This window comes from Papaver somniferum, chromosome 7 (assembly GCF_003573695.1).
Source record: "Papaver somniferum cultivar HN1 chromosome 7, ASM357369v1, whole genome shotgun sequence".
In the NCBI taxonomy this organism is placed as follows: Eukaryota; Viridiplantae; Streptophyta; class Magnoliopsida; order Ranunculales; family Papaveraceae; genus Papaver; species Papaver somniferum.
In genome coordinates, this window is record NC_039364.1 from 59838605 (window position 1) to 59910693 (window position 72089).

Below are 72089 nucleotides of genomic sequence, written 5' to 3' on the forward strand. Positions count from 1 at the left end.
CCTATATTCTCCTAAAATTGCTCTCCAAAATGGTCGCCCTCTTCTCTCTTAATGGAGAGGGGTATTTCTAGGGATGGAACGTGGGTCCCATTTCTGAGGTGCCGTTGTAATCTTATCTTCTTGTGCTTTGTGCCTACTACGCATAGGTCTTCGGCATATGCCGCGGCCTGAGCTTGAATATGAAGAGTTATCCTCGCCTCTTCCACAAGCTGATTGACACGTGTATGTCTCTTTGGTATTTAATGCGGGTAGATGGATGTCTGCTCGTGTCAGACAAGTGTTTCTTTGTCTGGTCACATCTGTGTCAGCCAAACTTCCTCTCGGCCGTTGATCTGGGATCTTCCTCGGGATTGGGTGTGTTAACACCCAAGGGGTATTATCTGGTGCTCCTCTGAGCCATCATACCTCTGTGATCCTCTGTCCCTGACCGTCAGATCTGCTGACCGATGGCATCTTCTGATGAGATGCTTGCTATCATGTTTTGATGTCTCGCTTTGCATGCCTTCCACGTGTCTCTTTCTGTACACGTGGTGAATGATGAAAGGTGTACATACAAACATATTGACATGGTTGCTGTGTTGCCAGAGGTATTAGGAATACGTCAGTTTCTTTCTTCGAGTCTTGTAATCTGTCTCCAGAGGACAATTTTTTTTTCTCCTTGAACAATTTTGTACTAGACAATTCCATATTTCAGTTAAGTCAAAAAAAAAATAATTTAAAAAAACTTCTAAATTCTCACATAAATTTACTTTATTCTTTTTAATTTTATTATATAAATTGAAAAGTTAAACTCATGCTTTCTGTCGAGAGAGTCATCTTTATAACTGCAGAGGCCAAACACTTTGGCAATGCGTTTTGTTTGGCTATAATCACGTTATAGAGAATGGCAACCACTACAGGTCATCGATTAGCTATAATGTGACAATATATCTTAGCTTGGCTTAAGAGGGGAACACATCTGTTTTCATCTTAAACTATTTAATGCTTGACGGAAACTCAGTTTCCGCATAAAAATATACTTTACGGATACCTAGTTTCCGCAGATATATATTTATGGATACCGAGTCTCCATATAGTGTTTAGCGAAAACTAAATATATTTCTACTCATAATATTTATTTTTCAACTCCTTTATTTACCATAATTTGTTTTTCCCTATTATAGCTGTAAGCTTGTTTAATACTTCCTCTGTCCCCTTAAAAAAAGAAAATTCTCTTTTCATTTTTGTACCAATATTAAAAAAGATATTCTCTCTTATTATATGATATATATACAAAATAATCGTTCGTAATGATTTGTATTGTTGGATTTTATTCTACCGAATGTGTATTATTTGATAATTATGTCTATATTGCACGGATCTTTTGATAGATTTTCCAATGACATAAAATTTATAAATTTCCGATCTCTAATTTCGAAAATTGTCAACTTTAAGTTTCTCATATTAACATGAATACTCTTATTCTGGCGCGAGGGCAATATTTATCTCATTCGGAAAATGGGTCATTTGTCCAAATATTTTTAAAACATGGTTTCAATGGATGAGTAAAAATTATTATGGGTGAAATGGACACCAAAAAAATAACAAGGATGAAACTAGATGCATCCTGATGTAAATTAAAAATAAGAAAAAGTATTTGAAAATGGGTAGGATGAAACATATTATCACCGCAGTTGACGCTGTGAATAAATACAATACGTACACTCTTGCCAAAAATCAATCATTATAATGCTTAGAATGAGAATTTTTTTGTAGAAGAGTGCTTTGCTTGACTTGTTAAGCCCCTTTGACATTAGGACGGTCGATGACAAAAATTAAGAAAAGAAAGAAAGACAAAATGATGGAAGAGTAGATATTCTACAAGTAACCAGACCCACACAAGACACTATGACTACTCTTCCTTCTTTCTTCCCGAAATCCATAACCAATGGAATTTTGTGTTGATGGGTTCAGCGTCGGCAACCCAACAAGTTCTTATTTGTATACTCTTTGTCTCTACCAGTGTCCAGTGACCAAATGGTCATAGTCAACAACGGGATAAAAACACTTGAATGAGCTGTTGCTAAGTAACTCGGTTATGTTGACTTCTTAATAATTATTCTATTCTTACTCAAGTCAAGACCTACTCAATTGACTAGCCATTATCAAAAGTAAGTGTGTTTGGCTTTGGCAGGAAAAGGAACTCCCGGAAGGATAATCAAGCCAGGTTGGCCCTAATAGGCTTATAAATTACTCGTATAATACTACAACAGATATCATAGTTCAGATATATTCCCACCTGAGAAAAGATTTTTTTTTTTTTTTTGCCGAAAAGGGAAAGCAGAAGAGCATTCTTTTTTTTCTGATTTTTTTCGAAAAGAATTAACTTTTGATTCATAAATTGCGAAGCTATCCAGAAAAAGCAAAGAAAGATCGACAGACAACCCAATTTTAACAGCTTTATTATTTGGTGGAGGGTTGAAACTTAAAGGACTTTATGCCACAAATTACAGTAAGATTTTTGTTTTGTTTAGGATTTTTGGCTTTCCTCGAAAAATAATCAGTATTCTCTAGTTCAGCCCTCCATTTTTCATTTCTGGGGGCAGTTTCCTCTCCTGTAACTGTCATAGACTTGTCGCCATTAGTGAGGACTGAGGAGCATAACTCCATTGCTAGCCATAATACTAAACTGGTAACCGCTCAAGTTACCTATTTCATCCGCTGCCTAATAGTGTGTTGGGATACAAATTTGTTTCTGACTTCTACTTCTACAGAAGTAGAAATCAGGAGCAAAAATCAGAAGCAAAAAATATTTTGCTTCACAAAAAGTTAATTTTTTTGTTTCTAGAAGTCGTTTTGTAATTGTGTACCCAAACTAACTTCTAACATTTATTTTTTGTTTCCGAAAATCAAAAAATAAATTCTAAATATGTATCCAAACAGCCTATAAATCTCCGGATGTAGAGAGGAAAATAACACTTTTCATGTCATGAACAATGGATGAAGTTAGAAACACATGTAACCGCAAAAGATCAACTACACTCACTACATGGGGCACTTATAAAAGGATAAAGATTAAAGAGGGTCTCACAGTGCCAGTGGGGACTGTAGAGAACTATAGATATATGCGTCACCACCGCACACACTTTATACATAAAAGGAAATTCTAAGGATTACTTAAACTAAAATCAAAGGAATAAAAGATTTTGTGGTTGAAAGTATTCCCACATCAAATATATTTTGATAAAGAAAAAGTGAAAAGGCCGGCTCTTTATGCATCTTCTCCTTTTTCTCACTTAAATGCACTCACCTCATTTATCTTCGGTCCACCGAGCCACCACCGACCCCACCATCTTTCTAGATTCTCTACATCTCTCTTCTTCGGCTTCAAGCAAAAGAATCAGTCCTTTTACCGTAACTTTTATTTCTGCCTATATACGTGGCTCAACTATCATTTATATTTTTCTGAAGCATAGGTTCAACTTCCATGAGCCTATGATATGTATACCATTACCTTTTTCTTTTCTTTTTTCATACAACCAACGTACAATTGCATTCGTAAGAATTTGAGATAGTTAGTGTTTGGTTCATAGATTTTGGTATCTTTTAATGTTTTGGTTGTTAACCCGTTAGTCAACTATCGTCAAATAGTAAAAAAAGTTAACGGTCGTTAAAAAAGTTAAATATTTGAGAAATTTGTTGTTTGGTCCACAAAACCCGATCCGAGTTAACCTGTAGTCCAGCGGGATATCACATTTAATCGTTGGTCCAAAAAAATTCAAAAAATAAAAATAAAAAAATACCAAGCTACCCATAACCAAAAACATATTTACCGGGGTTTTTGGATGGGTTCGAGCGGATTTCATCTAATAACCAACTACCAATCCATATATATCGGGTTTTATAATCATAACCAACTACCAACTCGCTGTGGGCGGGTTCGGTTTAAAAATCCACGAATTGATCGGATACAAACGGGTTCGGATAAGTCGGGCAGGTCTTGTGCAGCTCTAACCAACTCCGTAATCTATTCAATAACTACAAATTGTTAGTTTGAATCATGTCAAGATATGTACCGATTAACATCTAAAGAGATGAGATCATCGATATCATCAACAATAAGAAATCAAGATGGCAGTATCCAATAAAAACTCATCTCAACTTTGTTTCTGGATTCAATGGATAAGATGATTGGGTTTGCAAGTGATTCGAGTTTTAAGCAAGTTATTGAGAATACGACAGAATAGTTATTTTTACAAATCGTCTGACGTAGCTCGAGATTGATTATCTTGCCCAAAAAACACTTAATATCCGAGGGGTGAGGTGTGGTCCAATTGCCAAGACAAGGCAAGAGATTTAAGTCCAAGATGAATGGATGGTAAGCGTGCATACCATGCTTCTCTACCCCTGCTGAGCCTTACTGCCCTTGCTGGACCTTGCATACCTTGATGAGCTCCGGTACCCTCGTAACCTCAGTAAGCCTTACTATACCTTACGACCACTTTTATAACCAAGTCGCATTCTGAAAAGATGAGGGTATCAAATATACCACAATCTTTTAATTTCAACCTATTAGTCTGATACCAAGTGTGATCGTCTATAGACAAAGTCGAGACAATACAACAACTTAGATATTCACTTGATAATAATGTTGATGGTGGATTTTTGTTTAAGGCTAAAATTGTAAAAGCCGAATTTTAATAGGCTGACATCAAGGATAAAGCCATTTGAGTGATGAATACTTCTTCACTTTATTAATTCACCTAGAATGGAGCATGTGGCAACAATCCCTGTGAATTAGATACACCCAGAACGGAGCATGTAGCAACAATCCCGATTTTCTGTGGATTTATAACATTATTAATTAATGCCTTATTAGCCTTGTATTTCATGTGTTGTTCCCGGGAACCCTCACTATTGGTGCGGCATGAGGACTGAGTGTTTCTCCTAACAGAGTAACACGAATCTCCGAGTGTCAATAGTGAGGCATGCACGAAATGCCCGTACAGGCTATCTCTCGGTGTGTTATACTATCCCGATTGAGTAAAGTCTCTCGGTGTGTTATATTAGCCCGATTGAGTATTCCTCTCAGTGTGTTATACTAGCCCGATTGAGTATAATCTAGACTGCCCGTGCCAGTATCAGAAATAATCATGAGCACGCAGGTTGGCCGCATGATTCGATAGCCTAGACGATCCTCAGTAGGAGCAGGCTATCACCACAATGACCACCAGCGGGCCCGGTTATTCCCTGGCTGGTCGAATACATACCACGCCCTTCAAATGGCCATCGAACGCCAGCCTAGAGTTGAATGTCCAGGCTGGTGTGGAGCAGCTAAAAAGGATCGCGCGACAAGGGCCGGACAAACCAGACTTAAAAAACAGTCATGGACGTCCAACTTCACCGGCACGGTTGGACGGCGTAGATTGTTCCAAGTCCGGCCGGACAAGTACCGTGGTGTACACCAACGGGCCCCCTTCCTACCTGCATAATCGATCCTCCCCTGACTTAGACAAGGAATGACGTGTGGTTGCCTGAAGTTGGGCCGACGTGAGGCTTAAAGGGTCGCAGGAAATTCCACTAAGGGTCTCAGATTGATCACGACCATCCGACTTCACCAGCATGTTTGGATGGCTTAGATCAGGCCTATGACCATCAGTCATGTATCACCATGTTCACCACCGGCCCAATGTGGGTCCCACATGGTCGGCCAATCCAAACGAAGAACATAGCATGCAAATTCGTCCGGCCAAAGTAGAACGTGCGCGACCAACATAAAACCCTAATTAGGGTTTGCGGCATATTATATGTGTCGTAAATCGATCACGAGCGTCCATCTTCGCCAGCCTGGATGAAGGGTTCAGGAATGGACTAAAAAGGTCCAGAGAGTATCAACATGATCACCGTGGGCCCGTCTACCTCTATGTCCGACCGACCAGAGCAAGGCAGGAACAGACGCCTCGGTTCTTGCACCCTGAAGATGGCATGCCGCGTCCCTTTGGAAATCCTTTGCGGCACAGGATTCCTGTCGCAAATCGATCTCACCCACTCCTCTTTACCGGTAAACTTGAGTGGCCTAGATCGCATCTTCATGGGGCAGTGAGGTATGGCTATACACACCGGCAAGCCGTCTACACGCCTGCCCGGTCGGTCCTGCCAAGAACACCTTCCATGCTTGGTTTCGACAAAGCTGAAGAGTGATGCTTGCACCTCTTCAAAATCCTAAAACTTCATCAACGGTCGCAGATGAGCGTCATATATCATCTCATCCGTCCAACTGTACCATCTTGGTTAGGCAGCCCAGGCTAGGATTTAAATGGCCAATAAGGTGTCATGGTGATTACCATCCATCACCCTACCACATCATGTGATCGGCCAAGGGAGGGATTGCCTGTGCAACCTCCAAACTATCATTCGAAGATAGCTAAGCATGCATCTGTTGTAAGACGCTTAATCCGCGACTTACTCCTTTAAGCCTTAAAACAACGATGCTTCATACACATTGATTCGATGCGTTACATGTATAGAATACACATGATATTTCATCGACTTCCTAAAAAACTTAGTTATTTAACCTAGCACCGTATGCTACCTTATGTGGGTCCCACGATCCACACAATCGAGAATCAAGCATGTCACAAATTGGGGGATACATACTGGGGTATTGGCGTTTTACATCGTGCAGCGTGCGATGCGCCATCACAAGAACGTGTCAGGAAGGCATGGACGGTTAGTGATGATGGGAGGAGTGGGCTCATACCTGATCGTGTGACAATTACTAACACAACTCCACTACTCCATCACTCCACTTCCTCCACTTCCCACGAGAGACATGGGTTAGGCTCAATGACTTGTATAAATAAGTTTTCTTCCCTATTTCCAAGGTAGACAATACAGAAACCAAGTGTTGATAGAATTCGTATTCAAACACACAGAGCTGATTGCTTACATCTTGCAAGCCAGTTCAGTATTCTGATACAAGTCATAAATAGCCAACACCTTCACAATCTCAACACCTTCTTCGCTTTCCCTCCCTAAGATCAACCCCATCTCCTTCACTTTGTGACCGAAGCAAGTCTGGAACGACCATTTCTTGGTTTAGGCCAGAATTGTACAGATTGATCTCTCGAATCAAAAAGCACTCCCGTGCAGTGCATTTGTTTAGGGTTTAGATTTATTTCTCATCCACACACACCCCAAAATTACCAAAACCAGCATAAATAGTTTTCACCCATAAACATTTGGCAACCACGGTGGGAGATTAATCTCTCCGTTGTGAAGTAAATTTCTTCAATACCCGATTCCATTTGGCTGATTTCAAAATGGTCGTTCTTAGGGATACCGCAACGGCTTCAGATCCTGGTCGAAGTTCCTTCAACGGTATATCTGATGGTGTGTCCGGAAGAATCCCAACGTTGATCGAGTTAGCATGGGTGCAAGAGGTTCACACGAAGAACATGAACCTGATCAAAGAAACGATAAACGACATACTCGATCTCCTCATCAAAATGACGTCAGAGATGAGCGGTCATATCATGGAGACTTCGATACTGGGGACTGATCATCCTCAAATCAACAGTTTCACTATGAACCGGAGGCCAGTGGATCAGAAAGCAGCTTCTCTAGTGGAAAGTTTGTGCGAACTTTTGTACCTCTCGAAGAATCAGCGGGAGGAGACGTTTGCTGCAATCAACCAGATAGCCCTAGACGTGCATTTAACTCCATTGCTCCCAGAAGTCTCAAACACAGCAGAGACGTCTGTGAACAATGTTACATTTACAGAGGAAGACATGATGGCGGATGAGGGCCACAACCGGGCTCTACACGTTACTACGCGCATCAAGGATTCAGAGTTCAAGCGGGCCCCTCATCGACACAGGAGCATCTTCGAATGTGATTACTCTCAAAACACTCAAGCCAGCTAAGGTCCGCTCAAGAAAGATCGTGTGACGGCCTACCACGATGATGGACTTTGAAGGAAATCAAATTAACACATACGGGTACGTCAATCTGAATTTATTTGTAGGACCCGTTCAGTCGAAGGTGAAGTTTGAAGTTATAGAGAAGGAGCCAGACTACCATATGATACTGGGGAGGCCATGGCTTCATGACAATCGGATTTTCCCTTCAACATATCACCAATGCCTGAAGACTATGCTGAATAAAGAAGTCGTCCGTATTCCTGCATTATTGTCTCCTTACGCACCAATATGTGGAATGGAGTTATTCGAACTAAGAGAGACCCCGCGGGAGGAATCAGACAAAGTTCATTGTATCCCACTTCCCACGTGGGCGTCGATCCAGGAAGAGGACCGGCTTGCATTGAGGGCCGACACCCACGATGTGTCTTTGCTAACAAAGCGTTCTCCTTCATCTAGTGAAGCAGTGACCCACATTCACACGAAGAGGGGGAGAACTTTCGTGGCGAGCTGTGATCAGAAAGGGAAAACTGTATACCGCCGCCGTTGTTAGCAATTAGCAGGGGAGACTGATACCCAGTCTCTCCGCCCAATAGAATGTTACCAAAACGGCGAGCCACAGGAAGAGGTGCTGGATGCTCCCCGACAGCTTCAAGACGGCACCAACTCCACAACCGACGAGCTCGAAATCGTTAACATCGGGAATGAAGAATCTCCCAGGCCTATCTCCGTCAGCTCGACTTTGTCCACGGATGAGCGAATGAAGCTTGTGCAACTTCTCAAAGAATACCAAGACATATTCGCTTGGACGTATGACGAAATGCCTGGTTTAGATGAGAAATTGGTCACCCATCATCTACATGTCATACCTAGATCCAAGCCGATAAAGCAGTCTCCGAGGCCATTCAGGCACAAGGTAGAAGATCAAATCAAGGATGAGATTCAGAAGCTGCTGGCTTTATTAAACCCATCCACCATCCGACCTGGTTGGCTAATGTGGTTCCAGTAAAGAAGAAAAACGGACAGATCCGGTGCTGTGTGGATTTGGGAGACTTGAACAAATGCTGCCCCAAAGACGATTTTCCTCTACCTAACATTGGCATGTTAGTAGACTCCATCAACGGACACGACATGTTCTTCTTCATGGATGGATATAGCAGGTACAATCAGATAAGGATGTACGAGCATGACGCAAGTAAGACAGCTTTTCAAACTCATCTCGGAAATTTTTATTATACTGTAATGCCAATTGGTTTAAAGAATGCCGGTGCAACGTATCGACGCTCTATGACGGAAATCTTCCACTGGAACCCGATACCTCAAGGGAAGCAGCCTCAAGAAGATAACAATGTCTGCGCGTCATGTCGAGAAAGATCCGGGGGAATTTACTCTATCGGACAATGGTGCATGTCTATCGTGCTATGTTGGATAATCTGCGCTTTTGGTCATCCTCTGGACTTCGTGAAGCTGTTGAACGCTCATCTACAATAGTATCTGCCTGCTAGAAAGAACCAACAAAAGGAAAGCCACCGAGATACAACATCCCGCGCGTCCAAAATTGCCAACTTCAACTCTAGTACCACATGCACGACTGCCACAATGATGAAACAACGTCCAAGGTGTTCCATATCTGGATCGACGGTAACTACATCAATGAGAGACGCTTTCAGAATTTGTCTCCCGTAGAAGAAGTAGTTGCGTTACCAAATGAGATTGCACCTGGGACTTGAGAGGTACATACAGATCCTCCATGTCAAGAGCTTCATCATATTTGCAGAACCTATTAGTTAAGTCATTCGCATGAAGTAACTTCCCTACTCCACAAAGACACGATCCAAAGATGATAATGGCAAAGGAGTATGACTGGGGACTTCTTAGCACTGCCCATCTCAAAGATGGTGAATTTAGAGAGATGAAAGCACGCTATCACTATGATTCCAAGATGTCCAAAGACAAGGATATACTCAAGTGAGCAGACGTAAAGACGGCCTCATGAACTTAGCGTGACAACGTCTATCAAGTCGAAAGCTCAGTGGATACTCGTGGGCAGGGGACTGTCTCCCTCTTCTATATTCCATGAAGAAACATCAAGAAATCCATCGGTTCCTGCTTCTCCCTTTAATAACGAGACGATCTCTACCATTGTATGAAGGGTTCCAAGTTCGTGCAAGTTTCCACCACGCCTCTCCCTGCCGGTCTCTTATGATCACAGCTGCTGCCAAGAACCGTTGTTGCTCGCCGATTGATACCATCCAGAGCTTCACTGTATCAACGACAACTACGTACAAAAGGTAATCTAAACTTATGAATAATTTTACCCATGAAGAAGTAACATGATTACTAGTACGAAGGTTGGATGGCGATACCTCTATTATGGTAGACCCATCGGGCATACAAGATAGAGCCACGTAGACCACGCTTGGGGACTGAGGCTCAGCATGAAATTCCTTCGCCGTCAGTCAAGAACTTCTTCAACACAAGAGAAATGGTCAATCAAGAAGCATGTAATTCTCAAGGGGAAACCAAACTGAAGAAGAAGCCGCTTCAACACTCTTTCCAGCAGAAGCCGCTTCAATGCTCTCCAGGAGCCACCTCGACGTTCGCTCCAGAAGCTTCTTCAAAGCTCCCTCCATCAGAAGCCGCTTCAATGCTCTCTCTCCAGAAGAAGGCGTTTCAGCTCTCTCCAGAATAAGGCGTTTCAGCTCTTTCTCCAGAAGAAGTCGCTTCAACACTTCAACGCTCTTTCTGGGACCCGCTTAGACGTACGCTCCATAAGCTGCTTCAACGCTCTCTGCAGGACCCACATTCATATCTGAGCATACAAGGTTCATTTTTGAGCAAAGAAAGCACGCGGTGGGTCCCACGTTCGAGCGAAGCAAGCAGCAAGGCCGGTGTTTGGTCAAGATAGCAGGGTCGGTGTTTGGTCGAAGTAGTAAGGATGACACTCGAGCAAGCATATCAACTGTACGGGAAACGTTTGAAACATGTACACGATGGACCCGTGTTTGATCGAAGCATGCACAACTGCTCATGTTCGAAGCAAGCATGCTCGCATCGGGTCCCACGTTCGACCGAAGCAGGCACGCAGTGGACCCACGTCTAACCGAAGCAGGCACAGCAAGCCTACGTTCGATCAAGCAGGCGCATAATGAGTGCCACGGTTGAGCGAAGTAGGCGGGCCCACATGCCTATCAAACAGGTGCAACATGGTGATGTTTGGTCGAAGCATTTACATGGTGGGGTCCACATTCGTCCGTGGTTACATGCACGGTTTTCTGTGGGAAGAGGAGCATACAAGTTCTATTCTCTTATTGGATCAAATACCCGAAGGAGGAAACCTGTCCCACCAAGGTCGTGGTCACACCCAGCGTAACCAAATGGATGATTGCAGGGATGGTCAGAACTCCACCAGGTAAACTTCATTTATCTTGTCATCTTACCTTGTATACTGTCACCATCTCATGCCTACCCCACAATGATGTAACCATTGTGTGCTAGGCAGGGGACTTAATGTCGATGGTGGATTTTTGTTTAAGGATAAAATTGTAAAAGCCGAATTTTAATAGGCTGACATCCTGTAAAGGATAAAGCCATTTGAGTGATGAATACTTCTTCACTTTATTAATTCACCTAGAATGGAGCATGTGGCAACAATCCCTGTGAATTAGATACACCCAGAACGGAGCATGTAACAACAATCCCGATTTTTTGTGGATTTATAATATTATTAATTAATGCCTTATTAGCCTTGTATTTCATGTGCTGTTCCCGGGAACCCTCACTATTGGTGCGACATGAGGACTGAGTGTTGCTCCTAACAGAGTAACACGAATTTCCGAGTGTCGATAGTGAGGCATGCACGAAATGCACGTACAGGCTATCTCTCGGTGTGTTATACTATCCTGATTGAGTAAAGTCTCTCGGTATGTTGTACTAGCCCGATTGAGCATTCCTCTCGGTGTGTTATACTAGCCCGATTGAGTATAATTTGGACTGCCCGTGCCAGTCTCAAAAATAATCATGACCACGCAGGTTGGCCGCATGATTCGATAGCCTAGACGATCCTCAGTAGGAGCAGGCTATCACCACAATGACCACCAGCGGGCCCGGTTGTGCCCTGACTGGTCGAATACATACCACGCCCTTCAAATGGCCATCGAACGCCAGCCCAGAGTTGGATGTCCAGGCTGGTGTGAAGCAGCTAAAAAGGATCGCACGACAAGGGCCGGCCAAAACAGACTTAAAAAACAGTCATGGTCGTCCAACTTCGCCGGCACGGTTGCACGGCGTAGATTGTTCCAAGTCCGGCCGGACAAGTACCGTGGTGTACACCAACGGGCCCCCTTCCTACCTGCATAATCGATCCTCCCCTGACTTAGACACGGAATGACGTGCGGTTTCCTGAAGTTGGGCCGGCGCGAGGCTTAAAGGGTCGCAGGAAATTCCACTAAGGGTCTCAGATTGATCACGACCATCCGACTTCACCAGCATGTTTGGATCGCTTAGATCAGGCCTATGACCATCAGTCATGTATCACCATGTTCACCACCGGACCAATGTGGGTCCCACGTGGTCGGCCAATCCAAACGAAGAGCATAGCATGCAAATTCGTCCGGCCAAAGTAGAACGTGCGCGACCAACATAAAACCCTAATTAGGGTTTGCGGCATATTATATGTGTCGTAAATCGATCACGAGCGTCCATCTTCGCCAGCCTGGATGAAGGGTGCAGGAATGGACTAAGGAGGTTCATAGAGTATAAATATGATCACCGTGGCCCCGTCTACCTCTATGTCCGACCGACCAGAGCAAGGCAGGAACAGACGCCTCGGTTCGTGCACCCTGAAGATGGCATGTCGCGCCCCTTTGGAAATCCTTTGCGGCACAGGATTCCTGTCGCAAATCGATCTCAGCCACTCCTCTTTACCGGTAAACTTGAGTGGCCCAGATCGCATCTTCATGGGGCAGTGAGGTATGGGTATACACACCGGCAAGCCGTCTACACGCCTGCCCGGTCGGTCCTGCCAAGAACACCTTCCATGCTTGGTTTCGACCAAGCTGAAGAGTGATGCTTGCACCTCTTCAAAACCCTAAAACTTCATCAACGGTCGCAGATGAGCGTCATATATCATCTCATCCGTCCAACTGTACCATCTTGGTTAGCATCCCAGGCTAGGAGTTAAATGGCCAATAAGGTGTCATGGTGATTACCATCCGTCACCCTACCACATCATGTGATCAGCCAAGGGAGGGCTTGCCTGTGCAACCTCCAAACTATCATTCGAAGATAGCTAAGCATGCATCTGTTGTAAGACGCTTAATCCGCGACTTACTCCATTAATCCTTAAAACAACGATGCTTCATACACATTGATTCGATGCGTTACATGTATAGAATACACACGATATTTCATCGACTTCCTAAATAACTTAGTTATTTAACCTAGCACCGTATGATACCTTCTGTTGTTCCCACGATCCACACAATCGAGACATCAAGCATGTCACAAATTGGGGGATACATACTGGGGTATTGGCGGTTTACAGCGTGCAGCGTGCAACGCGCCATCACAAGAACATGTTAGGAAGACATGGACGGTTAGTGATGATGGGAGGAGTGGGCTCATACCTGATCGTGTGACAATCACTAACACGACTCCACTACTCCATCACTCCACTTCCTCCACTTCCCACGAGAGACATGGGTTAGGCTCAATGACTTGTATAAATAAGTTTTCCTCCCTATTTCCAAGGTAGACAAGACAGAAACCAAGTGTTGATAGAATTCGTATTCAAACACACAGAGCTGATTGCTTACATCTTGCAAGCCAGTTCGGTATTCTGATACAAGTCATAAATAGCCAACACCTTCACAATCTCAACACCTTCTTCGCTTTCCCTCCCTAAGATCAACCCCATCTCCTTCACTTTGTGACCGAAGCAAATCTGGAACGACCATTTTTTGGTTTAGGCCATAATTGTACAGATTGATCTCTCGAATCAGAAAGCACTCCCGTGCAGTGCATTTGTTTAGGGTTTAGATTCATTTCTCATCCACACACACCCCAAAATTACCAAAACCAGCAGAAATAGTTTTCACCCATAAACAAATAGTTACACTCCTAAACCAATTTACTATAGTATCAATATCAAGTGATTAGGATTAACGTATAAGTGTAATTTACTTTATTATAATAAGAAGATTATAACGCGAAAGTAAAGTAAATGACACAACAAGATTTATTAACGAGGAAACCGCAAAAGCAGAAAAACCCTGAGACCTAATTTAGTTTTGAATACTCTCATAATTAAGTCGATAAACAAAGAACATAAGCCAATTTCGTATGGTTGAGACCAAGTAAACTACCCTTAGTTACTTAGTTTCCTCAGTATCCTTGCGTCTTCGACCTTTTGGTCACGCACGTGAATCTCAAGACAGAAATCACTATCTCAAGTTGCTTTACCCAGTAAAGTATTTATGTACCCAACTCATTTCGATCATATTCCAAACAACAAAAAAATAAAATTGTTTGGTAACCACTTCAATAATCTTTTAAAATAAAAAGATTTGTTGAGTTGTGGACAAAGGATCTTCCGTTTAATCTAATAAACTCCTTTGTCGGATAAGATCAAACTGAATCAGTAACTTAGATTCACAACTATCAGATTCGAATGCTGAAGAATATCACCAAATGATAGTCGTCGATCTATACGACTTTCTGATCAAATCTATCAAGAGATAAATCGGATCTAAGTCGGATCCAAACCGATCAAGATGCGCGCACAAATTCACAAGATATGAAAACTAATTGGGAAAATATTCTTCATCTTCAAATCTTCGATTACACTTTAAAGTACATGCACACAAAAACTTGAATCCTCTTGTGATCAATCACGCACATAACAGAGTCTGTTAACAATAGATTATCACAAGATGTCCTTAGATCTAACAACAGTTCTAAATATCTCGTCGATACTTTGATCTAGTTTGAGTGACCCTTATGTTAGAAGAGAATGCTCTCAAGAATAATCAAACTAGGTGCAATCAAAGTTTCAACCACCGTTAATCAATCAAATCAATAATCGAAAACTAAATTAACAATGTAATTATCTAGTTTCCCACCAGCGGTAATCGTAAAGTTTATTGATCCCACAGAAGTTTTTAAACGAGCGGTCGTAAGAGATTTCGCCTAATTAGGGTACTTTCCTCTCCAAATAAACGGCCCCACCAGAAACAACACGAATGAAGTTTGCCTGGCTCTTAGGATAGTTTGCAAGAAATGCAAAATCAAGTATTTATAGGCCAAGGTTTTTTGGACAACAATGAAATTCCAAAACCGAAAATATTCTCAAGATATGCAATAAAGTACCTAATTTCGGTTTTCCTATTTCCAATTAATGTCAACCAATATTTCCGAAATCTCTTATAGAAAATTTTTATTATTAGTTTAGCACATTAACTAATAATCCTTTTCTAGAGTAAAAGGTATACAATTTAGCAAACCCTAATTCCAAATTCCTAATTCACACACAACATAAAGAAGTGAATTTGGAAAATCGGTTTTGCTCTTGGGACCGGTTGTACCATGAATCCCAAACTAAGTTAGGACCGGTTATACCATGACTCCCAATATAGGTTATGACCGGTTATACCTTGCTTCCCAAAACTAGTTAGGATCGGTTATACCATGTCACTAGATATAGTTTATGAACGGTTATACATTGCTTCCCAAAACTAGTTAGGATCGGTTATACCATATCACTCAATATAGGCTATGACCGGTTATACCTAGTCTCCCAATACTAGGTAGGCTCAGTTACACCTTGTTACAAAATATAAGCTATGACCGTAATTACATGGATTCTCAACATAAGTTAAGATTGGTTCTACCTTGTCATCTTGCATTGGTCATCCAAATAATCTTCAATGAAAACTGGACCAACACACTTATTGATTTCCCTTTCGATTATGAAACAAGTTCATACATCTAATTCGTAATAATACATAGTTCTCTAGGATAAAAGCACACCTATATCCCACACATAATCAAGTAACTAATATATAAACTATGTTGATGTCGTATTTATGAAGTTCAAAAGATAAGCGTTTATACTTCGTAATTCAATCCGATTCCTTGATACTTTGATCATAATGCTATGACCAAGTCTAATCAACAGAGTGCTATATATATAGCTTCACATGTTATGTTTTCAATATAAAATGACTTAAAAGATACGTTAGGAATGGAAACAAGTCAAGTCAGTATTACTAACCTCAAATGGAAGGATGATGTCTTCGTTGTAGTCGTTACTTCTTCACATTCTTTAGGTCTTCAGAGTAATACTTGTAAGTCTCAACATTCATAGACTTTCTAGTCTAACCTAAACGAAGTTGACTCTAGTAATTAATCAAGAGACACTAGATGAGTTTTGATACTAAAATATGACAACCGAACTTGACATGACAATGTTTGGTGGGTTCAACCGAGATATGCTCTAACACATTCAATATTCCTCAGCATTATCCCGGGTCTTGAGCAAACTAAAGAATCCCTAGTGTTATCCTGCGTCTTTAGTCATTGCCAAAATATCTTTTCCGACCCGACTGTATCTCTTTCCTGCTATAGATAGATCCCTAGCTCATACGGTTGGACCAGGGAAGCTTATAGTTCCTACAGTTGGACCATAAACCCTTACTCTGAGTCGTAGCTCTCACGGTTGGACCAGGACTCCCTTCACTTATACTATTGGACCAGGGAAGCTTATCGCTCCTACAGTTGGACCATAAACCCTTAATCTGAGTCGTCGCTCCCACGGTTGGACCAGGATTCCCTCCACTTCTACTATTGGACCAGAGAAGCTTATTATTATTATAGATAGATCAAAAGATCTTATTCTCAGTTATCAATTTGGTTGAAAAACAACTCCCATCACTCGTACGGTTGGACCAGAGAAGTTTATCGCCCCAACAGATAAACCACAAGATCGTATCTCAGTCTTCGCTCTGTTTGGACCACGCCACCCCTTGCTCCTAGGTTGGACCAGGAAGGCTTGTAACTCCTACGATTTGATTATAAGCTCTTACTTTTGGTTTTTGCTCCTACAGTTAGACCACATCACTTATGTTGCTCTTAAAGTGGGATCAATGATAAAACGTGTCTTAACCTCTCCACGTGGTCGGTTATTCCTCTGCTCATCAAATTGACAGATTGCCATCCAAATTCATAAGTGACCTCAGCCAAGCTTGTGTTATCCTTGCGATATACAAATCTCTAGCAATCCTTCTTGATCTCTTCACACGACTAGGACTTGCCTCCACGAGTATTCCTCCATCTAAGCCACGACAAATTTGGAAATACTGCCCCATCATACGACACGTCACATATAAAGGTTGATTATGTCACAAACATGGGGATAAGTTAGGATTTTGGTTTGGCGGTCTCCGACATGTGTGAGTAACAACCTACTCACACAGCAGAGAGGATAGTCGGTTACGAGGGATCAATTAAGGAGGATAGACTCAACCTTTGATCTATCTTTAGTTATTCCTGGGATTAAGAAGGAGGTGCTTATATCTTACCTTTCATCCTTTTCTCACACAACGGAGAGGATAATCGGTCACGAGTGATCGACTGCGGAGGATAGGCTCAACCATTGATCTATCTTTAGTTAATCCTAAGATTAAGAAGGGTTGTTTATATCTTATCTCTTCTCCTAGTCTCACCTATTAAAGATTACGGTCTTGTAGAGCTACAAATAGACCAACTCCCGCTCATATAAACAACAACAACAAAATAAAAATTTCTCTGCAACTCCTTCTTGTTAGAGCAATGCTCGGTTGAACCCACAAGTTTTGTTATCTCAAGCTTGTTTCCAATGCTATATAATCAAAATTATATCTTGATTTATAGTCTACTAAGTCAAGTCTCGGACTAGGTTAGAATTTGGAAGTTGAGTATCAGACATCACGCTCGAAGACTGCAGATCGACGAATAAATTTGAAGTACTTCATCATTCAGGTGTGTGAAGACTGATCTATTTTATTTTACTCACTATCTTACCATTATATCTTATGAGACTATGTCTTATGACTTATAGTAGATTTATTGCAAAGAAAAATTTTCGAGTTAAGCTTGTCTTGTTAAATATCTTGAAATATGATTAAAGCATAGATGTTCAAAGGTCCTGAACAATATTAGTTCGAAATAATTTATTGTTCAAGAATTAATTTTTGGGTCGATTGAAAATTTCCCATGCAAATGATTTTATCATTTGTGAATGTTTCAAACATCAAAAGGGAGAAATTCAGAACTTCTGATGTTTCGGATCAAGGTAGGTTGGCGTCCTACTTCGTAAACCGTAGATATCTGAGTTTCAGAATTACACGAAAGGTTGGCTAACCCAGTTCGCAAACCGCAAGTTCAGTTGGGGACAGTTCACGAACCGTGGTGATATGAATTTTTCATGTTGGTGTAAAAGGCTTACAGTTGGCAAACCCGGTTCATGAACCGTAGTACCCTGACTCGTGAACTTGTCTTACGATTCATGAACTGTTTCACCAACGGTCCCAGTGGAATTTAGCATATGCTCAAAGATTTATTTTTTCTTCTAATGTGATTTCAAGGCAATTTTTCACATGCTTACTTGAAACCCTAATTAGAGTTTCATTTAAGCATAGGAAGTGTTTGCTTGATTCTCAAGTTATCTTAACTTGAATTCTAAGAAACCCTCAGTCTTGGAAAACTATAAATAAAGATGATCTTTCAACTGGAAAATTTAATCCTTGACATTTTGTGTCCAAGTTGATTGTTAGAGCCGTCCTCTATTGACCTAGGTTTCCTCAGAGAAACATAATTAGGTTTACGACTAAAAGACTTCGCTTTGGAGATTCATGAAGCGAGGTCCGACTATATTTATCTTGATAGTTCATGAATCCTGATCTTGTTTTTCTGTTATCGAGGTTCTCGTAATCTCTTTCAGGCAAGATAGATAGTAATCGCAAAGCTCTCTTCGTCTCAGACTTTGTGATTCCTCAAGATAGATATCTGAAAACTATTCTTAATTGATAAGTTGAAGATTGTTCTTGAGAGGTGGTTAAAAATCCAGGCTTCTCATCTAGGTTAGTGTAACTGTTCCGTATTTGTGAGGTTTGTTAGCTTTGTCTATTGCAAGCATATTTCCAAGCCTTGATCTTTGATCTAAAGGGAAATCAAATAGGCTTATCTGTTAGAGGCAGATTAGTATCAGAAGTCTTCATTGGGGTTGAAGAAACTCTTAGGCTGTAAAGGATGTCAGCTAAGGGAATCAATTGCGTAGACCCTTGCGAGGTTCAAGAGACGTAAGGAGCGCGAATGCAACTGAATCGCTTGGAGGGTGGATTCAGTATCAACCACATTCCAATCTGAAGTCTGATAGTAGGCTAGTGTGCGGCTTAATACAATTTGATGTTCAAATATGGATGAGGTCCCGGGGTTTTTCTGTTGTTGCGTTTTCCTCGTTAACAAAACTTCTGGTGTCTTATGTTTTCCCTTTCCGACTATATTGTTTATCTGTATAATAGGATTAACACAAGTAGTACATATTCAATCTTAGTAGATACGTCCATATAACCGTGATCGATTATGAGACTTGTTTCTTGTATAATTTGTATCTTGAAAGATAGATAACAAGTTTATTACTTAACATAATTCGGATTGGATTATTTGGATACGATTATATTGATCTTGGATATTGATTTTTGAGATCATCCAAGTACTCTTCTTAACAATCAGGTTTACGGACTTCATAGTCTATAAGTTCTGATTGAGAAGATATAGAGATATAAACTCTATATGCATATTTTCAAGCATCATTAAGTTGACCTACTTGCAATTGTATTAGGTTTTGTCCATACAGGTTTCCGAACAAAAAAATTGGTGGTGTACTCGGTAGTCTCTCCTTTTCGCTTCTCTTAGAGTTTCTTCATCTGCAACTCTCAGCAACTAAGAACTCTAGTCTCATCTCTCTCAGCTTTTCTCCCATCCCAAGCCTGACTCTCCATTTGCGACTGAAGCATACTTTGTAAGACCATCTTTTATGGGTTTGGAAACGTATGTTCGTAATAAACCTTCTGCACTCATATTATCTTTTACCGCTTTATCTCTACCCCACTTTTCATCATCTACGAAATCTTAACATTATAGATTTGAATATTAATTATTAGTTCGTAAGGTATAAATTTAATATTGGAAGATTGTGGTATTGTGTATCTCGATTCTCGGATTATGCTCAATTATTGTAAGAATATGAGATAAATCATCGCAATAAAAATGTTACTTCAAATGTCAATATAATCATATCTTCAAATCCTACTTCTTTCGGTGTAATACATTAGAACTTCGTTAAATTAATAAATTCGTTAAAATAGTATCTTTTGGAAGTCTTGACTTGGGCCAGTGTACTAAATTAATAACCCCGCTAAATTTATAACATAATAAAAGTTGGAAATTTTCAGTAGGACCCAACTAATATACTCCCTCCGTCCCATTATTAATTGACCGATTTACTTTTAGATTTTGTCCCATAATAGATGACCTATATCAGTAACCAAGGAGATATTTCTAAAATTATCCTATTAATGGATTATTGTTAGTATAAGAAATATGCATAATTTGGCATGTTTATATTCGTTACATAGGTGTTTTAAAATGCTTTTCAATGATATGAAATTTGTGAACATCCGTGGTGTAGTTTAAGAGATAAATCATCTCAAAATTTCACAAGTTATTATCCATAAGTGTATAATTGTAAAAAACTTAAAAATACTCTTTTCCCTTCATTGCCTTAAGAATTGTGCAAACGTTAACTAGGTCATCTAATAGTGGGACGGAGGGAGTATCAATTAATAACTAGTGCAATCGTACTACATTGTGGTGTCTTATTAAAATGGGAATCCATAATTCTCTGTTTCTTGTTTACATTTATATAAGATAGGACTTCATTTCTAACATTTTATAATCACTTAAGAAAATGTGGAATGATTTTGTTTTGTCGTTGTTCTTATTTTTTAATTTTAACATCAAACTATATACATTTAAACACATAATATGAAATATATCTAATTATCTCATATTATGTCACAAAATGTTTTGAATTAAAAATAAAATTTCTAAATACTTGTTATTATGAAAAAAAAATAAAAATATTCTTATGGTTCGTACAGAAATTTGATTGGTAATCTGGCAAATAAATCTACACAATTATTTTGAAATTTAAACTTAGATTCCGTATGTTTCAATATATTAATAATTTATTAATTTATCAGCAATTCGCTGATATAGAATGTATCAGTCCCAAAACTACTAATTTATCGAAATACTTAGTATTATTAATGTTAACAAATATTTCTTCGGATATCGGTGCAGATTAATAGTCAATAGCATTGTAGGTACACATTTCATCTTCCGCCACATGTCCACAAAGACACACGTGGAGGACATGCGGCTAAGAGCATCAAGATATGATATCACACATGGATAGCCAAGAGTCACTTTATCCTATCCCCAGAAAGATCTAAGATCCACGGCTGGGGATAGTCCGACTGACGCAGACAAGATAGGGGCAGAGGACAACTGTCTACCGCGGACAGACATCTCAACTACCCTCATTAACCCTTAAACAGCATACGTGTCAGTCAGCCTGGGTAGGAAGCGCAGATACCACTGCGTATTCAAACAGAACACGCAGATAAAGCCGAGAGCACGAAGACTTCTGCGTAAGCGGCACAAGACACAAGAGGATAAGGTTATAACGGGTTTCAGAAGTGGACCCCACGTAACCTCCCTATAAATACCCCTCTCTCCCAAGTGAAGAGGGGGATCCAAAAACATTGAGAGGAGAATAGGAGAGAGACAGAGAGATAGAGAAAGTGTAAGTGAAGTTCCTCCTGCTACGCAGGATTATGTTGATCTCAAAGTCATTCGACTATTTCTGTAAACATCATACATATAATGAAAAACCCAAACCCGCAGACAGAGATCTGAGTGATGAATCATATAAGTTAATTGTTTCATCTATATTCATGCATTTGTACTTTACATGTTCGGTTCGATATTTATGGTATATCATGTTCGTACGTTTTATACTTCATCCATTATTTATCTTATTATGCGAGTTAAGAACAATGATTGTAGTTGATGAGACGAGGAAGAGTATTAGGAATCTGAGTCAAGGATTCGACATAACCAATTCATCCCCCTCAGGCGCAACTTATTTACTATATTGTCATGAGTCTGCGCGCATTATTTGTGAACACTTAGATGACAATGATCTTTGTGTTCACAATCTGGCGCTAGAAACAGGGATCTTCATCCCGGTAAAAGATATATCTTCTCTTGTGACTTGTTTCAGGCTTCGTTCTCTGAAAATAACGATGCATGGAACACTACGGTTTTTTTCGTGCATAATTTCAAAAACCAAAATTATGAACAGATCCGCGTTTATCTAAGTAAATCTGATTCTCCATGCATTTTCTAAGTTTTTACGTCTTTGAAAATCAAAATTATGAACAGATCCACGTTTATCTAAGTAGATCTGATTCTCCATGCATTTTCTAAGTTTTCACGTCTTTGAAAATCAAAATTATGAACAGATCCGCGTTTATCTAAGTAGATCTAATTCTCCATGCATTTTCTAAGTTTTCACGTCTTTGAAAATCAAAATTATGAGCAGATCCGCGTTTATCTACGTAGATCTGATTCTTCATATATTTCTAAGTTCTCACGTCTTTGAAAATCAAAATTATGAACAGATCCGCGTTTATCTAAGTAGATATGATTCTTCATGCATTTTCTAAGTTTTCACGTCTTTGAAAATCAAAACTTCGAACAGATCTGCGGTCATCTACATAGATGGGTGCCTTAAGTATTTTCAAGATTTTACACCTTTGAGAACTCAAAACGCTAATAGATATCACGTGGGGCCCATTGTCTTCGTGATTTTTTCTCTCTCTTTCAGGAAAATTTTAAAAGATGGAGAAAAGCAAAGATGTCGGGAAGGCAAAATCTTCGTCAAAAGAGATGCCAAGGACAACCCCAGTGGTAACTAGGAGTAAGCAGAGAGGTGAAAAGCTAAAGGCAGCGGATAGGGTGCAGGATAATGCAGAAAGCACGGCCCCCATCAATGCCAACATCATCGCAGCAAACGCAGTAAATGCCGCGGCAGCCAAAGCTGGAGCTTCAAGAGCTGGCGGATCCAAAGTTGGAGCTCCCAGAGTAACCAATGATCAACTACAGGAACGTCAAGAAGTCGTAGAAGAGTCAGGAATACAACAACCTCTCTATGAGATGCCCTTAACCAACGAACAGAACATACCTTTTCCAGCCAAGCAACCGCTTCTAATAGCAGGTCAACCCTCACAACAACCGTCGGGGTCCCAAGGTGCACGGTTAGACCCACCAGAACCAGTAATACAGATCGTGGATGAGGAACAAACTATAGTCGTTGATGAACAATTGCGGGCAGGAACACCAAATCAAGGGTCAAATCATTCCGCTCAGATGATGGCCGAGCTGACAGAATTAAGGAAAAACCAGAAGGCATACGCAGATGCTGTGGCGATATTAGCACTAGAGAACCAAACACTCAAGGAAAGAATCATTCAAAGCGCAGAGGTAGAAAACCAACGCGATGAAGCTAACTCCAAGGCCCTAGCACCTAATCAAGATAGAAGAATGATGATCGCAAACAACCCACTTCCATTGAATCGAAGAGGAGCAAGGAGTAGCCAAAGATCAGACCCTTATTACAATCCTGATAACTCGGACTACTACGACGGTACCACCCTCCTACGAGCAAAATCTACCATTCATGAAGAGCACCAGATCGCAATGGAAAATCTGCGTGCTGAGATGCTGGAAGAAATCAAGGAGCTAAAGACTAGGCAGGGAGGCGGAAGACTAGAGCAAGTGATTAAGGAAGCAAACACTACCCCGCTGACGCCACACTTGGCCAGGGCTTCCATACTGCAGAAGTGTTCGGTTCCTGCCTTCGATTGCTATGACAGATCAACTGATCCTGCGGCTGACTTTCGATATTATAATCGAATGATGGCCCGTTGGGATAACGAAGACTCCATACTGTGCAGATACTTCCCATCAAGTTTAAAAGGGTTCGCGTTTTCATGGTTTGATAACTTGCCATCAAACTCCATCGACTCCTACGACCAACTAACAGAAAAATTTCTAGCAACATACATGTACAACAAGGTTGTCAATACCGGCATGGACAAGCTATTATCGTTGGAGATGAAATACAAAGAGACCATCAGAGAATATACTGATAGATGGCACAAGATTTTCCAAGCTATTGGTAATGTAGATCCCGTGGTTAGTGTCAACTGCTACAAATGGGGGATGGACAGGATGAGTCCTTTGTTTGTCGAGATCCACGGAACCATCCCTACCACCGAAGGAGATCTCCGGATAATCATAGAAAAGCATGCAAGGTTAGAAGAAATTCAGCGTGAAAATCCCAGAGCTCATACTCAACGTCCCACACGCACAAATTCCGTGGATCAAGCCAGCGGGTCCAAAAGAGGAATCACATAAGAGCGTCCCAACGAAGAAAGGAAAGAACGAAGAGATGATCGAAAATTTGAAGATCAAGTCTATACCAAGATGAATACCAGTTATTCGAGCATCCTGAGAGAGATCAAAGGAAGGGAGAACTTCGATTGGCCATAGTCCAAGGGAAAGCAGCCTCCTAGATCAGAAAAATCCAAGGAATACTGTGAATACCACTGTTTCAACAGTCATCAAACAGAAAAGTGCAAAAATATCAAGATAATGATTCAAAAACTAATCGACGCAGGAGACCTGAAGCAATATATACGGAAGATTGATAACGAAGATAGAACCAAGAGAGGCAAGCAGGTTCAATTACCAGAAGGCAACCGCACCCTCAACACGATTTGATGTTCAGAGATTCAAGGACCATCCCTAACCGCCCAGATTGGGAAGAGATTGAGAAAATAATTCGAAGATTATTGTGAGCTTTATAAGATCGATGGGAAAGAGGTAAACGAGCACGAAAAATGGATGGACGCGCCCATGAATTTCGATGCAGACGATGTGGAAGAAGACATGGAAGACCATAATGATCCTCTAGTCCTCACACTCCCAATAGCAGAGTGCAATCTCAAGAAAATTCTCATCGATGGAGGAATCTCGGTCAACGTCCTTTTCTATGACACGTTCAAACGTATGAAACTCAACAACGAGCAACTGCTGTCATCTTACTACACCATCTACGGATTCAACGGCGCAGCTACAAATCCCCTAGGGGACATTGTCTTGCAAGTAAACGCGGGGCCCATAAAAGTGGACACTCGATTCAGCGTCGTAGATGCACCTTCACCCTACAATGCCATCATCGGAAGAAGATGGGTTCACAAGCTCAAGGGAGTAGCTGCAACCTACCATCAATATCTCAGATTCCCAACACCTCTGGGAGTCATGGAAATTAAAGGAGACCAAGTAACTGCGCGGGAATGTCAAACCTTACAGAATCAGATCAATAATGAGCGGAAGAGAAGCACCAGTCCCGAAGAGCCAAAAATAAGAAGATAACCATAGATGCATATCTGGAAGAAATCTCCAGAAAAATCCTTCTGAACGTAAGCACCACTGGCAGCGCAGAAGCAAGCACCTCCGCGACAAAAGAAGACGGAGATCCTACCAAATAGCAACTAAAGAATGTTCCTCTCTTGGGGGAACCAAAACCAACGTTTACACCCGTCGAAGCAGCTAAATAAGTCAATATAGGGACTGAGGGAAATCCGAAGATGATCAAAATAGGCACCTTGATGGAGTAAGAAAGAGAAACCGCGTTAATCAAACTTCTAAAGGAATACGCGGATATCTTTGCTTGGAAATTGGGGACATGCCGGGAATTGACCAAAATTTAATTCATCACGAACTTCGAATAAAACCAGGTACCCCCCCCCCCTTTTAGGCAGAAGGTGCGCAAAGTAGCTCCAGAATACCATCGAGCAGTTGAATTGGAACTCCACAAACTACTGGACACAGGATTCATCAAAGAAGTTAAGTACCCAACATGGATTTCTAACATGGTCATCGTACCGAAGAAAAATGGCGGAGTAAGGATATGCATCGACTTCACCAACCTCAATAAGGCTTGCCCAAAAGATAGCTATCCACTGCCAAGCGTTGACCAACTTGTCGAGGCATTCGAAGGATACGAAGAAATGTCATTTATGGATGGATACTCTGGATACAACCAATTATTCCTATCAGAAGAAGATCAACAACATACAACATTCTATACACCACACGGCCTCTATTGCTACGTAAGAATTTCCTTTGGACTTCGAAACGCAGGGGCAACCTACCAAAGAATGGTGGATGCAATTTTCAAACCGTGGATTGGAAGTACACTGGAAGTATATGTGGATGATATGCTCGTCAAAAGCAAGCTACGCAAAGATCATCACCAAGACCTAAAAGATATTTTCCAAGCAATGAGAGAGCACAACATGAAGGTAAACCCAGAGAAGTGCACTTTTGGTGTAACTTCCGGAAAGTTCCTCGGATAATTGGTGACGAAAAGGGGCATTGAGGTCGATCCCGCTAAAATTGAAGCCATCGTAAGAATACCATCCCCAAAGAACTTAAAAGAGGTTCAGAAACTCAATGGTTTACTGGCTGCGCTGGGGAGGTTCATATCCAGGTCCTCGGATATATGTAAACACTTCTTTAACATTCTCAAAAAAGGAAGCAAATTTGAATGGACGACAGAGTGCGAGGAAGCTTTTCAAAATATCAAAGAATACCTAGCTGAGATCCCTATACTACAAAAACCAGACCCCGATGAAGTGTTGGCACTATACATAGCAGCAACAGAAGATGCAGTGAGCGCAGTATTGGTTAAAACCAACACGAAGATAGAGCAGCCCATCTATTACATCAGCAAGACTCTGAACACAGCAGAGAGAAACTACACGAAGATAGAGCAGCTCATCTTTGCATTAGTATGGGCAACCCTGAAACTCAGAACTTACTTTTTGACTCACTACGTCCGCGTCCCATGCAAAGCTCCGCTAGAAGCAGTCCTTAAAAACGTAGGGAAAGTAGGCAGAATTGCAAAATGGAATACTCACCTAGACCAATTCAATATCATCCATGAGCTACAACACTCTCAGAAGTCACAAGTATTAGCAGATTTCCTTGCAGACTTACCGTTGGATAACTACGAAGAAGTCATCATCGAAGGACGGAAGGCAGCAGGACTACCAGAAATGGACGAAGGTAAAGACCCTATAGACATCTTGGAAACAAAAAATCCTAGGCAATGGGAAGTCTTCGTAGATGGATCGAAAAATAAATAAGGGGCGGGGATAGGCATCGTAATCACCACCCCAACAGGAGACAGGATCATACATGCTTTCAGGTTAGAATTCAAGGGACATACCAACAACATAGTTGAATATGAAGCAGTGGTGCATGCCCTTCAGTTGATAATAGAAATGGGCATAACTGACGTGCGTATGACAAGCGATTCGCAGCTGGTCATCCGACAAATAGGGTTTCAATATAATGTTTATGACAGAACATTGTCAGCATACATGGAATTGGTGCAAACACTGGCATCACAAATTCCAAACATCAAATTTCGACACCTGGCAAGGAAGGAACTCAGGCACGCGGATGCCCTGGCCTACATATCATCAATGCTCAGAAACGAGGACGTCAAAGTAATCAAAGTAACCAGGATTTACGAGCCTTCAATTGATATTCAAGAATTCTGCGCTGCACAGCAGAGGAACAATGCAGAAGAAGATATTGCAGAGGATGACGTGGGAGAATTCATCGCGGATGATTTCCAAGAAGACGACATCATGACTAAGGCAGACAAAGATGAAGACTTCAGCAAAGAAGAAGATTGGAGATCTGAGATTCATCTTTTCCTAAAAGAAGGAATACTACCCTCGGATCTAAAGCAAGCCAGAAAAATACAGTCAAAGGCAGGAAGATATGATCTGAGAAAAGAGATTTTGTACAAAAAATCTTTTCTCGGACCGTTATTACGCTGCCTATCCAGATCCGAAGGCCATTTGATTTTGAAATACATACACCGCGGCGACGCAGGCAATCACAGCGGAATGACATCCCTAACAGATAAGGCAAAAACTCAAGGATATTACTGGCCAACAATGATACGAGACGCTGCAAGAATGTCACGAAGATGCGAAGAATGCCAGCTTTTCGCCAAAAAATTCCACGCACCCGCAACAATGTTGAACCCAGTAGACAGCCCTTGGCCATTCTCAAAATGAGGAATAGACATCGTGGGTCCCCTAATCGAAGGATCAGGGAAGAGAAGATTTTTTATAGTAGCCACGGACTATTTCAGCAAATGGGTAGAGGCTATAGCCCTGGCAAGGATCCGAGACGCAGATGTCTTCACATTCATCTTTCAAAACATCATTTACAGGTTTGGCATACCAGCTGAGATTGTATCTGACAATGGAAAGCAATTACAGGGAAAAAACATCGACTTACTCTTCGATACTTTCAAAATTCGAAAGAAAAAGTCAACACCACTTTACCCCCAAAGCAATGGTCAGGCAGGAGCCACAAACAAAACCCTCGCACTCATCCTCAAAAAGCAGTTAGACGAATACAAGAAGCGTTGGTGCGAGAAACTATACAATGTTTTGTGGGCTTATAGGACAACTCGAGGATCAGCCACGGGAGAATCCCCATTCTTACTCACCTATGGAGCCGAAGCTATTATCTCAACGGAAATAATCATGCCAACTACGAAAACCGAAGCATGGGAGAAGAACCTCACAGCCGACATGATGTTGGAAAAGTTGGATGATCTGGAAGAGCGGAGGGAGGCAGCACTACAAAAAATGGAAAACGATCAAAGGAAACTAGCAAGAGAGTATAATAAGAGGGTTAAGCTTAGAAATTTTGTAGAAGGGCATTATGTGCTGAGGACCATTCCCCCATACCAACGAGAAAATAAGTGGGGAAAATTAGCACCAACATGGGGGGGACCCTTCGTCATACATGATGTTGCAGGAAATGGATCTTAATATCTGCGCAACCTAAAAAGGGAGATCCTCAGACACCCATGGAATGCAAAATATCTCAAGCCATACTACCCGTAGAAAGCAACACAGACCTGCATCTGCGTGAAGAGCACCATAAGAAGAAAACGACGCTTGTGATCGACATGTTTCTATCTCTGAGAGAGGAATAGCAAAGCTCAACCTATCAATCAAGCAAACTTTTGGCAAAGAATAGTCAAAATACATGAAGCAACATAGTAACAAGGAGACCGCGTGTAAATACAACACCTCACGGGAACCCTACACCTGTAAATACAGAGAAATGACCTCCGCGTCAATACTTCATTCTCCTATTTTTTGCTATTTACTACATCAGAGGTTCCATCAATGGAATTCTTCTAAATGTAACTCAACAAACTGAATAGACACTTTAACCCTCTTTCACCCGTGGACGTAGACACTTTGCTGTCGAACCACGTAAATACTGGTGTTAATTGTTGTTTTATTTTACTTGGGGAAAGTAGTCACCTACAATCTCTCGGGACTCCCCTATCAGCGTCTATAAGTGTAGGACCATGGGGAAGGCATCCAGCAGAAAGAGATACTCAACCAATCTTATGGAAGCGGGTTGACGGAATGAATGTACATTCCAAACAACTCATATCCTAGAACGCTGCCCCGACCCCCACCGTCTAGAAATCCTCTGGCCCAGGATTAGCCAATGGGGTGACAGGTCTCAAGATGTTCACGAAGATATACATATCTTCGGGTTCGCACTCAAACACTTCGCTATCCTTGACTACATGCAGTTATATTCCAAATTAACTGTAACATTACTTAAAAGGAAATCGGACAACACAGATAAAAATTAAAACAATGATCAATTCATTAAAAGTTGATTACAGGCTTGGCAATGATACGCGGGAACAAGAAAATACAAAAGGAATCTCACGAAGCCTTATAATCAACAAAGATCAACTTTCTACAATAATCTACTTGGATAGTTCAACCCCACCAGCAGGTTTAGCAATCTTCCCCTTCTGCGATGAAGGTACGCTCCCACCCGAGGATGCCCTGAAGAACCAGATGTAGGAGGCGTGGGTTTCTCACGGCGCGGATAGCCCTTGATAAGGCCATGCTCGGTCTTAAGATCATACTCGATGCTATCCAGAATCTTGTTAGTCTCTTCCACTAGTTGACATCGAGCCTTGTGCGTAATAACAGTATTCATCATCTCAGCCTTTGACAACAATGAGGAAAGGCGACCCACTTCCTTCGAAGCGGCTTGGGCAGCCTCGTCCCTTGCTGTAGCTAAACCTTTGTGATAATTAATATGGCCTTCCTGATGCACTAATTTAGATTGAGCCTTCGCAAACTCTTCATTTGCAGTGCGAAGCTGTCCCTGGAGCTCTGTAAGGAAAAGAAAAATGCAGATGGTTAGGTCCAGGAAATTATAGAATCACACTCGATAATATAAGCATATACCTTCGACTCTCACCGAAGCTATTTCATATTCGTTAACAACAGCATCACGAGCTTCATCAAGAAAGTCATACTCATTCGACAACTTCTTATAATCCGCTTGAAGGGTTGAAAGTGCGTACTAACTCGCATCTAATTCTACCTGTTTCATTGAATCCAAATGACGAAGATGATTGACCTCGCTGTTTAATTCCTCCAGAACCTTATTGAGCCGATACATATTTACTTCAAGATTTCTCTCAGACTCAGCTTGGCGTACCACATCAGCCCTAGACGCAGCTAAAGCTTTGCTAAGAGCACCAGCCTCATCCCTAGCGTCATCCCTCTCCCTAGCAAGACGCTGAATGTAATCTCTAACATCAGAAGACTGAGAAGAACGAGCTTGACGCAATTCTTCTTCCAAGAGATTGATTTTAGCTTCTAAAGATGAGACATGTTCTCGGGATTCACGAAGATTATCACGCGTCCACAACAACGTTCCATTAAACAAACGACGATCATTGTTATATTTGTTCTGCATATCAATCATTTGGACTCGTCTGCCCCGCCACTCCTCTGCCAGAGCATTATGTTCATCGGCACGAGCATTCCACCTATCAGCCTCGCTCTTTATCTTCTCTACCAACTCTGCGATGCGAGATTTCTGACGTTGTCGCTCTTTCCGAAGCCATAATAACTCAGGAAATCCACCCACTGAAGATAGGGTGGGGGAGGGAGACTCAGACAGAACACTAATTACAGTAAACAACAATAGCAAGGAAGAGAAAACAGATAATCAAACCTGTAACAGCCGAAGAATTATTCTTGGCCTCTTCCAACTCACTACGAGCCATAGCAAGTTCCAAGCGAAACTTCTCCTCCTCCTTGCCTTGCTGCTCCTTAGCCTTGAGGAGACTCTTCAACTCACCTATCTCCCTATCCCTATCAGAGATAACAGTCTCAGCCGCGGTAAGCTCCTCTTCCCGAAGACGAAGCTTAGCTTCCAACTTGAGGGGTTTTTCCTTAAAAAACTGGTAAAACATGTGGTTGCAATGCTCACTCCTCATCATCTGCGAATCAGAAATTAGAACACCCAGACTCTAAAATTGCAGAATATTGATACAAAGCGAAATGATAAGAGAACTCACTTCTAAAATCCGTTGTTGGGGAAATCCATACTGATACCCATCAGTCAAAGCCATCATATCAGCAACAGTCGAGGGAGCGTCGACCACTGGATCATCCTCCAAGGCCCGAAGATTCTTATCCCACGCTTCTGCAACCTGGTCCTCGGGAGACAATTGCATCATCTTACGGGTATAGGCATCAGATTTCTTCTCACCCTCCACCACAGGAGATGGATTGGGTACGAACATCAAATTCTTCTTTTTAAACCAAGCTAAGATGACATCATCACCCCCAAGGATCAATGAATGAGGAAAATCATCTCCAGAAGACCCAACCGAGGCCCTACCCGTGTCCGTGAACTTAGCACCCGAAGAGTTCGAGGCTACTCCCGCATCCAAATCTGAAACATCTCTAGCACCGCTCCCCTCTGGAATATCACTAGCATTCACGACTCCCTTGCCCTTTCCATCCGCCTTGCTAGAGTTACCAAGCACATCCCAATCATCGTTTTGGGAAAGGAGGTTGAACTCAGAAGCCAGGCCCAGGGCAGCGTTTATATCAAAACTATTCCCCGCAGAATATATCCGGCCAAAGGAAAACTCCTGAGACGTAGCAGGAATTTCACCACCAACACCCTGATCACAAGGGGCAACGTCATCATCACCGACATCACTGCAACCCGCGGGATTAGCTTCGGCACCAGCATCATGGAAACCTGCGGGATTAATTTCACCACCAATACCGCTGCCACCAGCGGTAGTATTCCCTTCAACAAATTCTTCATCATCATGACCTGGAGGGGATGTATCAATGTGCTCTTCCCTATCAGACATATCTTCATCCTCTCCAAGCTCAGTCACAGGACTGTTAACTTCTTCATGAACCTCCGTCTCCTCGATTGTTGCGGTGGTGGACTGCTTGGGATTTATCCTCCTCTTCTTCGTCTCCTTAAAAGACAAGGCATATAAGAATAAAAATCCCTGGCTTTGAAAAGAATTAACACTGCCTCAACTAAAGAAGGACAAGGCATATGGAAATCTTACCTTGACAACCGCAGCATTCTTCGTCTGAAGATCAGCATTGGAACTCTCTTCGTCATCTCCATCAACAACATCGAGGGCATATTGGAAATTCATGCCCTCAAAATTCAAATTCCAAGGACGGAAATTCCCATAACGAGCAGGAGGAGCCTCACGTATCTGGCTATCTGCGGTAGGACGCCATCCTTGCGGACCTGGAACCCACCCTCAAGCCCAGGGACCAACAACCTCAATAACAGTCGCGTGCCATTCATAGTCATGATCACGCTTGATCCGCTCACGAGTAGGAAACACCAGTTTGTTAGTAGAATTCTCTGTACCCGGGACGTACTTCACCTTAGCACCACTTACTTCACTCAGAAGGCGGATCTCACCACGAGGAGCGGCAATATTACGAAGACTCACACTCCACGGTTTACGATTCCTACTATTAACATAGTCACCAAAAGACTTGTTAAAATTCTCAGGCGTATACCACTCCCTTTCCTCAGGATTGGGAACATAAAGGGTCATCATTGTCTCTCCTTTGCTCCGAAGATAACACTCCCTCAGTGCACGAAAATAACTCCCATGAAGTTGGGAAATAGAGCGACAGTGAGTGTTCTTCGAAGAGCCCTCTCGACCAGCCAGCACATCACAATAAAAAGAATCCCCAGACTTGTACAAAGGCAACATAAGACCCGCTTCAAAGGCCCCCACTGTGGTCATCAAATGAAATTCATCAAACTTATACGTCGATATCATCTCATAAGTAATATCATCATCAGCAGCGTAAAAACGAACATCGAATAGCTGAAGACCATGATTTTCCTTAAAAACCTCCAGATCAATATGTTTGAAGGTCACTTTCTTCTCCCCAACAGCGACGCTGCGTATTTCCTGAGAAATATCTTCCTCCTCCACGGGATCAGGCGCAGAATCCTTCGAAGGGTTTCTATCGGAAGATTTTCTCTTCGGATGAACCTTAGATGCATCAGTCTTCGAAACTACTTCTTTCGAAGACCTCCCCTTGGGTTGAGACACTGGAGGGGGAGGTATAATATGTTGCTGAGACGCGGAAGGAGGCGCCACTGACCGAAGAGGCAGGACATCCCGCGTTCTCTTAGGATCATCACGCGGATTAACAAAGGGACGAGAAATAGCATACCGGGAACCAGGAGCCTCTTTTAGCTGGTCCCTTTTCTGCGTATTCCCTCTCTGCGACTCACCCTTCTTAGAAGATGAGTACCTCTGACCAGAAGAAGACGAAACCCTATGAACCCGGGCATCACCTTGGGAAGACTTAGACGAACCTCCACCAGGCGGAGAAACATCAGGATCTCTACGCGGAGGAGATCTACGCGGACTCGGCGGTGGAGTTTGATAAGAAACCCGCGAATGGTCAGCCATGTCTGCGTAGTACACAAACAAGTTTCAGATTTCCGCGGAGACAAAACGAAAATCAAAAAACCCAATTTCATCCAGTTCTTCATAATCATGAACCAGAGGGAAAATAAGAACAAACCCTAAATAAAAGGGGAAATAACAAATAAGGGCAAGCATACACGAAGGAAGAAATCATTACTGTTTGTAATAACGAACAGGGGCAATCACACACACATCTATATATATGTTCTTCATCACAAACACATATAGCAACAGCAGAAAACGAATATATTTTTCATCAAAAGATAATCAAACACAGTAAAACCACTTACCTATAAACAAAAAATCAAGCAGAAAGCCTCGAACGAACAGCAGCAGGAGCAGAAAGCTTCGAGGAACAACAGCAGCAGCAGAATGCTTTGAGGAACAACAAACAGCAGCAGCAGAAAACTTCGAGGAGCAACAGTAGCAGCAGCAGCAATTAATAACAAGGATACAAAAGCAGAGAACAAAAAATAAAAGCTCTAAGGAAAGAGAAGGAATGAAATTTATGATTAGAGAATTTTCACATTCCTTCTTATATATATATGCAAAGAGAAATAAAACCGCCCCACTACCCAAGAAGAAGTTATTGCAAATAGTGGGGAATGTGCCCTAAAATCTAGGAAAATAATAAAGAGAAGATGAAGAGAGTAATACGTTTTCCACTACCCAAGAAGAAGTTATTGCAAATAGTGGGGAATGTGCCCTAAAATCTAGGAAAATAATAAAGAGAAGATGAAGAGAGTAACACGTTTTTTCCTCCCACTTCGACTAACCGCCCAGTAAGAGGAAAAGGGGCAAATTGTAGGTACACATTTCATCTTCCGCCACGTGTCCACAAAGACACACGTGGAGGACATGCGGCTAAGAGCATCAAGATATGATATCACACGTGGACAGCCAAGAGTCACTTTATCCTATCCCCAGAAAGATCTAAGATCCACGGCTGGGGATAGTTCGACTGACGCAGACAAGACAGGGGCAGAGGACAGCTGTCTACCGCGGACAGACATCTCAACTACCCGCATTAAATACCCTCAAAAAACATACGTGTCAGTCAGCCTGGGTAGGAAGCGCAGATAGCACTGCGTATTCAAACAGAACACGCAGATAAAGCCGAGAGCACGAAGACTTCTGCGTAAGCGGCACAAGACACAAGAGGATAAGGTTATAACGGGTTTCAGAAGTGGACCCCACGTAACCTCCCTATAAATACCCCTCTCTCCCAAGTGAAGAGGGGGATCCAAAAACATTGAGAGGAGAATAGGAGAGAGACAGAGAGATAGAGAAAGTGTAAGTGAAGTTCCTCCTGCTACGCAGGCTTATGTTGATCTCAAAGTCATTCGACTATTTCTGTAAACATCATACATATAATGAAAAACCCAAACCCGCAGACAGAGATCTGAGTGATGAATCATATAAGTTAATCGTTTCATCTATATTCATGCATTTGTACTTTACATGTTCGATTCGATATCTATGGTATATCATGTTCGTACGTTTTATACTTCATCCATTATTTATCTTATTATGCGAGCTAAGAACAATGATTGTAGTTGATGAGACGAGGAAGAGTATTAGGAATCTGAATCAAGGATTCGACATAACCAATTCATCCTCTCAGGCACAGCTTATTTACTATATTGTCATGAGTCTGCGCGCATTATTTGTGAACACTCAGATGACAATGATCTTTGTGTTCACAAGCATAAATGGAAAGGAACGAGCAATTCCTCACTCGCTCCCGGTGCATTCTTCGTCTGCATATTACGTTTGAATTATTGAAAGTTTGGCATCACTCTTTGGGTGAGAAAAGTAATAGATGCATCGAGAACTTGGGTGGAACTATGGAAGTACAATAGCCACATAATCGGAACACTCATGTCATTTTCACAATAAAATTGACTTAAAGTACTATTTTTTAACTATTTCTAATCCAACCACATGATTAATATAGGTTTTCCCAAAAATATACAAATATCACTTTAGGATACCTTAAAAAGTTAAAAGACGGAATATTATTAAAACTATCTTGACCACTTCTTGAGTATCTGATTGGTTGACTATTTCAAAGACGACTACTACTACTTTGAGTCTTCGAAAATTACATTCCAAAGGTTATCTATCTATAAACTAGATAAGACTAAGACCAAGCATTTCATGGCTTGCATAGCTGGGTTATACCGTATCAACTTGGTTTCACATCAAGGTAACCCAAGAAATCGGCATATCTTTTTCTTGGAACTGAATTGGCGTATTGGTATTGATAGTGTACCCAAAAAGAAGAAAAAAAATGTTGACTATTTGGTCAAAATTTAAGAATTAAAATTTAAGAATTACAGTACAATTTTTGTAAATTAATACTCGCTAATATGATAATCTCCCTAAAATAATAAAAAAATTTAGTTCGGCCTTCTTAGGCCTATAGTGTTAAAATAATAATTTTGATAATATAATAATTTAATACGTTTCGAAAATCTCTCTTAAGTCTTTATAGGTCTCAAATATTATATAAATTAATAAAAACTAATAAGAAAGTTGGTAAGTTTTTTATACATATCAAACTTTAGGAAAATATGAATTAATATTTTTTTTTGTTTTTCATTGAAGTTCAAATCTAATTGTATTTCATCCCTAATACTTCGTAATGCACTCATAAGACCCGGAGTTGACCGACGAAAAATTTAAATGGTTCAATCACGGTTATTGACCAACAATTTCCAATGGACTGATATCTGATTTTATGTAGTCAATAGTCAATAGTAGAATACTTCAAATTCCAAATCATTCAAATTAAATGAATTAAATTCAATTTATTAACGTTATCAATAGGAAATATTCTCTAAATTAATATATTATTAATTGATTTAAGTAACAAACACCTGATTCTCTTATTTACTCTACCTCTCTATCTATCGAAACAAGTGCTCACTTTATGCAACAATTCTTATGACAGTAAATATATATTTACACTCGAGGATATTTGAGCCCATGACTTTCGTGAGAATGACCTTTATCACTATAAAGGTCCTCATGTTGTAGTGAATGAGAATATGAATGCAACAAGCCAAGAATCACTCAATTCTGAGTTAAAACGAAGAAGTTATGAGTGATTTGTTAAAGCAACACTTATAAGTGTGGCTCAGGTTGATTTCGTGAATATGAAATTGTATATGAACTTTTGGCAACGATTCGAGAACCAAAACCGTGACTAAAACCCTTATTTTTTGTCAAGTATTTGGGTATTTCCTTTCTTAGACAAGGTAGTTTTGTTTCCAAGCAACCTAGCCTTGATCATTCACTATAAATAAGGGTTTCATGTGACCACACAATCTATCCCTTAAAAATTCTTTGTATGTTGCATACGGTTGAATTCTATATCTTTGTTCTTCAAGAACAAGACTGAGATTTCAAAATACTTTACTTCGGGATCGTAAAGCACATGAAAGCTATCTTCTTTGATAGTTAAGAACCTGTTTCTAGGTGATTTTTATAAAACGTAGATCGATAGATGAAGATATCTCTAGAACGGTTCTAGATGATCTTTTGAGGAAGAATCAATTAGGTTACCGAACGTGTAAACCCTAATTTTTGAGGAGTATCTTCTAAAGAGAATTAACGTTCTGCTAGAGGATTTTCAAGAGCATCTTCTAAAGAGAATTGGGGTTCTTCTAGAAAGTTTACAAGAGGATTCCTAAAGAGAATTGGTGTTCTGCTAGGAATTATACAGGTGCACGAGTACAACTGAATCAGGTATTACATCTAGTCCGAACTGGTGTTAGGTAAATGTTGTAACAGCTTATAATCAGCGTGTGTTCAATCAGGACTATATCCCGGGGTTTTCCTACAAGACTGTAGTTTTCGTTATTAACAAAATCTCTGGTGTTTGTGTTATTTCTTTTTCGCATTATATTGTTTAATCTTTATAATTGAAATATCACAGGTTGTACGTATTTAAACCTAGATAATATTAACCCAATCGTAGAGAACCTACAAGACTCGTTCTTGTTGAATTTGTACCTTGAAATATAGATTACAAGACTTGTTCTTATTAGAATTTGGTTCGTGAAAAGTTCATGTATCTACTAGGTTTACCTTGTTAAAACAATCTCAAATAAAGTTTCGTAACCGAATGTATAGATTCTACAAGGATTTTCAATATAGGTTCTCGAAGGAAAAATTTGATGGTGTACTAGTTACCCTCTCCTTTCCACAAAGGCTCTACCGGAAGTAAGAAAGAATAAAAAAAACTACATAGTAAAAGAAAAGAAGATCCCAATTAGCTACATCACTAGAAAAATTAATATGAATTCTATGACCCTTTATTGCGGCTCAGATAACACCAAAGCTATGGTGTTACCGCCAAAAATTTTCATATGTTCTGAAGGCATATTTTTTTCATAAGTCCGACAGTTGCATTCCCTCTACAAAGTCTAAACTACATCTGAGGAGATCAGATCCCAAATTACTTTTCCATGTTCAGAAAGGTTAGGAAGGATGTGTCCAACAATGAGATAAATCTGTCATAGTCATAGGAAATACCCATATCCAATTGGCATAAGGGGTAATCGAAGACCCTGCCTTGCAAGCAATCTTAGTGTAAAAAAGATGATCTTGTAAGTCTAAGTCATTTTCAAATAGAATACAAGAGTATCAGACACCACATTAAGAAATTAATTTTTGGAGGAACAACTGCTTTCCAAATAAAAGAGCTTGGAAAATTCTCTATCCCCTCGTCCGCCACCAGTTTAGCATAATAGACTTTAAAGAAAAACCCCAAAACTGCCAAGGCCATCTTCTGATGTTAGGAGAGCTACCAAGTGGAGCAGGAGAAAATCCTATCACCATAAAGAACTCATCTAGAATATCATCTTCCAACTCGGTTCGGAGTCTCCTAAAACTAAATTTCTAGTTCCCTTTTGAAGTTTCAATATCTGCTACCTTTAAATGCTTGTTATTAACAAGTTTAATAAGATTACGAAAAGTTTCATCAAGAAGGACTTGACCAATCCAGCTATCAAACCAAAACGAGAATTGGTCTCTGAAGTGCATAGTAATGGTTACATTAGAGGTGACAAAAGTATTATCCTGAACAATAACCTTCTAGCAAGAAATACCATAAGCAGAAGAAACACTGCTTGGAACTCAACAAGATTGATCAACTCCTTATTTTTCCGCTATGATGATTTTATACCATAAGTGATTTTTCTCAACTCCAAATCTCCATCTTAATTTGGCTAACATTACCATGTTCATCTACTTTAGGTTCAAAATAACTAGTCCACCTTTTTCTTTATGCGCAAACCAAATTTCAATTAACAAGATGAGAACTTTTTAAAACCATCGTTGTGCTCCCAAAGAAAATTTCTCATTTTCTTCTCAAGTTGCTTTATTACGGAGATAAGATCCTAAAATAAAGAAAAGTAGGAAAGAGTTGACCAATGTCTTATCCGCCAAAATTTATTTATTTTTTCACTGAAATGATGAGGGTACCAAGTACACCAAAATCTTTTCTTATGAATCTACTATAGACACACCTTATATATACTTAAAGAGATAATAATTGTCAAAAGATTATTTTAACAAGATGTAACTTGATATATAGCTTAAGTTCGTGACCGAACTAATCTATAGGATCGTACCAAATTTGATTTCGTATGAGTGTATTTATTTTATTTATAAAGAAAATAAAAATAATGGGGAAGTAAAGTAAATCACAAAACACACGAGGTTTTGTTAACGACGAAAATTGCAAGGCAGAAAATCTCGGGACCTATTCCAGTTGTGAATACACTTAGAATCAATTCGCTATACGGATTGACTATCGCCACTTTGTATAGTTGAGAACAAGTAAAGTACTTCAAGTTACTCAGTTCCTTTAATATTCCTAAGCCTACAACTAATCTGGTCTACGCAAGTGAATCCCAAGATAGAGTCGACTATCTCATGTTGCTCCACCTGCAGTGAATCCTTCTTTTATCTGAACTCTTTTAGATCATAACCCAAAACAGTATACATACTAACTTGTTTCAGTACCACCTTACTACATATCGTCCAAACCTTGGTATATCATAGATATAGTTGAGTATACAGGATTTTCAGATTAATCAATCTAAATTCCTTTAGTCAAAATGTCAATACCAAGACAAAGATTATATAAATAATCTATCCCAGTCGACAAGTTCTAGTCAAGAAATTCGCGAGGAAAAGCCACTAACCAATTTGCCTGATCTTTTCAACAAGTCTGATGTTTATGAAATAATTTTCTTGTGAGTTTCTAGAGAATCAAGTATGCAAGAAGTATCACAAAGATCGTAATACCAAAAAGAAAAATCTTATAGTCTTTAATCTTCAAAGTACCTGCGCAAATAACTTTATTCCTACTAATGATCGATCACAAACAGAATGTTAATGTTGGATGATCACTTGTCTTATCTTCAGATCTAGAATCAAATAGATCTAAAATAGTCAATCCTTAAACAAACTTAAGTGGTCTTATATAAGAAGAGAAGGTTCGTAGAATAATCAAGTTTGATTGATCAAGGATAATTAGGGTTATTTTGTTTTTGGTACTCAAGTTTTGTCCAGGTTTTGAGTTTGGTCTAACATTTGTCCAGCTTGGTGTTTGGTACTTGGAATCCACGTTGACTGTGATTGACTTTATTTGACCTATTATTTTTTAGTTTTCTATTTTCTATTTCTCTTTTGCTATTATTTATCAAGTATTTTACTCATTTACCCCTCGAAGAAACCACTTTAATCTCAGAAAACCGATCCAGTTACCGCTCGCCCTCTTCACTTCCACCACACCACTGCGATTAAAAGAAGAATCGGAAGAAAAAAAACAAAAAATAGATGTTGATTTCCCAAAATCAAATAAACATGGGGTGGTTTTGCACTGTCACTTAAAATGCTTGAACTCGTAAAGGTACTGTTGGTGTTGATTAGAATCTAAAAGCACCAAATACATCATCAGGAGCATCGTACAAATACATCATTATCAGGAACGTATGATTGGTATTATCTTGGGTTTTAGGGTTTTTAATTTGAACATCAATTTCATTGTGAAGTAACAATTTTGTGGGTTCTATCTCTTGTTTGAATTTGAGTTGAGATTGAAACTTGGATTTATAATTGAACGATTTATAATTGGGTACGTATCTTGAAATTGAACCAAATCGTTATTTTTGAAGGTTCAAAATACTGTAGAAGCTGATGGGAGATTAGGGTTTATCTGAATTAGGGCAGGAATTGGTGGATATTAGGGATTTTGTTGTCAAAAATCATCACGGAAGTGAATTGAGAATTTGTATATGTGATCTGTTTTCCTTTCCATTGTTTCAATTATGGTTTACATATCGTATTTGAAGAAGATAGATGAATATACAATTAGTTTTCTTATGGACTAATTGTTATTAGGGGTTAGCATCTCGGTGGTTTCCATTAATGGTGCTAATATTTATGATGACGTTTTGCAGTCGATGGCAGTGACATGACGAATTGTTATATGATTTTGCTGTAATTGAGGTGAAAATGGTTGTGTTAATGTTAAGAATGAAAATTACAGTTTTTGATGGCCGGAGTTTGATTTCAAGATTGAGAAATGGGTGATTTCTGGCAGAGAAATGGTTTAAGATTAGAGTTGTTCCTGTGGGTTTATCTAATTTATGAGGTTGAGAAGAGTAATGAAACTATAATGACAATGGAGAGATAGGGTTGTTGTTGATTTAAATAGAAGATGGGTTTTGTTAGGAATGAAATCTGGAAGTGGTGTGGTTTGATGCAGAGAATAACAATGGATCTGAGTCTTTTGAGTTGGTGGTGCAATGACCTAGCCTGAGGTTGATTGATACAGAGATGGTGGATGAGTTAGGTTTCAGAGGTTGTGGTTGTGAATTTGTTGTGACTAGATGTATGTTTAGGTTAGTTGAGATAATGAGCTTTATGCTAAGAAAGTGAGCAGGCAGAGGTGATGTGGTTCAGTTGGCTAAAATGGGTGCCAAAATGGTGGTGGCTCAGACGGTGATGTGTTAAGAGAAGATGACTTTGCCTAAATGGTTTTGATGTAATGAAAATGTTAATAAAGTGAAGGGTATGATTGTAATCTAGTTTCACATTTTAATTTTATATAAATTTATTAATAATTTATAAACAGAAGTCAAGATTTAACGTGGTCAACGGAAGTCAAAGTGAATTCCAAGTACCAAACACCAAGCTGGGCAAATGTTAGACCAAACTCAAAACCTGGACAAAACCTGAGTACCAAATACAAAATAACCCGGATAATTATACCATTAGTCAATCAAATCAATACAATTTAGCTTCCAACCAATGATACTACTAAAGATTTTTGATCCCAAAGAAGACTTTAATCGAAGGACAAGCAATAGATTTCACCTAATTAGACTATTCTCATCTATCAACGAGTGGGCTTCCCACACACGCAATTAAGTAATATGGTTTGGGATAAGTTTGTAAGAATACAAGCTCCGATATTTATAATATAATGAGTAATGATTGTTTGGACAACTAGGAATTATCAAATCCGGAAATCCTTAAGATACGCAACAAAGGTTTAAACAAATTCCATCGGTAATCCAACTCATATACCGAAATCACTCTTAGTTGACAACTAATACTAACTACCATATCGTCTTATACTTTACTAATATAGCAACAAGAAATATGCAATCCTATGGGATATAGAAAGCATACAAATCCACATATTTAAATGATATCAGAATGTTTCAATTTTCGGATCTCGTCTTGAGTATCAAGGAGATACTTGAACATTAAGTAATAAGAGTTTAACACATGTTCAAATACTATGTCGATGTTTTATGAACTTTCCTTTCTAACCAAACTACATTTCTATATCTACATAAAGCCTAAAATAGTAGGAAGATCTAAAATGCACTTTTGGTTATATATGGATCATTCCTACTAGAAATCCTTAGGATCGTTCCTAGTAGAGATTTTTTTAAGGGGATCGGTTCTAGTGTAGATCCTTTGAATCACCTATTCAAATACGAAACAAGTGTCGTAAGTCTACTCCCTTAAACTATGTAATTAAACACAGTTACAAGGTACGAATTCGACCAGAATTTCAACACACCAAATAATAATATCAATTAGTGTTATATCAATTTTACGAAGTCCATAAATAAACTATACTTCCTGATTCTATATACCAAAGTTGTATAAATCAACTAGTATATCTTTTCTTGACACTTTGATCATAATTTAATGACCAAGTCATTGGTACTAGAGACAAATAAAAAAAACATACTTCTATTAGAGCATTGCTCGATTGAAACCACCAAGCGTTGGTATGCCAAGTTTGGTTGTAAAATTTTAGTTCCAAAACTCGAAGCTGCTTGATTTGAGACTATGAAAAATAGAAATGTTGAGACTTGCTCTTGTTACTTCGAAGAACCTAAAGACGTATCCGCATCAACAAATACATCATCGTTTCATTCAAGGTTAGTAACACAGACTTTGACTTGTTCCATTTCCATATATGTTTCTTTCAAGTCATTTATATTGAAAACATAACATACGAACTTTGTTTATGTGTCTCTAATATTGGTGAAACTACCAAAGTATCAAGGAATGATATACTAGTTGTTTTTTATAACTTTGGAATATGGAGTTTCAAAGTATTATTTATCTATTAGACTTCGTAGATTCGAAAAAATACTATTTGGTAATTCGTTAATATTTACTGTTGAACTTTCGAGTTGATTCCATACTAGAAAACTATGTTTAAATAGTTTAAGAAAGTAGACTTGTGAAACTTGTTTCGTAGTAGAAAATAGTTCTAAGGATCCATTCCATGACTTATCCCTTAAACAAGGATTTTTACTAGGACCGATTCTAAGGATCTCTAGTAGGACTGATTCCTTACTAAGGATATCTAGTATGACTGGTTCCTTACTAAGGATCTCTACTAAAATCGATCCTTAGTTATAACAAAGTTTGCATTATTGGTGTTAGAGCATTGCTCGGTCTAACTCGCATGCGTTTCTATCTCAAGCATGTTTGTCAATGTTAGTGATCAAAACTATAAGTCTTGATTTCTAGTCTACTATAGCTAAGTCTCGGACTAGGATAGAAAGTGTAGTTGAGCTCAAGAACTCCATGGCAATCATCATACAAGACGAAGAACTATTCAAGGAACTGGTGGAACTTCATCGACTAAAAGGTATGTGGAGACTTGAACTTATCTATCACTCAAAAGTCTATCTACTCTATCTCCTATCTTTGAGACAAAAGTCGTTTTACTATATTGACTTTGATTATACACATTTGCTATTTCGAGCCGAGTTTATATCGCCTATCTATTTCTCGAAATATGTGTCGGTAAGCTTTTGATTTGGACAAGTTCATCTTTAGCTAGTGACGAAAGTCATGTTATGTTTCAATCACTTTGAAAATTGCTTACTTTGACGAAAAATAGTTTGTGAATAACAACTATATAATAACGTCCTCTAAGAATGTTTCAATGATTGAAATGGGAGTTTAGATTATATAACCAATAATGGATATAAACATTGTGTGGTAACACATATATGTATAAGTCTTTTTTCCTTGAACCGAAGTTTGCGAACTTTGTTGATCAAGAGAACCGGAACAAGAGCTGTGAACTCAGTCCGCGAACTCAGTTCGCGAACCCAGTCTGCGAACTGGCGGACCCGAGAAAAACTGCTGGAGTTTGAGAACTCCTTCCGGGAACTTAAGTCCGCGAACTAAGTCTGCGAACTTAAGTTGGTTATATCTAAAGACGATTGTTTGTGAACTTATATTTATATTAACTAAGGAATGCAAAATGAAAGTCGTGGCTATAAAGTTCATGAACCGATTCGAGTGACTCAAATCGTTTTTGCTTCGATCGTGTTTTGTCTAGTTACATAAGATTTCCTTGCAATTGAACAACTCTCTAACTAGTTCATTTGAGTCATTTGAACTAGTTACGGTGAAGAAGAATATGGTTGATATGAAAGTGCTCATATGGCTAACCATTTGGTTAATTATTGTTGAACCAACAAATGTACATGTTTGGGTACGGTTACACAAATCTAAAATCGTGCATTTCATGTGTGTGTAACAAGCTAAGTTTTCGATCCAACGGTTGAAAGATATTAGCTTGAATCTAATCAGGTTTTCATCTAACGGTGAATATTGAATGCTTTGTTACCAAGCTAACATTGATTGCAAACCCTGATTTGAAAGACTATATAAGGGAGAACTCTAGCAACTGGGAAACCTAATCCCCACACCTCATGTGTGATACTAGTTGTATTAGCTAGAGTCGATTCTCCTTTAACCATAGGTTTCTTCTTGAAAACCAGGTTAACGACTTAAAAACTTCATTGGGATTGTGAAGCCAGACCGATATTACTTTCTCATAGTTGTGTGATCTGATCTTGCTGATTCTATTGTTGAGTACAATCGTAACGATTGGCTTGAGATTAATATCTCCGATAGGCAAGATATAAAAGTAGTCACAAACATCTTCGTCTCATCATTTGTGATTCCACAATATCTTCTTTCGCCGCGTCGATTAAGATTATCGTGAGGTGATTGATAATACTAGGCTTTTCTTCGGGAATATAAGTCTGGGTTATCAATTGGATCCTGTTCACCTTGATTTATCAAAAGACGAAACAAAACTTGTAGGTATTTATGTGGGAGAAAAATTTATCTATTGCTGTAGACTTTTTTGTGTGATACATATTTGTTTATTAAAGTCTTCGACTTTGGGTCGTAGCAACTCTTAGTTGTGGGTGAGATCAGCTAAGGGAATCAAGTGTGTAGTATCCTGCTGGGATCAGAGACGCAAGGAGCGCAACTGTACCTTGGATCAGTGTGAGATTGATTGGGGTTCAACTACAGTCCAGACCAAAGTTAGTTTGTAGTAGGCTAGTTTCTGTAGCGGCTTAATACAGTGTGCGTTCAATTTAGACTAGGTCCCGGGTTTTTCTGCATTTGCGGTTTCCTCGTTAACAAAATTCTGGTGTTTGTGTTATTTCTATTCCGCATTATATTTTGTTATATAATTGAAATATCACAGGTTGTGCGTTAGAATCAATCAATTGGAAATCCGACCTTTGGTTGTTGATTGAAATTGATTGATACTTGAACATTGGTTTTTGGTACCGTTCAAGTGATTTATCTTGTATTCAATTAGACTCGCAGATTTCTATTTGCTTGAGTAAGAATTTAATCGAGAAAGAGAGATATAACTCTTTGATATACTTTATTAAGATTGAGTCTAGTTGATTCTCTTGAAAGTATATTAGAGTTTGTCCATACAGATTGTTAATCGAAATATTGGGTGAGGTTGTTGTACCCCCGCTTTTTCAATTGGTATCAGAGCAGGCAAACACGTTTAAAGACCTTACAAGTCTGTGTTTGTAGCGATCTGAATATATGGACAAAGGTGATATCTCTATCAACGTACCACCATTCTTCGATGGCTCTAATTACTTATGGTGGAAAATTGTTATGCGGGCATTTCTTCAAGCATGTGATTTTCAATCATGGGTATACGTTGTTAATGGCTATGATGTTCATGTTGTGGCAGTTGGAAATGTAACCGTTCCCAAGAATATTGGTGAATACAGCCCTGCCGAGATACTTGCTGCAAAGCAAAATTCCGACGGTTTGTATGCCATCATACATGCCATTACCCCGAATCTTCAGCACCATGTGTCAAATTACACTAAGTCTAAAGAAGCGTGGGATATATTAGAAACCGTATTCGAAGGTAATACCAGTGAAAAGGAAGCTAGGCTTCAAAACCTTAATTCCGGTTGGGAAAACTTTCGTATGGAAGATGAAGAAACATTTGATGAGTTTAATCGCAAAGTGTATGAAATTGTTAATGCATCTTTTGCATTGGGTAAGACTATTCCTGAAAAGGACATTGTGATGAAAATTCTCATATCGCTGCCATCTAGATACGATTCTAAGAAGCATTCCATCATTGAGGGAAATAACCTAGATAATCTCTCCAGAAATACACTGGTTGGGAACTTAAGATCTTTGATCATGAGCATTCATCCAAATCTAAGGATGTTGCGTTCAAAGCACTAAAGGACACAAAATTACTTGATAAAAGTAAAAAAATTGTATATCTCTGAAGACGATCACTCTGAGACTGATTCGTCAGATGAAGATCTTGAAAAATCGGTCTCGATGATCACTAGACAGTTTAGGGATCTTATGTTGAAGAGAAGTAAACGGTTCTCCAGAGATAAGCCTAAAGCATCGGTCAAACCTCATAATCGTGTTCCTCCTAAAAATAGGGATATTTATGAAACTGATGACGAGGATATGCCTCAGTGCTTTAAGTGTAAATGATTTGGTCATTTTGCAAACGAGTGCCCAAATCGTAGAAAATACACTGGGAACAAAGGTCTTGCTGCAACTCTTGATGAAATGTCTGACAGCTATGATTCTAATGAAGACGAAAAATCAAGTATTGCACTTTTTGGTGAAAATATTGATTTTGATAATTTTAGCAATACATACATCAATCTTGATATTCTTTCAGAAGAAAACCCAACTAATCTGGAAGAAAAAATTGACCCATTCTTTGGAAACTCTATATGTAATATTTCAGGTTCCACCATGTGTCTAGCTGCTTGCACATCTCAGAAGCCTGATTTTTATCCAAGATTGACGTGCTCGTATTGTTCTATAAAGGGTCATGAACTTTCAAAGTGTTACAAGTACAAACACCAATTGAGGCATGTCAACAAACTTCAACGAAGAGCAAATCAATTAGCAAATAAGCTTAAACTTGCTCAGAAGACCGCTGAGGTATGTAGGATTTTATCTTCGTCTAAGAAGTTAGTTTCCAAGGATAAACCAAGACCATTAGAGAAGAAAGTATGGTCAAATCGCTTTTATAGACAGAGGTTTGTGGATTCCTCTCAAGAGGAAAATGGTGGACAAATTGTTGTTCACCGCAACACAACTTGTTTGTGTTGATTGGTAAATCCTGTCTCATGTGCCTGATCAAAAGAGACAAGATTGTGCACCTCTCAGGCTTTAAGAAAAGTTTGTTTTTTCTTCTTTTCTTAGGTTTGTGTCTATCAATAAAGTAGGGTTATTCTCGATAATTCTACTCTCTCTAGGGTTCATAGTTGTGCGTGCACGAACCTGTTAAAGGTTGCGTGACCCTACATTCCTTTTTCCTTCCCTGAAACCTCTTTTTATCTCAAGACTACTTGTTGAGTTTAAGTTTGATTTCCCCTCACAAACCCATACGCTTATGGATACTCCAAGCATCATGTCTTCTGATGGAAAATATGTTAACATGATTGTCAAGCCATCAATCATGAAGGAAAAAGATAAATCTCCGTTAGCTCCAATATTGAAAAGAAAAAGAAGGAATGTAAGGAAGCCCAGATTTGTTCATTCAAATTCTCAGAAGTTTTTTGATGTTCTTGAAGTATTGAAAGAGATGCAGAAGGAGATTCAACAAATAAAGGCTTTTGTATTTAGGACTCATGAGATTCAGAAGGCCCTGGTCCGATATCAGTCAAGAAGGTTTATTGATATTAACTCCTATCTTCATGAACCTTATGTCCCAACGGCTGTTGATGACAAGGAGTTCGGGGATGATAAAGAATTCTTCAAAGGTCTTAACGTCTAGTAAATCTTCTATTTCTTGTTTTGTTTATAAGAATAACTAGAGTTTGGAATAGCCATTATTGTGATTACACATAGCTATGTCCAACGTTTTCATCTTCCTGTTTTTAGATTTACTGGTTTAAATTCTAAAATTATTTGGAAGATGATTTTTGCAGTATTAATCTTTATGGTTTTATATATTGCAATTTGTTATGGGATATGTGTGTTTGCGTCCGTGAACTGTGATTGTCCCATACTTTGTCAAAAGTTAACTCCTTTATATGTCGATATGCATGTATTGATAAAAGAAGGAATGAACTTTTGACAATACAAAAGTTAAACCTATTATGTCAATTATTGATGGAAGATAGGTTAAAATCTTTTGTTTACAAGGATTATGTCTATTGTATGTCATTGTGCAAATGGTGATGGAAAATAGAATGAATCCTTGATTATTCCACATCATTTGGTCGACCTCTGGTCTACAAATTTTTGTGCATATACTGTGTTGTTCCATAAGGTGTCTTATGTTGAGCACAATCGAATGAGTTATTCATTCGCTTATGATTAGCTTAGTTTTTGCTCCGTGAGGTACTTTATGTCGAGCATGATCAACTAAATAAATCATCCTCGTTTGGTTATTTAGTTGTTGCTCCGTAAGTTCTCTTATGTCGAGCATGACCAATTAAGTTGATTACTTTTTGTGATTAATTTGGATGTGTATTCCGATTAGATTAATTATGGGTTCTCTTGTGATTAATCTAATTAAGTATTTTTGAGACTCCATAAGTTCATTTATGTTGAGAATTTCCGATTAAATTAATCATGGGTTCTTATGGTTAATTTAATTGAGTATTTTGGATTCAAATTCATACTTGTACGTGATTTGTTATGTCCAAAGAAATCCTTCTTTTCTTTTGAAATTAAGGTCGCTCTTGTTGTTCTTTCTGGAATGACATATTATGGGGGCAGTTCTTAATTAAACTTGTGCTTAATTGCCAAATCTTTGTGGGGAGTGCGATTGTGGAACATTATAGGGGTTATCTTGTATCTTTATAAACTCCTTGATGAATGCATTTAGCTTCGGCTATATGATTGCATCTGTTAGAGCATTGCTCGGTCGAACTCGCATGCGTTGCTATCTCAAGCATGTTTGTCAATGTTAATGATCAAAACTATAAGTCTTAATTTCTAGTCTACTATAGCTAAGGTTTCGGACTAGGATAGAAAGTGTAGTTGAGCTCAATAACTCCATGGCGATCATCATACAAGACGAAGGACTACTCAAGGAACCAGTGGATCTTCATCGACTAAAAGGTATGTGGAGACTTGAACTTAACAATCACTCAAAAGTCTATTTATCTCCTATCTTGAGACAAAATTCGTTTTGCTATATAGACTTAGATTATACACATTTGCTATTTCGAGCCGAGTTTATCTCTCCTATCTATTTCTCGAAATATGTGTTGGTAAGCTTTCGCTTTAGCCAAGTTCATCTTTACCTAGTGACGAAAGTCATGACAAGTTTCAATCACTTTGAAAATTGCTTACTTTGACGAAAAATAGTTTGTGAATAACAACTATAGAATATCAACGTCCTCTAAGAATGTTCCAATGATTGAAATGAGAGTTTAGATTAAATAACCATTGGAGGATATAAGCATTGTTATGGAAACACATATATGTATAAGTCCTTATTCCTTGAACCGAAGTTTGCGAACTTTGTTGATCAAGTGAACCGGAATAGTGGCGTGAGCTAAGTCCGCGAACTCAGTCTGCGAACTGGCGGAAGTTCTCGACCCGAGAAATTCTGCTGGAGTTTGTGAACTCCGTCCGGGAACTCCAGTCCGCGAACTTGAGTAGGTTACATCTAAAAATTATGTTTGTGAACTTATTCTTATATAAACTAAGGAATGCAAATTGCAAACCGTGGCTATATAGTTTATGAACCAATTCGAGTGAATCAAATTGTTTTTGCTTCGATTGTGTCTTGTATAGTTACATAAGATTTCCTTGCAATTGAACAAATCTATAACTAGTTCATTTGAGTCACTTGAACTAGTTATGGTGAAGAAGAATATGGTTGATATGAAAGTTAATATGGCTAAACATTTGGTTAACTATTGTTGAATCAACAAATGCACAAGTTTGGGTACGGTTAAACAAGCATAGAAACGTGCATTTCATTTGTGTGTAACAAGCTAGTTTTCGATCTAACGGTTGAAAGATATTAGCTTGAATATAATCAGTTTTTCATCTAACGGTGAATATTGAATGCTTTGTTACCAAGCTAACATTGATTGCAAACCCTAATTTGAAAGACTATATAAGGGAGAACTCTAGAAAACCTAATCCCCACACCTTCTGTGTGATACTAGTTGTGCTAAGCTAGAGTCGATTCTCCTTTAACCTTTGGTTTCTTCTTCTAAACCAGGTTAACGACTTAAAGACATCATTGGGATTATGAAGCCAGACCGATACTATTTTCTTGTAGTTGTGTGATCTGATCTTGTTGTTTCTATCGTACGAGTACAATTGTAATAATTGGCTTGAGATTGATATCTCCGATAGGCAAGATATAAAAGTAATCACAAACACTTCGTCTCATCGTTTGTGATTCCGCAGTATTTTTTTCGCTGCGTCGATTAAGATTATTGTGAGGTGATTGATAATACTAGGCTTTTCTTCGGGAATATAAGTCTGGGTTATCAATTGGATCATGTTCACCTTGATTTATCAAAAGACGGAACAAAACTCGTAGGTATATTCGTGGGAGACGGATTCATCTATTACCGTAGACTTTTCTGTGTGATATAGATTTTTTTATTAAAGTCTTCGACTTTGGGTCGTAGCAACTCTTAGTTGTGGGTGAGATCAGCTAAAGGAATCAAGTACGTAGCATCCTGCTGGGATCAGAGACATAGGAGCATAACTGTACCTTGGATCGGTGTGAGATTTATTGGGGTTCAACTATAGTCCGGACCGAAGTTAATTTGGAGTAGGCTAGTGTCTGTAGTGGATTAATACAGTGTGTGTTCAATCTGGACTAGGTCCTGGGGTTTTTCTGCATTTGCGGTTTCCTCGTTAACAAAATTCTGGTGTCTGTGTTATTTCTTTTCCGTATTATATTTTGTTATATAATTAAAATATCACAGGTTGTGCGTTGTTCAATCAATTAGAATATCCAACCTTTTGATTGTTGATTTAAATTGATTGACACTTGGATATTGGTCTTTGGTACCATCCAAGTTATCTCTCTAGTATTTGATAAAGACTCGCAGATTTCTATTTTCTTGAGTATATATCAAATCAAGAGATTGAGATATAAACTCTTTGATATACTTTTTATCTAGATTGAGTCTGACTGTCTAGTTGATTCTCTAGAAAGTATATTGGAGTTTGTCCGTACAGATTGTTAAGAGAAATATTGACTGTGGTTGTTGTACCCCGTTTTTTCAATTGGTATCAGAGCAGGCAAACACGTTTAAAAGACCTTACAAATCTGTGTTTGTGGCAATCTGAGTCTGAGGACAGATTCTCTGACATATACGCATACCAATATGTCTTCTAAAGCTTTTTACTATGTCAAATGTCTTGGGAATACCTCAAAGGATTACTCCTTAGTTGATTCTTCCGAATCCCGAGGTAAGAAGATTGTTCCATCTTGTGTCAACAATTCTCTCTCCGATGAGACATTGGGCACTATGGCAAAAGCTGAAATGGAGCTCACCAGAATTTCAAAAAATTCTACTGAGATCATTGATTTTCAGGATCATGATCAGCTTATTGATGAATTTGAAAAGTCTTGAAAACGCAGGGGTCTAACAATACCACCCAATATTTCGATTAGCAATCTGTATGGACTAACTCCGAAACACTTTATAGAGAATCAACTAGACAGTCAGACTCAATCTAGATAAAAGTATCTCAAGGAGTTAATATCTCTCTCTTGTTTTGATTCACTCAAGCTAATAGAAATCAGCGAGTCTATAATCAAACACAAGGAATAACTTGGACGGTACCAAGGACCAATGTCCAAGGTTCAATCAATATCAATCAACAACCAAAGGTCGGATTTCCAATTGATTGATTCAAACGCACAACCTATATTATTTCAATTATATAAACAAATATAATGCGGAAATAGAAATAACACAGACACCAGAATTTTGTTAACGAGGAAACCGCGAATGCAGAAAAACCTCCGGACCTAGTCCAGATTGAACACTGTATTAAGCCGCTACAGACACTAGCCTAATCCAAGCTAACTTCGGACTGGACTATAGTTGAACCCCAATCAGTCTCTCACTGATCCAAGGTACAGTTATACTCCCTACGCCTCTGATCCCATCAGGATACTGCGCACTTAATTCCCTTAGATGATCTCCCCACAACTAAGAGTTGATACGACCCAAAATCGTAGGATTTAACAATAAACAAATCTGTCTCACACAGACAAGTTTATCAAAGGATCAATCTGTCTCCCACAGAAAAACCCTAAAAGTTTTTGTTCCGTCTTTTGATAATAATCAAGGTGAACATGAACCAATTGATAATCCGGTCTTATATTCCCGAAGAACATCCTAGATTAATCAATCACCTCACAACAATCTTAATCATATGGTAGCGAAACAAGATGTCGTGGAATCACAAACGATGAGACGAAGGTATTTGTGATTACTTTTTATATCTTGTCTATCGGAGAACTCTCACGATCTCAATCCAATCAATAAGATTGTACTGTTACGATAGAAGATGCAAGATCAGATCACACAACTACGATAAAAGTAGTATCGGTCTGGCTTCACAATCCCAATGAAGTCTTTAAGTCGTTAACCTGGTTCTAGAAGAAGAAAACAAAAGGTTAAAGGAGAAATGACTCTAGAACGCAAACTAGTATCACACGTAAGGTGTGGGGATTATTTTTGCACAATACTAGATGTCTCCTTTATATATCCTTTCAAATCAGGGTTTTGCCTTAGTTACAAAGCAATCAATATTCACCGTTAGATGAAAACCTGATTTAGATTCAAGCTAATATTTCTCAACCGTTAGATCGAAAACTTAGCTTGTCATACACAAATAACTGTACGCTTCTAGGTTTATTAACCGCACCCAAACGTGTACATTGTTGGTTCAACAATAGTCTACCCAAAGAGGTTAACCATATGAGCGTTTCATACCAACCATGTTCTTTTTCGCCATAACTAGTTCAATTGAATCAAATGAACTAGTTAAGAGAGTTGTTCAATTGCAAGGAAATCTTATGTAACTACACAAGACACAATTGAAGCAAAGATGATTTGATTCACTCGAATCGGTTCACGAAATTTAATAGCCACAGTTTGCAAATGCATTCCTTAGTATTTTAATATTAAGTTCAGAAATCATCTTTAGATATATAACCTTATCAAGTTCGCAGACTAGGTTCGCGGACTTAAGACACCGGATAGAGTTTACAAACTCCCGCAGAAATTCTCGGGTTCGAGAACTACGCCGGTTCGCGTACTGGTTCGCGGACTTGGCTCACGCAAGTAGTTTGTCAACTCCAGCAGAAATTCTCGGGTTTGAGAACTTCGGCAGTTCGCGGACTTGGCACTTGCCATACTTCCGGTTCTCTTGATCAACAAAGTTCGAAAACTTCGGTTCAAGGAATCCATTGGTTATGTAATCTCAACTCTCATTCCAATCATTAAAACATTCTTAGAGGACGTTATATAGTTTTTACATAATTTCTCGTCAAAGCAATTTTCAAGGTGATTGAAACATTCATGACTTTCGTCACTAGGTAAAGATAAACTTGGTCGAAGCGAAAAGCTTACCAACACATATTTCGAGATATAGATAGGCGAGGTATACTCGTCTCGAAATACTAAATGTGTATGATCTAGTCTATATATATAGCACACGACTTTTGTCTCAAAGAGTAGGAGATAAAATAGATAGACTTTTGAGTGACAGATAAGTTCAAGTCTCCACATACCTTTTTGTCGAGAAGTTCCACCAGTTCCTTGAGTAGATATTCTACTTGTATGATGAATCTCCATGAAGTCCTTGAGCTCAACTACACTTACTATCCTAGTCCGAGACTTAGCTATAAGAGACTAGAAATCAAGACTTATAGTTTTGATCACTAACATTGACAAACATGCTTGAGATAGCAACGCATGCGAGTTTGACCGAGCAGTGCTCTAACAAGTCTCTTGATCGAGAACATGAACTCTATGGCATCATTGAGTCCTTCTCTAAGAATATTGAAAAACTTATCCAGGAAACTACTCTATAGCGTGAAAAGATTATTGTTCTTGAGGATATAGTTAAGGAAGACTCAATTAGAGATAAACGTTTGATCGAGTCGCATTCATCAGAGCTTAACAGGCTTCGTTTCGAAAAAGAGAAACTAAAAGCATCCCTTACTCTAGCCCATGAACAGTGCAGATCCTTGGAAAAGGAAAACTCTTTCTTAAGGAGAAATTCTTCTGTACAAACTAATTCTCATGGATTGCAGTACATGAAGGATCTTCCAGAAGAAGGTTGTGTAAAGAAAGGTTTACATAACTTGCAATCTTCTCATATGGATATGAAGTTAAAACAGGTGCCGTTTATTGCTTCTCCTCCACGAACCTGTACATTATGTGGGAAAAAGAATCACTATGCTATCCATTATTTTGCCATAAGGAAACAAATTTCTAAACTTCATAATTTTCTTCTCTCCCCCGTCAATGGAACAAATAGTTGGTCAATTACTTCAGTGAATCGCATTCCCACAGAAATCCAGAAACCTTATAAATATTATCTATTTCCTAGAAATCATCACAGGGTTCAAAAGCATTCTCGTGGGATAAATTCTTGTGATACTAATGAGATCTTTCCATGTGCTTATAATACTGTTTCTGGTAAATCTAAGTCTAGAAAATGGATTCCTATCTATTCTGATCCTCTTGAACCAGTAGCAAGAGGTCCTAGATTTAGTCCTCAGAGAAATCCTTCTGACAGATATGCTAAACAAGTTGTGTCTTACTTCTCTGGGATGAACACTTATCGAAGAAAGAAGTATAAACAAAGACAACGTTCATTTAATGAGCTAAAGGCTCATACTTGTATAAATTAATCACAAGGTTGACATCTCACCTACAAAAAATCCTAGTTGTGTGAGAATTGATAGGTATACTCCTGCAAAGTGTCTCTGATTATGTACCTAATTTCTTATCGTTCTTAGATGGATAATTAGTCAAACACTTTTACATGAGTATTTTTTTTGTAAATCCTTCTTTTTTCATTCTTTGATTTCAAACATTTGAAATATAAAAGCGTGGACTTTTTCCATGCATGCTTTGTGAACCATCCTTTTACGGGTACACGTACGGTTTTGAGTTCTCTCACAAACCAATCTTGAAAAACCTAAGTTTCTAGAATCTTGTTTATATACCTATCCTATTTGAGTTGAACTTCTCACTCCAGACTTCATATTATCAATGGATTCTTCTTCCTGCTCATGGGATTTACGTAAAGACTTCGTTGATAATGCAGTATATTTCAATTTCGATAAAGAGAAGGGAACCTTTGTTGAAGACGAAGGATCTTTTCCTCAATCTCCTGATTCATATTCGGATATTGAGGAGGTTGAAGAGATTTCATCTGATGTAGTTCTTGACTTCCTAAAAAACTTTGAGGATGCAAAACAGCAACTTGTTGATACAATGAAGTGTCTTGATGTGGTAAGAACTGAGTTGAAAAAGGTTAATTCTGACCTTGTTCTCATGAAAAACCGGGTTAAAGAAATTCCCAATAAGGATATTCTCTCCAAAGTTGCAGAGGATGCTGTCGTTCACAAGCTCGAAGACCTCAAGACTCATGAGGATCCTGAATCGTCTATTTGACTTCAGTTCGTATCCAGTTTTGGCATAGGACTCTGTTTTTGTTTTTAGCTTGTTTATCTTTCCTAGTAAATCTTCTAATTTTTCTTGTTTTATTTAGAAGAATAACTAGAGTTTGAAATAGCCATTATTGTGATTACACATAGCAATGTCCAACGTTTTCATCTTCATGTTTTTAGATTTATTGGTTTAATTTCTAAATTTGTTTGGAAGATGATTTTTGCAGTATTAATCTTTATGGTTTTATATATTGTAATATTGTTATGGGATATGTGTGTCTGCGTCCGTGAACTATGATTGTCCCATACCTTGTCAAAAATACAGTCTTTCGTATGTCGATATGCATGTATTGATAAAAGACTAAATAGACTTTTGACAAATACAAAAGTTAAGCCTATTATGTCAATTATTGATGGAAGATATGTTAAAATCTTTTGTTTGCAAGGATTATGTCTATTGAATATCATTTATGCGAATAATGACGGAAAATAGAATGAATCCTTGTGTATTCCGCAGTATTGATCTTCCCTGATCCATATTTTTATGTGTTACTGTGAGGATCCGTAATGTGTCTTATGTTGAGCACTAAACGGCCAAGTTGATTATTTTTATGATTAGCTTAGTTGTTGTTCCGTGTGGTACTTTATGTCGAGCATATTCAACTAAATTAATCATCTCGTTTGGTTATTTAGTTGTTGCTTCGTAAGTTTTCTTATGACGAGCATGACCAATAAAATTGATTACTTTTGTGATTAGTTTGGTTGTGTATTTCGATTAGATTAATTATGGGTTCTCTTGTGATTAATCTAATTGTATATTTTTTTGAGTCTCCAAAAGTTCACTTATGTTGAGCATTTTCGATTAAATTAATCATGGGTTCTCTTGTGGTTAGTTTAGTTGAGTATTTTGGATTCAAATTCATACTTGTATGTGATTTGTTATGTCCAAAGAAGTCCTTCTTTTCTTTCTAAATTAAGGTCGCTCTTGTTGTTCTTTCGAGAATGACATATTATGGGGCAGAGTACTTAATTGAACTTGTGCTTAATTGTCAAATCTTTGTGGGGAGTTCAGCTGTGGAATATTATAGGGGTTATCTTGTATCTTTATAAACTCCTCTATGAATGCATTTAGCTTTGGCTTTATGAGTGCATCTAAATAAGATGATATGTGTTTCTTTCTTTTGGTCATGAATATGGTTTTCCGATCATTATATAAGGGGGAGTGGTTTCCATGTGAGATGGAGTATTGAATAAGGGGGAGTGATACATATCACCATAGTATTGTTGTTGAAGTTGTGATACAATTGAACTTTGACGCTGTGTAATGATACTATGACATTGTATAACAACGATTGAGAACTCTTGTTTTCTCGTTGTTATAGCTACGGATTTTCAACAACGATGATGTTGAACTTACAACCTTTGGGATCATTGGAGTACTTGGAAGTGACGAAGATTTCAAGTAATGTTGAAGATTAGGTGTATGGAATAGGTGCTACAAAAGTTAATTTATTTATTTTTTATATTTCATATGTATTGATAGTTTTGTCACTAAAATTGACAAAAGGGGAGATTGTTAGAGCATTGCTCGGTCGAACTCGCATGCGTTGCTATCTCAAGCATGTTTGTCAATGTTAGTGATCAGAACTATAAGTCTTGATTTCTAATCTACTATAGCTAAGGTCTCGGACTAGGATAGAAAGTGTAGTTGAGCTCAAAAACTCCATGGCAATCATCATACAAGACGAAGAACTACTCAAGGAACCGGTGGATCTTCATCGACTAAAAGGTAATGTGGAGACTTGAACTTATCTATCACTCAAAAGTCTATTTATCTTCAATCTCTGAGACAAAAGTCGTTTTTCTATATAGACTTAGATTATACATATTTGCTATTTCGAGCCGAGTTTATCTCGCCTATCTATTTCTCGAAATATGTGTTGGTAAGCTTTCGCTTTAGCCAAGTTCATCTTTACCTAGTGACGAAAGTCATGACAAGTTTCAATCACTTTGAAAATTGCTTACTTTGACGAAAAATAGTTTGTGAATAACAACTATAGAATATCAATGTCTAAGAATGTTCCAATGATTGAAATGAGAGTTTAGATTATATAACCATTGGAGGATATAAGCATTGTTGTGGAAACACATATATGTATAAGTCCTTATTGCTTGAACCGAAGTTTGCGAACTTTGTTGATCAAGAGAACCGGAACAAGAGCTGTGAACTCAGTCCGCGAACTGCCGGAAGTTCTCGACCCGAGAAAAACTGCTAGAGTTTGAGAACTCCTTCCGGGAACTTAAGTCCGCGAACTAAGTCTGCGAACTTAAGTTGGGTATATCTAAAGACGATTGTTTGTGAACTTATATTTATAGTAACTAAGGAATGCAAAATGAAAATCTTGGCGATAAAGTTCATGAACCGATTTGAGTGAATCAAATCGTTTTTGCTTCGATTATGTCTTGTGTGGTTACATAAGATTTCCTTGCAATTGAACAACTCTCTAACTAGTTCATTTGAGTCATTTGAACTAGTTATGGTGAAGAATAATATGGTTGATATGAAAGTGCTCATATGGCTAACCATTTGGTTAACTATTGTTGAACCAACAAATGTACATGTTTGGGTACGGTTACACAAACCTAAAATCGTGCATTTCATGTGTGTGTAACAAGCTAAGTTTTCGATCCAACGGTTGAAAGATATTAGCTTGAATCTAATCAGGTTTTCATCTAACGGTGAATATTGAATGCTTTGTTACCAAGCTAACATTGATTGCAAACCCTGATTTGAAAGACTATATAAGGGAGAACTCTAGCAACTGGGAAACCTAATCCCCGCACCTCCTATGTGATACTAGTTGTATTAGCTAGAGTCGATTCTCCTTTAAACTTAGGTTTCTTCTTGAAAACCAGGTTAACGACTTAAAGACTTCATTGGGAATGTGAAGCCAGACCGATACTACTTTCTCGTAGTTGTGTGATCTGATCTTGCTGATTCTATCGTGTTGAGTACAATCGTAACAATTGGCTTGAGATTAATATCTCCGATAGGAAAGATATAAAAGTAGTCACAAACATCTTCGTCTCATCGTTTGTGATTCCACAATATCTTCTTTCGCCGCGTCGATTAAGATTAGTGTGAGGTGATTGATAATACTAGGATGTTCTTCGGGAATATAAGTCCGGGTTATCAATTGGATCCTGTTCACCTTGATTTATCAAAATACGGAACAAAACTTGTAGGTATTTTTGTGGGAGAAAAATTTATCTTTCACTGTAGACTTTTCTGTTTGATATGGATTTGTTTATTAAAGTCTTCGACTTTGGGTCGTAGCAACTCTTAGTTGTGGATGAGATCAGCTAAGAGAATCAAGTGCGTAGTATCCTGTTGGGATCAGAGACGTAAGGAGCGCAACTGTACCTTGGATCAGTGTGAGATTGATTTGGGTTCAACTACAGTCCAGACCGAAGTTAGTTTGTAATAGGCTAGTGTCTGTAGCGGCTTAATACAGTGTGTGTTCAATCTGGACTAGGTCCCGGGGTTTTTCTGCATTTTCGGTTTCCTCGTTAACAAAATTCTGGTGTCTGTGTTATTTTTATTCCGCATTATATTTTCTTATATAATTGAAATATCACAGGTTGTGCGTTAGAATCAATCAATTGGAAATTCGACCTTTGGTTGTTGATTGAAATTGATTGATACTTGAACACTGGTCTTTGGTACCGTTCAAGTGATTTCTCTTGTATTCAATTAGACTCGCGGATTTCTATTTGCTTGAGTAAGAATTGAATCGAGAAAGAGAGATATAACTCTTTGATATACTTTATTAAGATTGAGTCTAGTTGATTCTCTTGAAAGTATATTAGAGTTTGTCCATACAGATTGCTAATCGAAATATTGGGTGAGGTTGTTGTACCCCGCTTTTTCAATTGGTTTGTCTATTACTTTAGGGTTTGCATAGATACCGAAAATGTATTTGATTAAAAAGGAAAGTTCACAAATTGTTGACATAATATTCGAATTTATATGCTTTCCATATCTCAAAGGATAAGCATATTTCTTGTAGTTACAATAATAAACTACATGTTATATACTCCCTCCGTCTCTAAAAGATAGGCAGGTTTGTGTGTAATTTAGAGACGGAGGGAGTATTAGATTATTGGTTGTCATCCAAGAGGGATTTAGGTATTAAATTGGATTACAATTGGAAGAGAACAAAACCGAAAATATTAATTTATTGCATATATATAGAATTTTCAGATTTGGTAATTCCTTGTTGTCCAAACAATCCTTGGTCATTACAATATAAATAGCAGAGCTTGTGTTTTTACAAACTCATCCCTTGGACACACTAGACTAAACGTTTGTGTGGGAAGCTCATTAGTAATATTCTTGTAATACCTGTCGGAGATGAGAGTACCATGATTAGGTAAAACATCTTACGTGGCCTTCGGTTAAAGTCTTCTGTGGGATCAAGAAGTGTTAAAGCATTGCTCGGTCTAACTCACAAGTGTTTCTAGTTCAAGCTTGTTGTCAAATTTAGTTGTCAAAGCTATATCTTGATTTCTAGTCTACAATTAGTTAAGACTCGGACTAGGATAGAAATGTAGTTGAGAAACAGTGGATCACGACAGTCATCATTGTGTTCTACCGTTTGAAGGCGAAGATCAACCGAAGCTTTTGGAAAACTTCATCAACAAAAGGTAAGTGAAGACTGAACCACCTATTTCTAAAGTTATATTCACTTTTGTATCATTGAAACGATGTCGCATAACTAATTACACTATTATGCATATACAAGAGTTTTGAGTCAAGTTTATCTTGATATCATACTTGATAAATTTTGGTTAAGGACAATTTATTATTCAGAATCAAAATCATGATTCAAGTTTTATCATTCGAAAATAGCCTGGAATAGTGAAATGTGTCATTGATGTTATGCGGGAATGTTTCGAATCGATTTAGAGAGAAATAGAGAACTCCTATAAATTCGAATACAAGACAGTGTTATCAGTCTTACAAACAGGGAAAACTGTTATAAGTCTGAAGTTGTATTACATGTACTCGAACACGTAGCAGAGTATCTATATATTGACTTGCAGATTTGTGGTACGCATATCCTTATTGAAAAAGCGGGGGTCTAACAACCACACCCCATATTTCGTTTAGGCAATCTGTATGGACAAACTCCAATATAATTCCAAGAGAATCAACTAGACAGTCAGACTCAATCAATGAAAATATCCAAGAGTTATATCTTTGTTTCACAATGTAATCAGCAAATCAAACGGATAGAAATCCGCGAGCCTGATTATCATGTGAAACAACTAGAACGGTACCAAAGGCCAATATTCAAGTGTCAATCAATTTATATCAACAACCATAGGTTGGATTATCTAATTGATTGAACTATGCACAACCTGTGATATTTCAATGATATAGAAAATATAATGTGGAAAATAAATAACACAGACACCAGAAATTTTGTTAACGAGAAAACCGCAAATGCAGAAAAACCCGGGACCTAGTCCAGATTTGAAGACCACACTGTATTAAGCCGCTACAGACACTAGCCTACTACAAGTTAACTTCGGACTGGAATGAAGTTGAGCCCTAACCAATCTCACACTGATTAACATACATTCGTGTTCCTTACGCCTCTGAATCCCAGCAGGACTCTACACACTTGATTCCCTTAGTTGATCTCACCCACAACTAAGAGTTGCTACGACCCAAAGTCGAAGACTTGATAAACAAATCTGTCTCACACAGAAAAGTCTATTGAATAGATAAATCTGTCTCCCACGGAAATACCTACGAGTTTTGTTCCGTCTTTAGATAAATTAAGGTGAACAGGGACCAATTGATACACCGAACTTATATTCCCGAAGAAAAGCCTAGTAATATTAATCACATCATAATAATCTTAATGGTATGGTAACGAAACAAGATATTGTGGAATCACAAACGATGAGACGAAGATGTTTGTGACTACTTCTTATCTTGCCTATCGGAGATTAAATCTCGAGCAAATCTTAGAGAAGACAGTACTCAATACGATAGAATACAGCAAGATCAGAACACACAACTACAGAGAAAATAGTTTGGTCTGGCTTCACAATCCCAATGAAGTCTTTAAGTCGTTAACCTATAATGGTTTTAGGAAAAACCTAGGTTAAAGGAGAATCGACTCTAGTCGCAACTAGTATCAAATAGGAGGTGTGGGGATTAAGTTTCCCAGTTGCTAGAGTTCTCCCTTATATAGTCTTCAAATCAAGGTTTGCAATGTTACCTTGGTAACAAATCATTCAATATTCACCGTTAGATGAAACCTGATTAGACTCAAGCTAATATCTTTCAACCGTTAGATCGAACTTATCTTGTTACACACAAATGAAAAGTGACTTCATTTAGATATGGGTAACCGTACCTAAACATGTACACCTTGTTGGCTCCACAATAGTTAACCGAAGTTAGCCATATGAACACTTTCATATCAACCTTGTTCATCTTAACACGGCTAGTTCAATTGACTCAAATGAAACTATTTATAGAGTTGTTCAATTGTTTATATTCTCATAGAAGTATACAAGTCACAATTGAAGCAAAATCGATTTTGATTCACTCGAAACAATTCATGAACATTATATCCACGGTTTGCAAAAGATTGCATTCCTTATTTTATAAGTGGATTAGTTCATGAATAAACTGATTTTAGAACATAACCCACTCCTGTATGCAGACGGGTACGCATACCTAAGTAGTCGTACTTGGTCTGGGTTCGCCAGTATGCGAACGGGTACGCATACTGTCATACACCATCAAACTCAGTTGAATTCCTGGACTTGAACTTACGCCGATACGCATACGGGTATGCTTACTAAGTTCCCGGACTTCAACTAACCAACCAGTACGCATACGGGTATGCATACTATGGTTCCCGGACTTGGAATAACTTGCAACAGTTAGCATACAAGTATGCATACTGTACTATATCCGATCATGGTTAATTGTTCTAAACTCCCATTTCAATCATTGAAACATTCTTAGAAGATGAAAATAGCTGTCTCACACAAACTATTAGCTTCAAAGCAATTTTCAAGCGATCGATAGATCAATACGAAACATTCTGAGTCTACATCAAATGACTGTCTCACACAAATCATGTAAGATGTTACCAGAAGATTTTCACATGATCATCTTTTGACTTTCATCAAGAATATAAGATGAACTTGGTTAAAGCGAAATATTACCAACACATATTTCGAGAAATATATAAGCGAGTTAAACTCAGTTCGAAATATCAAATGTGTATAATCGAAGTTTATATAGCTATACGATTTTTGTCTCAAATAGGAGATATAGTAGATAGACTTTTGAGTGATAGATGAGTTCAAGTCTCCGCATACCTTTTGTTGATGAAGTTCCATAATCTCCCCTTAGTAGTTTTTCGTCTTCAATCGATGAACGACGTGGAGTCTAAAGCTCAGTTACATATTCTATCCTAATCCGAGACTTAGATATAAGTAGACTAGAAATCAAGACTTATAGTTTTGGAAACTAAACTTGACAAACAAGATTGAGATAGCAACGCTTGCGAGTTCGACAAAGCAGTGCTCTAACACTTATGCACACCATATAAATATTTGTTCGACTCGTGAACCGGATCGGTACCATACTCGTGTGCAAACTATTTAGGAAATATGGTCATGAAACTGGGTTAGTATCCAAACCGGTACACGTACCAAAATAGTTATATGTTCCAAACATGTACACGTACCAAAATACATTTGTGGACTCTGGAACCGATCATAGTCTTAAGGTATCCAAACTGGTATGCATACCTAAATAGTTTTGTTAACTCTGGAACTTGGTTTGGCTTGTTAGCTTACAAATCGGTACACGTACTGTGACTAAACCCACTCACAAATGGCTATGGTATTTGTACTTTGTACACCTACTAACCATGTGGATTATTTTCAAGTGCGATTAAATTATTTCTATGAGATAATTAGCATTTATTTAATTCTCTAAAACACTAGACTTATTTGATCAGATGATATTGACTCAAGGTGAATGTCTTAAGTGTTCATGAAAATGAGTATTAAATTTTTAAGTTCAAATCATCTAGTTTCGGCTAACCACCTTGAACATAGTCTTTATACATGGTTCGGTTACAGTTTCACCTAACCAGGGTGTATATCTTGTTTATGTAAATTAGATTCAAAGATTCATCTAATGGTGGATATTGATTGCTTGGTTCCAAAGCTATCTTAGCTTAAACCTAAAGCAACCTATTGTTTGAATGACTATAAAAGTGGAACTTCAAGCAACTGGGATCTTTGAATCCCGACACTAATTTGGTGTGTCCTAGTTGTAACTAGAGTCGTCCTCTTCCGAACCCTTTTAGGGTTTAGCGACTACAAAGACTTCATAGGGATTCGTGAAGCCAGGTCCAGTTATGCTTCCTTGATAACTCGAGTATCCTGATCTTGATCGATTGTTGAGCTACTCACTCGATCAAGATAAACAGAAATCATCAAAGTTCTCTTCGTCTCAAACTTTGTTGATTCCACAAGTTTTATACTTGTGAGGTAAATAATAATCTAGACTGCCCTTCGAGTTGCATAAGTCTGGATTTTGAGGTTAGATAGACTTTGTCTATTGCTATCGATTTCCTTATCACCTTGATCGAAATATTTTTGATCGTAAAGGAAATCATATATATATAGGATTAATTTGTGGGAGGAATATTAGTTTAAAGTGTTCAATTGAGTTGAAGCAACTCTTAGTTGGTGTGATGTAATCTAAGGGAATCAATAACGCGGATTCCTGCTGGGATTCAAGAGGCGGAAGGAGCGTGCCTGTACCTTAATCGGTGGGATACCTTTTAGGGCTCAACTACATTCCAGTCTGAAGTTAATTGGTAGTAGGCTAGTGTTTGTAGCGGCTTAATACAGTTTGTTGTTCAATATGAACTACGTCCAGGGGTTTTTCTGTATTTGCGGTTTCCTCGTTAACAAAACTTCTGGCGTCTATGCTATTTCTTTTTTCGCATTATATTGCTTATCTTTATAATTGAAATATCACAGGTTGTCCGTTAATCAATCATAGTAGATACATCCGACCTAGTTTGTTGGATACGACTTGATTGATTCTCGGACATTGGTCTTTGGTACCGTGCAAGTAATCTCTTTATGATTAGGTTCACAGTTTTGATTTTGTAGACGTTGTAATCGCAAAAGAGTGAGATATATAACTCTAGATAATATTCCTTGATTGAGTTGAACTCTCAGAGTCGTATTGAGTTTGTCCATACATATTTCCTAAGAAAAAGTTGGTGGTGTATTTTGGTACCCCACGTTTTTCAAGAAGCTTTAGTGGTGGTGGGAAACTAAGAATCATATTATTATTTTAGTTTTCAATTATTGATTTGATGGTCTAACGGTGAAGTTTAACCTTCATAGATCTAGTTTGTTTATTTTTTTTATTCTTATTTTCTAATATAAATTTAGTCAAACTAGTTTAAGGATTGACGATTTCAGATCTGCCTTATTGATTTAAGATCTGAAAATGAAATTATTGATCATCCATTGTTAATAGACTCTGTTATGTGCGTGATCGATCATTACCGGGAATGAAGTTGTTTTTACATGTACTTTGAAGATTGAAGACTAGAATTTTTTTATTTTGGGTATTATGATCTTTTTGATAAACTTCTTGCATGCTTGATTAAATGGGATCTGACAAGCTGTCTATCTCGATAGATTTTAAAGCTTATTGTATAGATCTACAATCTATCTAGGTGTTTCTATTTGAGATTTATTATGATAGTTTGCAAAATAAGTTTGATTGTTTATATAGTATTTATCTTAGTTGATCTGACTGACAAAGGAATTCATATTATTATAATGGAAGAACCTTTGTGCTCAACTTATCTCTGATTAAATTGTTGATCTATGATATTGGTAGAGAAGATACTAAAACATATTAGTCATTTATTGTTTCAGACTATATCCAAAGGAGTTGAGTTGTTGGAGTCTCCACAACATGTGAATCAACTTGAGATAGTGGACTCTATCTTGGAATTCACGTGCGTGGACCAGATTGGTTGTATGCATATGGATGCTGAAGGAACTGGGTAACTCAGAGTTAGTTCACTTGGTCTCAACTATATGAAGTTGTTGTAGTTAATTTTTATAACGGCTTAATACTGAGAGTATCCAATACTGGACTGGATCCCGGGGTTTTTCTGCCTTGAAGTTTTCCTTGATAACAAAATGTTATCGTGTGCCTTTATTTTACTTTCCGCATTATAATTATTGTTACAGTTATAATTAATTTAATAACATTGTACGTTAATCCACTTGGTTTGATCCCATAAATTGGTTCCGATTCGAATTTATGTTACATACCAAGTGTACATCTTTTTTAAGCAATCTCCTTGATAGTTCGTGTATGTATTAGATTACACAATGTGTGTCCTGCATATTTGATATCGGAAAGATTACAGTGTACTTGGTACCCTCATCATTTCAATTGGTACCAGAGTAGGCAAACACGATAAGATCTAACAATCTGTTTTTAGTGCGATCCAACCTATAAGACTGAATCTAAATATGGTTTTGAAGAAATTTATAACTGATCCATTTAACGTACCATCAAGATGTGGTGGCATCAATTTTTCATGGTGGAAGACACGAATGAAGATGTTGAAACTCTATTTCCAGAACTCTTTCGGAAAATTGATAAATGCCATAAATATTACAAATCCATAAAAAGGATCTCTGCCAACCTTTTGTCTTTACAGGCTGAGAAATCTAACTGACTCTTGTCTGAAAGAACATCATCTACAGCGGTGGCATTTGGTATGCTAAATCTTGACCATTACAAGTTTCTCCGTTATGCTATCGTAAGGAACTCTCAAGAATACCACCTCTTTGCATCCAGAAATCTTATTGAAAGATCTCGAAGTTTTTCTCTTCAAGATGTTTGTTATAACTTTTTTACAAGCGTTTATTGGCACATAAACGGAGCTTGCTCTGTGAACACACTTCGAAAAAATAAATTCTCCTGGCGAAATTTCATGCTAATTGGAAATAAAAAAGGAAATATTTATGTCAACGATCATGTTGATAAAGGGTGGATGCATGCTCCTCACTTCTGCTTCCTTGAAGCATTTTTTATTTTGAAGGATTTTCTAAAGAATGATCCTAGACATATTGTGAGATTTTTCTGTATAATTTCCCTTATAACCACTCTTACAATATGTGGCTCTAAAAAATTCTTCGTAAAAAACACCTCGTGTGTCCAAAAGAGTATTATGAGAAGCTAGCATTCTCCTATGGTGATATTAGAGTAATCATATTTTAGATTATGAGTATAGAATCAATCCTTTGTAAAGGCTCAAACCGAAAATAAAAATTAACTTTTCTAGTTTTAAATCGATATCCAATCTTGGAGTTATTTCCTAAAAAACTAGTATTTTCGATTTTAGAACAATTTCCAGATCCCGTTGATTTATGAAAAAGGGCTTTTACTCTTTATAAAATGGAGCTAACAATATTGTTTCTTACAAACAATTTTGTATTAGTGTTCGGAATTTGGATTAGGGTTCTTTGGCTGTTTTTGAAACTTGTTTGATTGCTTGTGCCGATGATGGATAAGAGAAAAACTAGGGGTGGAAAACCTTCTGATCTTGCTCATAAACTTCTCTTTAATCCTTTCGTTGATGATCTTGACATTGAGAAGATCCGTTTTCCCAATATGATCAAAGATAAACATGAATCCACCTTCTTTATAGATAATTCATGTTTTGAAAAGTATCAAGTTCTCAAAGAAATGGGTTTTATTGCTGAAAAGAGACTTGATTCAGAAGTTTCGGCTGCAAGCTATGTGAAGTTTGTTCAGGATCGAGAATGGGGAATACTTTCGATGTTAGCGGATATTACCTGATGTGGTAAGAGTTTTCTATGCTAATATCCATAATATTAATCATGAAAATCTTACTTTTGAAACTCTTGTCGATTGCTATCTTATTCATGTCAATCGTAGTGTGATTTTCGATATCATCAAGTACAATTTGGATGTAATCATCTGATTACTGGTAAAAAAGTTGAAACATCTACTATTTTAACTCCCCTTATTGGAAAAACTGTTGTTTGGGAGCGATATCGATTACCAACGAGTGAGTTACCTTTTGAATTGAGGGTTTTTAGGAAGCTTGCCAATGCCACCTTATTTACAAGTGCGGGAGACGAGTCTCATTGGGACAAGGAATTTGCTGAATTTGTTTACTTTCTCTTGGAAGGTGATAAGAAGATTGATCTGTGTGGGACAATTGTAAGTCAGATGATTAAGATCTCCGAGTTCCTCAATATATTGGGTTCTTATAGAATTCTTGGTTATCCTTGTCTCGTTACTGAACTCTATAAACGAATGAAAGCAGAACTGTTTGGTGATCAAATAAGTACCAAAGTCGTCTTTGAAGGAACAATCAAACAAATGCTTGGAAGACAAAAAAAAAAAGTAACAGATTAACATTTCTTCTTCTCGGTCTTTTGTCGGAGGAAACAATGATCTTTCATTTCTTATTGGTCGTCTTGTAAAACAGTTGAACTGTATTAAAAAACAGTTAGCTTTTGTTGCTCGAAAAGATCCAGAAACTCTTCATGGGCTGGTTGATATTTGATATCAAAGATCAGGCATACTACAAGGCAGTCAAAGTATATTCAACTCAATAAGTAATCTTTTGATTTAGCTTTTATGAATAAACTAATCAATTGTTGATTAACATCAATGTTTGCGTAAAGTTTATTCAGACTATCGGGAAATCCAACAGAGGCGGGCAGCAACGATGAACAGAGCGAAGTGAGTGGGGATAAATGGCGAATTTTTCAAGATGTGACTAGGTACAGTTGTCATGAAGTTTTCTTTTGTTTGATTAGGTGAGGAACTCGAGAATTCGGTGTTTCTTCCTCTGAGGCGAAGTTTCTTCAAGTAAGAAACCTCAATTATTTTCTTCCTTCTCTCAAATATTAATCGAGGAAGAATCTCTATTTTAAAATCAGATATTACGATTGTCTTCGTCGAAATAAAAATACAAATGGTTTTTAAATATACTTAATACAAAGAAGTACAAAAAGGTAGGAGGGTATTTCTAGAATATAGAAATTATTTGATTTACTCTTTTTAAGAAATTTGGTGTCTTTGTATTAGTTTTGAGGCAAGATTGAAACTTCAAAAGGTAGAATATCACATTTGTTATTTTTTCTTTCTAAAACACTACATTTGATCTGTGTGGGATAATTGTAAGTCAAGGTACCAACATAATCACAAATCACAAGGTTTGTTCCACATATACAAATCATAGGAATCTACCTTTTCTACCAATTTTACCATTCGGGAATTTAATAATATTGCATCGGGAACAGGTTAAATGACGTTACTTGTTTTGTCTGATCTTAAAAGATCAAACAAAAACAAACTACACATAACCACAAATTGTAGAAGTGTATGGATCATTAAAAGATCTCAGGGTTTTCAATCCAAAAATAACTAAACTAAAGTAACACAGGTATCCTGGTTCGGTCGGAATCGGTGTGAAGAAGTAAGAATCAATCTGAATCTGCATCTGTATCAGAGTCTCGCTGGCTGTTATCGGTGTTTTGGTGTCTGTTGTTGTTGTATGTGTCTTGCTGTCTACTGCTACTGCTTCCATTGTTCTTGAGGTTGAAGTTGTTGCTAGAGATTTTGATTTTGTAATCGAAATCCAATTTTTGAGTTTCATCACCATGATTGAAACCAATAAGAATTAGAAAATACCCCCAAAAAGTAAATCAAACAACAAAGGAGATGAACTCTAGTACAAACCAGTTGAAACAAGTAAACTAAAACAAAAATCAAAAGTAGAGAGTGATAGATCAAACCCTAAGAACAAAGATCTAAAAGAAACAGGAAAGTTGAGGTTAATCCAAAAAATAAGATTCAGAAACAAAACTGAAGGGAAAATTTAAAGACAAAGCAAATATTAGCAAGGATGCAAAGCTTCTAAGCGGGTTGAAGCGAAGAGAAATTCAGGCGGCTGGAGTGTTCGTCGTCAAGAGTTTTTAGGTGGGAGGAAGTGTTTTTGTGAAAGATTTTTTAGGTGAGAGAGTTTCGAGCCCAATAAATCAAATCATTAGTGATTTAGTGTAGAAAAATAGCATTGAACTAACAATTCAGTTTAGAAATTACTACGCTGAAATTCTTACAATAAATGACGCGTTGACATTTGAAGCCTTTTTGTAGTATGGGTAAAAAGAATGAGAGTAATTTGAAAAAATCAATTGTGAAGGCCTCAATTTAACCGCATTTGATCAATCAGCTTTGGTTTGCATATAATAATCTCCAACTGTAGCAAAGACATGCTCTCCCAGGACCACTTCAACTCCAGGTTGATCCTGGATGCAGTCTACCTTGATCTACAAAATTATCAAATAGTAAGAACAGCATAAACACTAAGGATTTCACAGAAGGGAAGAAAAAATTAGACAACAAAGGTCACAAGGAATAGAGAACCTTGCCATTTCCGAGCTGAAACTCGGATTTAAGATTTCCGTGGTCCCGAGACAATATGCAAGTATGCAAGCTTTCAGCATGCTTCGCATTTCCTGATCGTTTCAAGGGGGAACTTTTTCAATCAGCATAAAATAAAGACAAACATCCAAGAAGGGAGTATAAATAAATTTTTACCAGAGCATAAAGTAGCAATGGCATCTGATTTGAACACCAGGGTTTGCTTCGCCAAGCGAATAACAAATGACAACTCAGAAATATCATGAAAACTTTCTTCACTAATTTTGACCTGCAGAAGAAACAATACACCCCAAAGATATTCATGAATTAAATACTGCCCCAAAATGCCCGCCTAAACTTAAGACAGAATACAAATTTCCCATTGGAACTTTGCAAACTTACAGTATGGGGCGGGGCAATATCCCAAGGAAGCAAAGGAGAACCTAGTGCACCCTTGATATAGGATTCCTGCAATGCAAAAAATAAGATCACTAGTGATATAAATAACAGATAGACAATTGTGAGGAACCCTTAACTGCCATCACATGCTTACCTGTGAGTTAACAACATTCTGGATAGATTTATCATCATTCAATGATTCATAGTACACCTCCACCATATCTGTCGGTTCCAGACCTGCTTTCTTTCGTAACTTTTGGATTCTGTTTACAATCTGCAGTGAAGTTCAGAAACAATATATTCAAAAATAATTATTGATAAAGTATAAGTTATGGATAAATAACCTCTTATTGAGGTAACAGAAATTTAGTGAATATAGCTAAAAGTAAGATGATTAATTCCTAATGGAGAATTCAGTGGTTACCTCACGTGCAACTCCTGCCTCAAACAATGACTTGTCTGGGCACAAATCCAAGATCACCAAGACATCACCTAGAAATGAGGGACAAGCAAACCATTACAACTCGTGATATTGATTTCTGTAAGATAAGGGCACATGTATCTTTCAAAAAATATATATACCGTCTCCAGCGGCATCCATTT

The 72089-nt window shown here is 38.3% G+C and overlaps 1 protein-coding gene across 1 annotated transcript in view; it reads right to left on the reverse strand.

The window, feature by feature from the left end:
* Positions 1–70686: 70686 nt before the first annotated feature.
* Positions 70687–72089, reverse strand: part of LOC113297425 (isoleucine--tRNA ligase, cytoplasmic-like) — an 8835-nt gene continuing 7432 nt past the window's right edge. Inside the window, exons 21-27 of the mRNA XM_026545882.1 lie at positions 72069–72089; positions 71911–71978; positions 71641–71760; positions 71490–71555; positions 71265–71376; positions 71091–71182; positions 70687–70993 (exon numbers count right to left, since the gene is read on the reverse strand). The exon at positions 72069–72089 is cut by the window's right edge and continues 43 nt beyond it. Coding sequence (XP_026401667.1) covers positions 70889–70993; positions 71091–71182; positions 71265–71376; positions 71490–71555; positions 71641–71760; positions 71911–71978; positions 72069–72089 — 584 coding nt within the window. The 3' untranslated portion in view covers positions 70687–70888. The remainder of the gene's footprint in view (positions 70994–71090; positions 71183–71264; positions 71377–71489; positions 71556–71640; positions 71761–71910; positions 71979–72068) is intronic.